We start from the raw sequence: 72,089 nt of genomic DNA, 5'->3' as shown, positions 1-72,089 counted from the left end.
TGTGTATACTTATGGTAAGTTTGTTCAATAAGCTGCTTTCTTTGCCCAGTGATATTTCACTCCCATAGGACAGTGAGGGTGAGATTTTAGTGCTCATAACTTCCAAGAGAGGTGAAGGGCTTGGCCCCAGTAGTGATTTTGGCAGTTTCTATGGAGTCACCTGGAGAGTCAAAGCCATAGCTCCGACTTCCTTCCGTTGCCTTGCAAAGAGGCATCTTGCATAAATATATCCCCCCAAGTACTTGTATGATTGTTCCACTGTAATTCTTTTGTAGTTGTAGAATCAGCAACCCCCAGTATGTTTTCCTTCCGAATGTTACTGCCTTTGTTTTCTGATGGTTGACCTCCAGGTTGTTGGTGATTGTGTAGAAATGAAGTTGGTTTAGCAAACTTTGTAGCCGTACTCTTGTGAAGCTGAATAAGGCGGGGTCATCGGCATATAACAAGTTACGGATCCGTTCACCTCCTATCTTGGGAGGATGACTGTTAATGACATTAGCGGATTGCGACAGATCAGCAATAAACAGATTAAAGAGAAGTTGGGCTAATATGCACCCCTGCTTTATACCCCACATTGTGGGAGTTTTTCTGCACATATAGGCACCATCACCTAGATTGAAGCATATCCAGGTGTTGGAGTGCAGCTGAATTATAGGCTCCAGAAGCTCTGGAAGGATTCCCTATTTCATTAGTTTGGACCAGAGTAACCCCTTGGTACACAGTTGAATGCCGCTTTGAAGTCAACAAAGCAGCAGTGCAGCAGGGAATGTGAAGAGCTTGCTTTATCCACCAGGATTGATATTGCTAACAAGTTGGATAATGTGCTGGATTTTGCTGTGAAACTTTTTTTTTTCTTTTTGGAATGACCCCCTTTGACTCCACCCACAGCCACAGGTCCTTCCAGAGGAAACTAGAGTGGAATTTGGCTTCACTGTCAGGAAGCACAATTAATTTATTGTTGCTCGGGTCAGATCTGGAGCCCCCTTTGTGAATCGGGTGGATTATGACCCTATGCCAAGATTCAGGTCCAAAGAGCGAAGAAAGCATTCCTGCCCAAAACAGAATGTTCTGTTTGAGGAGGGCCTGGGGGAGGTTGTTGGACCCAGGGGCCCCATCTATCCTTGCCTTTGTTATTACATGATCCAGCGGGATCATCAGAAGAGACATGTCAGTGACTGGGGAGCTTAGGCAATGTTGATCTTGGAATGAGGCTAAGATGGCAGTTACTTTTTGGCTTGGGGGACCCTGTCAGTGTAGGATCTACATTCTCACTTGCCAAGAAGTGCCTGGACAGGAAGTGTTCCCATTACGGCTCAGAAGTGTTCACACATCTGGACCTGCTTGCTCTTTTCATTTGCCTGTTCGCTGGGATCCAAAAGTTCCCAGAGTTAGATTTCTTACACTTGTGTAAGAGGATTCCCCAGAAATGGTGTGAACTTCTTATGTTCTCTGTTTTGATTGCCTGCCTGTAATTTTTCTGCGCCAACTATGGTTAAGAAAACCACTGAAAAATTAAAAATTGCAAGTTGTTATTTGAAGTACAGTCCAAAACTTGCACACAAAATGCAATTGTATGACCTCACAATAGTTACACCAGAAAATATGAACAGCTAAAAGTAAAATGCTATTAAACAACTTAGTATACTTTAACCAGTAAATTATGCTGAATTCATAGCTGTCTCTGTGCAATTTGTAACTTAATGTGGTGTGTAATATCATCTGTAAAATGATTTACATTTCTAATGGCATCTGTTTCATTAGGGTGTGGTCTTGAGTTTTGCATTTTTATGTGCGCCTTATGGTTTGCATAGCTATTGTGCAAGTTATGTTTTGTCGGAGGTGCAAAGTAGGATAAATATTTTGATTTCTCCTTAGATTTCATAAATTGCATGTGTGCTGCACTATATAACATAAATCCAATGTGTGAAACTGTATGAACTGCTTTTAAAAATGTTAAGGCATGGGATTTTGTACTGGAAACCTACCCTCCCAGTACAAAATCTAAGCTAGACAGGACACATACACCTATTATCATGATGTAAAATTATGAGTGTTATGCTAGGCAACCATAAGGAGTGCCAGCGCAGGGGAAGAAATGCATATTTAGTAAATATGGCTGTTTGCTGCTCTGTCCACCTAGTGCAATAAAAAACAGCAACTTTGGACACTGTGCTTTTTTGTAATTCTGCTGCAGGAATTTGTACCGCAAGGGTATGCTTCCAGTACTGCAGTTTGTTTACCTTTGCCTTTCATGAACAGTGGTGCTTTCAATAAAAATCTGTTTAACAAGACTGATTTGCCTATGGTGGGGTCTAAAATGGGGTAGCGATGTGAGCTAAAGAACTGTGATAGACTCAACTCAGATCTGTGATTGGGGTGAGTGTCAGAAAAGTTTCACCGCCCCGTCCATCATCTCCTTGTGTTTGCTTTGTTCGCCCTAAGTTGGCAGAGTATGCCCAGATGTGGGTTCCTTGCTTACTTTGCCACTGGATTCCAGCTAGCCTGGCTGATCAGGGGTGTTACCCTGAACCCGGTCCCAGGATGCTTGTTCGGGCTGGACTGTTCCCACAAGGAACAGGGTCAAGACTGATTTGTATATGGCTGGTTCTGAACTTGGGGGGGGAAGTGAGCTAAAGAACGATGATGGATTCAACCGAGATCTGTGACTGGGGTGAGTGTCTGACAAGTTTCAGGGCTCCGTCCATTATCTCCTTCTGTTTGCTTTATGTGCCCTAAGTTGGCAGTGTATGTCCAGACGTGGGTCCTTTGCTCACTTTGTCACTGGATTCAAGCTGATGAGGGGCGTTACCCCGAAACAGGTCCCAGGATGCTTGTTTCCAGTTCAAGGAAGACCTGGCTTGGCAGTTCGGGCTGGACCATTCCAATAAGGAACAAGGTCAATACTGATTTGAATATGGATTGGTGTGAACTGGGGTGGCACAGTGAGCTAAAGAACAATGATAGATTCAACCCACGTCTGTGACTGGGGTTGAGTGAGTGAAAATTTTCAGTGCTCCGGCCATCATCTCCTTGTATTTGCTTTGTTTACCATATGTTGACAGGGTATGCCGAGACGTGGGTCCCTTGCTCACTTTGCCACTGGATTCAAGATAGCCTGCCTGATGAGGGGTGTTACCCAAAAACCGGTCCTAGGATGCTTGTTTCCGGTCCAGGGAAGACCTGGATTGGCAGTTCAGGTTGGACTGTTCCCATAAGGCGCAGGGTCAAGACTGATTTGCATATGGCTGGGTGTAAACTGGGGTGGCGAAGTGAGCTATAAAACGATGATGGCTTCAACCCAGATCTGTGCCTGGGGGTGAGTGTCTGAAAAGTTTCAGCGCTCTGTACATCATCTCCTTGTGTTAGATATGGTAACGGTGCCATTGCAATTGTGCACTGTCATCGATGATCAGTGCAAAATGTTAACCTTGCACTGGGCAATCACTACAAATGTAATTTTTGTACTTGTCAGCGGTGTAAATGTCTAAAGGTTGCATACAGCTGAAGTTGGTTAGAGGAGATGTAGGAGAGTCTTAATCAAGCTACCTAGCAATGATAATCTTAAACAATATTTTAAGCAGCCTTAAAATGTTACGGTTCGATGTTACCTATCGAAATGTAAAATTGCTTTAAAAAAATGGTTCTAGAGAGATACTCTGTATATGAACATTTCAATCCCAAAAGGCAATTCATTTAAAACATCGCTAGAAAAGGGGCTTAAGACAAAGAAAGGAGACTAGTCTTTGAAAATGTACTGTTTTACATGCTAGTATTTCAGAATTGCTATTAAACAGTCAATACTTTCGAATTCTTTATTGCTCCATTCCTCTGAGTACAGTGAGCTGTGAAGTACAAAAGGAGTCCTCATTGTCTTCCTTTCTTTAAATTACATTTTGATTTTTTAGCCTGTCTGCATGAATTTTTACATTTGTCTCTTAAACGTCGGGGGCAAAATCCAGATTTGACTTCCCCAATGGAGAGGAAATCCTCCTTTTCCAAACAGTCAGCCTGTTTCCGTACACTAGATTCCTGGGGTCAAGCAAGTCACCTGCAGCTTAATTCATCAAAAATTGAAGTAGTGCTGTTTGAAAGCAGTCCTCATCTATAATTCGTTAATCTCTGCTTTCCCAGATGAAACGTGTCCTAAACCACTTCATTTTGATCTAGATTTAGGCTTTGTGATCGACAAGAACCAATAACTAGCTCCCCAGTCGATGGCGAGTTTCACCTGTTTTTTCCACTTTATAATTTTCTTTCAGAATATTGATATTTTAACATTTTTAAAATGGTATCTGACACTACAATGAGCAGTGACAGAGTGTTTGTTCCATTCACTGAATACTTTAACAAGAGGACAAAGTTAAACTGAAAGTATAGCACAAAATTAAATAAATACGTTTTCCTTAGAAAGTAATGACAACAACATCTGCTTCCAGAGCCCAGTGTAAGGAAAATCAGACCACAGGCAAAATGAACGTGCTGGCACCTACTCTGAACACGCCTTTGCAACGCAATCAGTCTTACATTTGGGACCTTACATGTATTTACCTATGCAGCACATTAGCCTGGGTGCTGAAACATCTACTGTTCTTTAACATGGAGGGAAAGTAAGCACCAAACTGCGTGACACGCCAGGTATGGGAACACAGGGAGAGAAATATTGCATTTCAGAGGGGAATGGTATAGTCCAAAGCTCTGTTTTTAATATAAAATCAGGGCCTTTGGTGGTCAAATCACTGAACATACAATATTTGAAAAAAATATTATTGTCTACGGGTGCTTGTGGAAGACAATTTCTATGGACTGGAATCTAGAGAATGCTTAAGTAAATCTGGTATTTTACTGACCTCTGCTAGTCGTTTTCTATCAAGAAAGTTAAAAAGAGGCAATTGACAGAAAAATAAAAAAAAGAAAGTCCCTCAGCAGAAAGCAATTCAAGACAGTTAAATAGTGGCAGATGAACAAGTAGAAAGCAATTCTGGTAATTTACTGACCTCTACTGGCCGTTTTCCATTAAGACAGTTAAATAGAGACAGTTGAACAGAAAAGAAAAGTCCCTAAGCGGAAACAGACAAGTCCTAGGGCTGATTGCCTGAGCCCACAAAGTACATACACATATAAGTATATACTAAAGTATGTACAAGAGTGTGGTATTCCATGACTTGATGTCATCTGGAATTAACCTATGTCACTCAGAACTAGTTTAAGTCATATAGAATGTTTTGGCTTGATTTAGCACTTTCTTTTCCTACTTGTGGTTGTAAAGCTGTTCTGAAGAATAAATCTACTTGGAACCAACTTCATGTGTGGTGAAGTTACTACACAAATACTGGCGACGTTTGGGATAGATTTAAAAAGAAGACAGCGTTCACTTGTTTTTCCTTCAAAACGTAATTTTTTTTCCTCTTCCTCCAACTAAAGAAAATAACTTTCCTTCTTCAACAGAAAGAAGTCTCTCCATGATGTACCTTTAAACTTACTCAAAAGAACCCGATTCTCATCTACAAACGTAAGTTTGCTTTTCTTTGTATCCTTTTCATCCAACTTTGGATGTAAACCAACTCTGGATGTAAACCCTGCGCCCGCACGACATTCCGTGTCTTTTCGACCGCACTCATCGAGCGGTATTCTTCTTCAGACACTGCCGATTACATAACTTGATTAATTTATCGTGTGCGCTTTCCCCGAGTTGTTTACTTTTAAAAGAATACCAGAAAGAAAATACCTCGAGTCTCCCGGAGTTAGTTTATTTCTCAGGCTACTCACAAAGCCTTCTGGGATACCCACGTCATCGCGCACGTCATCGCGCACAACAAGACGTCCATGGCAGCCATCTTTATAAAGGTTGAAGTCAAAAATTCGTGTTTATTTTGAAATTTATCGAAGAAGGAAACGTTTATTTTCGCATATGTACTAGTTTGCTATCTTCACTCAACACGCTTTATTGAAAATACCCACAGCGATTTGCACACCCGTTTTTTTTTGTTTAAGTGAAAAAATGTCATAGCAGCAAATCCATAACTACGGTGATTTGCACACCAATACTGTAATTATAAATTTTCTATTCTCACATTTAATAACTAATTCATATTGTTTTAACACTACAGGATGTCTAATATTGCTGCACCTCCTCATTTTCTTCAAGTTGCAGGTGATCCTTCCATAGAATGGGACCTTTGGTACCCCATGTTTATTGCATATGTAGAAGTATTAGAAAAAGATGATTGTTCTGCAAAAAGGAAGCTTGCTCTTTTGAGACATTGTCTTGGAGGTGCTGGGATTAAAGACTTTGATAACTTACCACCCTTAGAAGATGCTGGTGACATGAATGTTTTTGATAAAGCTGCTAAACAATTGAAGATTCGTTTTGGCAGAAGAATAAATACTGTAATGGAAAGGTTCAAATTTTATTCTCGAGAACAGAAACCTGACGAATCAATTGAAGATTACGTTGCAGCATTACGTTCACTAGCTTGTACTTGTTCCTTTGAGACTATATCATACGAACAAGTTCTTAGGGATCAAATTATGATGAAGACCAAAAGCAAAAAGATCCAAGAAAGACTTTGGTTGGGCACTGAGACTACATTAGCTACAGTAGTGAATATAGCAAAAGGCATAGAACATTCTGAAATATTTGTGTCTGAAATTAGAGGAAAATATCAAAAAACACACGTTCCTGATGTAGAAGTAGCTATTGTTAAAAATCAGCCCACTTCAAGTGTTTCTAGTAGTAAAACTAATTTCAAAAAAGAATATTTAAGAAATACTAATGAAAATAGAAGTTTTGTAAAGAAAGGTACAATACTTTGCTATAGATGTGGAAGTTCCAACCATGTGGGCAAGTACAAAGGTTGTCCTGCTTGGGATAAAGTCTGTGTAAAGTGCAAGAAAAAAGGGCATTTTGGGAATGTATGCAGATCAGGTCAGAGAATCAACTACATATCTCCTGAAGAAGAGGAGGTTCTTAATAGTTTGAACTGCATACTTTCCGTTGATGAATGTATTCAAAAGAATTTTCCTTCGTGTAGAATTTTTATAGATGATAAACCTGTTGAGATTTTTGTTGATTCTTTTTTTTTTGAAAACTTTTTAATGATTTTATAACACAAACACAAACAACTTGCAAGGAGTGAAGAAAAAGAGACATCAGTATACACAACATTGCAGTACATGGTGTTGGAGCGGGAAGGACAATCCAATGAGCGTTTGTTCTATCGAGAAAGAGTCGCACAGGGGGGGGGCAGAAGAAACAAATTGCAAACAGTTTACAATGGTATGTGGAGGAACCCTCGGGCTACGGGGACGTAGGTGCAACATCTGGGTCAGGAAGAGGAGGGGCACATATATCGCCACGGTAAGTGTTCCACTGAGTCCATATCTTCCCCCATTTTCGGGGGGTACCTCGAGAAACATATACAGTTTTTTCTCTAAACATGCACCAGTCCATGTTTTGTTTCCATTTCCGAATTCCGGGCGGGCCCTGAGCGCCCCACAATTGCGCAATGTCTCTTTTGGCAATCATGTTGCCCAAGGTCACCCACCGAAGCTGCGACACGGAGTAATCATTCGGTTCCCATACGTTCAGCAGGCATCTCCTTGCTTCCGGCATCGATTGCACCCCGGTAACCTCACTCATCACCTCATGCACACGGGTCCAGAATCGCACTATCTCAGGGCACTCCCAGATGATATGCAAAAAGGTGCCCAAAAGACCGCAGCCACGCCGACACAAACCATCCACAGAAAAGCCCATGTGTACCAAACGGGGACCAGTCACATACACTCTATGCAGGATTTTAAATTGCACAAATCTAAGGCGCGCCTGGATGGCTACCTCTTTAGGGGAAGAGATCGCCGCCTGCCAGTCCTCATCGTCCAACTCCAGCCCATCACCAGTCCAGACCTCTCTAAGGCGAAACAGGAGATCAGACCTGGAGTTGATTAATTTTTTATAGATAAGCGAAATCGTACTGTCAGGAACATGTCCGTCCAATACCCTGTCCTCAAGCGGGGACGACTCCGGAATCTCCTCACCCGAAGGGAAGACCGAGAGCACCGCGTGTCGGACCCGTGCGTAACGAAAAATTTCACGATCGTCCAAAGCGTACTCGGTTTTCAATTCCTCAAACGTCCTCATTCTCCCCTTGGTCCAAACATCATCAATCCTGCTGATACCAATCAAGTCCCACCTATCAAACCCCCGGGACTGCCAAAGTGAGCCAAGTCTATCAGACGCATACAGGGGGGTGGCGCGAGTCAATTTATTAGTCCACCCAAGCGCCATGGAAGCATGTCACCACACCTGGACGGCCGCCCTGGTGGGGCCCGTCACGTTGCGAGGGGTGATTTTCGAGTAGAGGGCTCTATTGTAGTCGCCCCCCGGTAACAACCACTTGTCCATCTCAAAGGCCGGATTTGGCAAAGGGCCATACATGCAATGATTTATTGCCCCCAGTTGAGACGCCCAATAATAGCGACGGATATCAGGCAAGGCAATTCCACCGTCGTACCACGGGAGCGACAATTTAGCAATGGCGATCCGGGGCCTACCCCCCCCACACCAGTCGTCTCTGTAAACTCTCAACCTCACGGAAATATGTAGCCGGGACAACATCAAGTGTGTTTTGCAATGCGTAGGGGAAGCGGGGCAGTGACATCATCTTAAACAATGCCGCTCTACCCAGGGGAGAAAGAGGAAGTTTCTCCCAGGCGACCACATCTGCCCGAAGGCGCTGAAGAGGGGGCAGTAAATTACGGTCGAACCGGAGTGCAGGGTTCAGCGTGATAAAGATGCCGAGATATTTAAATCCGTCTTCCACAATCGCGATAGGACAACCACTGGGCAGAAGGGGGGCGGCACCCGACAGGACGTATACACAGGACTTCGACCAGTTGATGACAAGACCCGAGTTTTTGCGGAAGGATGTTAAGACATCAAACAACACAATGAGGGATTTACGGGGTGATGTAAGGTAAAGCAGAATATCATCAGCGTAGAGAGATACACGGTCCTCAAACTCCGAACTCCATCTAATGCCCTTCAGGGACGGTTCCCACCGCAACCAGGCAGCCAGCGGTTCCAAGGCAAGAGCAAACAACAAGGGGGACAGGGGACAGCCCTGTCGCGTCCCTCTGCTCAGTGCAAAGGGCGCAGAGACCCGACCATTGACCACCACCTGAGCCACGGGATCGGCGTAAAGCAATTTGACCCACCGAACGAATTCCGAACCGAAACCAAACTTAGCAAGAACCGCCAACAAATACGGCCATTCTATTGTATCAAACGCCATCGTAGCGTCCAAGGACGCCAAGACGGCGGGCTCACGCAGCATCTCGGCCCGTGCCAGGACGCCATGCAACCGTCGGAGGTTAAGCGCCGCATTACGATGCGGTATAAAGCCGGATTGATCCGGGTGAACCAGGTCCCCAATAACGGTCGCCAAACGTGTCGCCAGCAGCTTGGCCAAGATTTTAGGTTCCGCATTAATCAATGAAATGGGTCTTTAAGAGGCGCAGCGATCCCGAGGCTTACCATCCTTGTGGATGACAACAATAGTGGCCAGTCTCTGGTCAGGCGGGAGAGACCCCACCTCCAAAGACTCAAGAAACATAGAGCGCAGATGAGGAGCTAGCGAATCCGGGCGCAGTTTATATAGCTCAATGGGGAGCCCATTAGGGCCCGAGGCCTTGCCGGATCGGACCAAACGGACAGCAGCGGCAATCTCGTCCACAGTAGGCGGAGCATCCAAAGCATCTCTATCAACGTCAGACAATCGGGGAAGTGCAATATCACGCAATAACAGGCGGGAGTCCTGCTCCGATCGATCAGACACCTGGGTGTACACCTCGCGGAAATAATCGGCAAAGCATGCAACAATATCAACAGGGTCTGTACAACACTCACCATTCTCCGCAACAATCACAGGGACGACACGACTTGCATTCTCCCTCTTGTCCAACCAAGCAAGCAGTTTCCCAGCCTTATCACCCACATCATACAGGCGTCCCTGCTGTTCCCTCCCCATTTCCTTGGCAGCTTCAGTGACCAGAGCCCTGTATTCATGTTGTTTCAACTCCAGTAGATATAGCCCCTCAGCGGTAACCCCAGATTCCAAGCTCTCCTCCAGGGCCGTGACCTCCCCCTCAAGTCGAACCATCTCAGCACGGTTGGCCAACTTCACGCTACCAATCAATGAGAGGGCCTGGCCACGAATGACCGTCTTGTAAGCTTCCCAAAGTAAACTAGGGGAGGACACAGAGCCCACATTTTCCTCAAAGTAACAATCATGTGCTTTAACCAGCACATCCCTGACCCTGGGGTCCTTCAAATACCAGGGGTTGATCGGAGCCACTCGGCCCGCCGAACTCTGCCGTGCATCAACCACCAGCCAAAGCGGAGAATGGTCCGAGATACCCCGTGCCAGATGTTTAACTTCCCGTATGAGGGATGCATGGGCCGAGGGCAGTAATACGTGATCTAACCTCGAGAGACTACCATGAGCACCAGAATGATAGGTATATTGCAACTGTCCCGGGTGAAGCAACCGCCAGCAATCAGTGAGCCCCAGCGTCTCCAGGAAGTCACTCAACCAAGTCTGGGCCTTCGGCAGTTCCCTGGGAGGGTGACGATCATGCATCCCCGAGACCACCGCATTAAGGTCACCCCCCACCAAAAGCAGACCCTCGGGGAGACCCAGGATAAGTCCACTCAGATCAGCAAATGTGGTGGCCTGGAGGCCCGGGGGCACGTACACGGAAATGAGAATAAGAACCTTCCCCTCCCAGCACCCCACAATGGCGGCGTATCGTCCCTTATCATCCAATATGACATCATCAATGGCCAAGGGGAGGGAGGTCCGAACCAGAATGCCCGCCCCCCTAGAGCCCGAGGTGAAACCCGAGTGCGCCACAAGACGATAACCCCGCCTATTCAAAGCGTGGCACTTGTTGCCGAGCAAATGAGTCTCCTGCAGTAAAACAACATCTGGAGTCAAACGTTGCAGCAATTGCAACACCACCCTCCTCTTAATCCCATCCCCCAACCCGTTCACGTTCCAACACAATAACCGAAGTCCCCTACCCCCCATCCCCGTGTTCAGCCCCTCCCCCGCCCCACACCCAGATCAACTGCAAAAAACAGGAGTGCGCCTTTCCCTCGCCTTGCAAGTAACAATAAAATTCAAACAAACAACCCAGTTCCCCCAACAAAGTCAAAACAACTATACCCCCCACCCCGCACCCCTGCTGAAGACTAAAGAGCCCCATAAACTCGCAGTGTGCCTGTCGCCCAACCACCCAACTAATCTACGAAAAGAAAACCCAGGAGGAGAAAGGACCCGTTCACCCCCCACCCACCCCCAAAAAGACTGTGACTTGCAAACATTAAGAACACAGCATAGCACAGTTCAAAGCCAACGGGAAGGGTACGGGGTCAAAGTCAACAGTTACTCTTGCTCCGTCGGGCCACCCCCCGCCCGATCCGACCTGCCAGAGTCTTCAAAAGGTTCAGGATCCGTAGGCAGCGTGTCGAGCCAGTCACTCACAACCCCAGGATGGTCGAAGAAAAAAGTACGATCTCTATGTACCACTCGCAAACGGGCCGGAAAGAGCATGGCATACTTCATAGACCTTTCCCGGAGTCTCTTCTTGACCCCCTTGAAACCCCAGCCTCTGTTTCTGGACCTGTTGTGTAAAGTCCGGATAGAAGCTGACAGTAGAGTTCTCAAAGGCAATGGGACCAGACTGCCGCGAGGCCTGCAGGATAGCGTCTCTGTCCCGGAAATGAAAGATCCTCGCAATGATGGGTCGAGGGTTAGCACCCGATTTAGCTGTGCCGCCGGGGATCCTATGTGCACGTTCGACAGCGAAAAACTTGCTGAGACCCTTGGGCGCCAGGTGATTCAGCACCAGGTCTTCCACCAATAGGTCCGTCGAGGCAGCAGTCGATGATTCCGGGACCCCAATCAGGCGGATGTTATTGCTCCTGGCACAACTTTCATAGTCCTCTAGGCGCCCAGAGTAATAATCATTGGCCTTCCTCAGATTCCCGACTTCAGCTTGCAAGTCAGAGACGTCGGTGACCAGGCTAGAGGTCTTAAGATCCAGGGATTTGACCTTTTCATTCGTCTTCGCCAAGTCCGCCCTGATCAAATTGACATCAATCGACACCGTATCCAGCTTGAGAGTCAAGGCCTCATATTGTTGCCCCAATGAGGCCTTCATACCGGTGATGGCGCCCATGAGATCTCGCAGCGAGGGCTCTTCCTCAATCGATGAGTCCTCCGGCATTGTCGTCGAGGGTTTAGCTGCGGCTCCCGGCGATCCCTTAGCTAGAGTGTACCGGTCCATAATGTTCGTTTGCAGGGCACTCCCTCGAACGCCCGGTTTAGGCCCGCGCTTCCCACCCTCAGGCTTGGTGGCCATCTTGGATCCTGGACCCGTACGGGTCGCCTGTTGACGGGTAAAAATGGTGACTGCGGTGGCAAATGTAGGACCAAAAGGGCGAAGGTGGTGCCAGTCTCAGACCTGGAAGCCGCTACAGATCGGAAGTAGGAGCAGAGAGACCAAGGGTGTGGGAGCGTCCGGCCGTCCACTGAGCCGACAAAGTCAGGTTGAGCTCCGGACAGGAATCGAAACCGAAACCGGTCGCCAGCCCACGCAAGTCTGGCAGTCCGTTGTTGTTCACTTACTGGACGGCAAGCGAGACAAGATAGCGCGGGGCGTCACCATGGAGCAGGCCAGAAAACTGCGACAGTCTGTAGCTCTGGACCCCGAAGTCCAAAAAAGTTCGCTGAAACAAATAAGTGAGCAGTAGAACCGTGCCAATAAACAACCGTCGTCTGAACCAGGATAAAGTACAGGATAGTCGATGGAGGTGGCGAGGGTCCGGGAGCCCTGTGCTCATGCGACCATCTTGGGTGCGCGCGAAGCTCCTCCTTTTTGTTGATTCTTGTGCATGGTATACCATAATTGGTAAGAACATTTTTTAACAATTGTGGCACCAACGAGAATTATTTAGTCCAGATATATATCCTGGTGGGTACACAGGACAAAAAATTGCTCTAGAAGGTTTTTTCTGGGCGAAATTAACTTTCAAGAATTGGGACACCAGAGCAAAAGTTTATATTTCCACTAAAGGTGTATCTATTCTCGGCTGGCCTCACCAACGTAGTTTAGGAATCAAATTAGATCCTAATGCTGACCCTCCAGTTTATTTTGATGAACCCCGTTTTGAAAAAGTCAATAACTGATTCTACGGTGAATTTAACTTTAGATGCATATAACAGTGATAGTTTCACTAAAAAGGTACTTGAAAAGTTTCCTGAAATTTTTAATGACAAGTTAGGAAAATACACCGATTTTAAACACAAAATCGTTTTGAATGATAATGCTGTCCCTGTTAAGCACAGAGTAAGAAATGTTCCTCTAGCTTATAGGCCTAAATTAAAGGAAATGTTAGATGATATGGTCAAAAGGAACATAATTGAACCTATTGAATCGTCCCCATGGGTTTCCCCCATCGTGATTTCACTTAAGAGCTTAGGTGAACTTCGTTTATGTGCGGATCTTCGCAGTCTTAACAAAGAAATATGGATAGACAAACATCCTTTACCAAACATACACGAACTGATTGCTACGTTATCTGGGGCTACTGTTTTTTCTTCCATTGATTTAGCTAGCGCCTACCATCAAGTGGAGTTACATGAAGACTCCAGGAAGTTAACCGCATTTGTTACCCCAGAAGGAATGTTCCAATATTTGCGCATGCCTTTTGGTTTAGCGAGTGCAGCCTCCGTTTTTCAACGTCTTATGAAGGAGTTGTTAACGGAATGCAAAGGGGCCATAGCTTTCCAAGACGACATTCTGATTTTTGGGAAAGATTGCATTGAACATGACGAGAACTTAGTTTCCGTTTTGGAGAAAGTTAGATCTAAGGGTCTTACATTAAAATTTACCAAATGCAAATTTAGAAAAGACAAAATTGAGTACTTAGGCCACGAAATTTCTAAGAATGGCATCAAACCGAAAGTTAACCACGTTCAGAGTATTATCAATGCACCTGCACCTAAATCAAAAGAACAACTACTTTCTTTTTTAGGGTTAACTGAATTTTATGGTAAATTTGTAAAAAATTACTCAGACATAGTACATCCATTGAGAGTTCTATTAAAAAAGAATGCTAAATTCGAGTGGGGCAAAGAACAACAAAACTCCTTTGAAATTTTGAAACGTAAAATTGTTGAAGCTCCATTTTTAAAACCATATTCTGTAGGTAAAGAATGTATTGTCTATGTTGATGCGAGCAACGTTGGATTAGGTGCTGTACTAATGCAAATAGACAAATCTGGTGAGTTTGTTGTGTCATATGCTTCTAGAGCCCTACGTGACGCTGAAAAGAATTATTCAACCATCGAAAGAGAGTTACTTGCTTGTACTTGGGCATCTCAACACTTTAGACAATTTTTGTGGGGAACAAAATTCTCATTGAGAACTGATCACAAGCCTTTGATTACAATGTTATCTGCTGGTGGTGGAAGAGTACTTACTGCTCGTTTAGCAAGATTAGCAGCCAAATTACAAGAATATCGCTGTAAGGGTTGTGTACGTCCCAGGACGTTTAAATGTTCATGCAGACTGTATGTCACGTTTTCCTGCAAGCGTAACTGTAGGTAAAAATGTTGATTGCGATGTTGCATACTCATTTGCAGATGTCAATGTAACCCTAAATCAAGAAAATTCTCTAGTTCTTTCCGAGAACGATTGGTTGGCAGCTATGAAAAATGATGACGTTTTGAACCAAGTTAAACAATTCTTGAATAAAGGTTGGCCTGAAGAGAGGAAACTTTCTGGTGATTTGGCATCATTCTACAAAGTCAAAGATGAATTAATGTTGCACCAAGACATTATAGTCAGATCTGATAAAATGATACCCCCTTTGAAACTAAGGGAAACGATTTGCAAGTTGGCACACGAAGGACACATGGGTATGTCTACTACTAAAAGGAGGATTAGGGAACATTACTGGTGGCCTGGTGTTGATGCCATGGTAGATAATTGGGTCAGAAGTTGCTCCCCTTGTTTACTGAGTGACAAGTCCGTGAAGAGTATGTCCGTTGACATAACTCCCATTGAATATGCTAATGGTCCTTGGCGGAGACTAGCAATTGACATAATTGGACCTTTCAGTTACCAATCTGGAAAATAATTGTTTGCTTTGGTCCTTATAGATTACTTTTCCAAATGGCCTGAGTTGAAGATTGTTGAGAGAACTTCTTCAGAGCATGTAATTGAATTTCTTGACGAAATATTTGAAAGAGAAGGTTTACCGGAAGAGCTTGTCTCGGACAATGGTCCACAGTTCATTAGTAACGAATTTGACGATTTCCTGAATAATTGTGGAATTGTACACAAAAGGACTTCAAATTATTTTGCACAATCCAACGGCCAAGTTGAAAGGTTTAACAGGGTCATCAAGGAATCTTTCAGTCAAAAAGGGATGAAAGGGGAAAAAAAGGCTATATAGGGCAGCACCCCACTCAACAAATCTGAAACAAGAAGCCCTATTCAGCCTGCATGCTATAGATCTCAGACTAAGTAACTCAAGGGGCCATACCTCATATTGGCTCACCAAGCGGCCAGATCAAGCCAGTGCTGCGTTACAGGTCCGGACATGCCTTAAGACATACAAACAGAGATGTGCACAGGGTACAACACAGAAAGAAAATATGTGTGAGAGCAAGGAAAGTACCTCACGGACGTGACACCCGAGGGGGTTCCCGGTCTGCAACTGACCGGTCTACCCACTTCTCATCATCGGTTACTTTCCGTGAGCCGTCGGAAGCGCCGGAGGGACTCGGCAGCGGTGACTCACATTGAGGAGTCCCCAAGACGGATTCGTGATCTTTTGACACGCCGTCCTTCTGATGCTCGACGGTATATCCAGTATTTGCGAGCATAAGGTTCCCATATGAAAAATGGAGGATTAAGAATAGAGACCCAACCATTTGCCCTGACGAAATTGCCAATGACAAGGCAATGAAACATGTCGGTCCAGTCATAACATTGAATGGTATCAATTTAACCATTTTTTAAGAAGTGAAGTTTGGCAGCACCAGAATAAAATCGATTCAGCCAGCCAAACTTCACTATTTTATATTTTACGTTTGTTGGTGTTGGGTGTAGGTACTTGTCAATCTTTTTTTGAACACTTTTCCCTGTCCTACTAGGTAGTGTATCTGTACACTCCCTCTTTGTCTCTCTATTCTGTTTTGTGCACATGCTTCTTGCACTCTTCATCCTCCCAGCAAGGAAAGTAACCGATGATGAGAAGTGGGTAGACCGGTCAGTTGCAGACCGGGAACCCCCTCGGGTGTCACGTCCGTGAGGTACTTTCCTTGCTCTCACACATATTTTCTTTATGTGTTGTACCCTGTGCACATCTCTGTTTGTATGTCTTAAGGCATGTCCGGACCTGTAACGCAGCACTGGCTTGATCTGGCCGCTTGGTGAGCCAATATGAGGTATGGCCCCTTGAGTTACTTAGTCTGAGATCTATAGCATGCAGGCTGAATAGGGCTTCATCAAGGAATCTTGCCAGATGGCTGTGAAGAGTGGTTTAAAGTGGAGGAAAGCTCTTCAAGCGACCTTATTGACATATCGCTTGTCACCCAATTCGATGACTGGTTTATCTCCATTTGAACTATTACGAGGTAGGAAACCAGGCTCTCGACTTTTACCCTGGTGGTTAAAAAGTGATTCTTCTTATGAGGTAGATTTTAAAGAGCTGAAAGATAGGATTGGAAAATACCAGGAAAAGATGCTTCAGCATTCTGCCAAGAAGAAGTACAATTCTTGCAGTATAAAGATAGGTGACCTTGTTTGTGTAAAGTTGGGTGGTTTGTTACACAAGAAAGTTTCTAAGTGGTCTGACCCTGTCAAAGTCATTGAGATTTTTAGCAAAGCTGTTAGAGTAGAAGGAGGTAAAATATGGAATTTGAGAAGGATTTCCTTATGCAAGAACACTGTTGTTCCTTTCACTCAAAAAAACATATTCCCAGAGAAGTCCTTTTCAGAACATAATTCCCATGGGTTTCCTGGTACACATGAAGTATATGACAATCTAGAAAACAAGTTTGTAAATAATTCTGATGTTGTGACCAATTCTGATGTTCTTCCTGATCCTTGTGTTGAAATCGACAACCATATTTCGAATGAGAACTGTGAAGAAATTTCTTTAAGACGCAGTGAGCGTGTAAAATATGCTCCTTCAAAGTTTAAAGATTATGTTGTTTAAAGATTATGTTAGAATTTAATTCTGTCTCTCTTAGGGTTTTATTTTGGTTTTTTTTTGTTGTTTTTTTTTCAAAGGGGGGAGGTGTGTGGTATTCCATGACTTGATGTCATCTGGAATTAACCTATGTCACTCAGAACTAGTTTAAGTCATATATAATGTTTTGGCTTGATTTAGCACTTTCTTTTCCTACTTGTGGTTGTAAAGCTGTTCTTCTGAAGAATAAATCTACTTGGAACCAACTTCATGTGTGGTGAAGTTACTACGAGGTCTTGAATGCTCGACCTAAAAAGGGTAATTTATGTAGCTTCCTCTCATGTTCTGACACCACGTGCTTCCTCCACCCTAAGAGTGGCATAAGTTGCCCATTTTATGTTGCTTTGAGGCAGACCTGGCTTTTGCTCTAAAGAGTTCCCTAGGCGTAGCCAACTTTGTTGCCCCCTCCCATTAGTCCTTCTTAACTGTTTTTGTGATGAACGAAGTGTGAGGAGTAGTAGGGAGGTGTGAGGGCAACAGAAATGCATCAACGAGAAGAAAAGCAGGCAAATGCAGACACAGGCAACAGCAAATTCTAAAAACAGTGTCACAAATGCACTTTTCTTTCGAGGCAAGTGCAAAGAAGAAGACAGCTGCAGGAAGCTCCTGTGCCCCTCTGAAGTTATGTGCCCTGGGCATAGGCTGAGCTCACACATTCTTAAAAGGCTGGCCCAGCTTTGAGGTACCCATGTCAGACCCTCCATAATGAACTAAGAAACAGATTATAGTTAAACCTTCGCAAGAGCCAGTAGCATTTCTACTAAATGCTATTAAAACTGCATTTGAAGAGTAGATATTGAGAACATTTGGTGCACCGCATGCAATATCCACAGTTGTTCTCACCTGGAAAAGATCAATTCTAAACACAGGGATATTTCACTGGATGTTTGGTGAATCAGTCACCTTTCCTGGCCTTCTAGTCTGTCCACTCTGCAGCCCTTTGAGCATGGCACCCACAAAGGGAGTGTAGAGAGGACTTTGTTCCACAAACCTGCCTTTTTTCAGAGGCCCATGCTTGGGCTGCAAAACACTTGACATCGATCTCCACAAAAAATGATCTGACAGGCCTGCTTTTGACCGCTTCTTGTAGGCCCAATGAACGCCACTGTTAGACTGATTTACATATGGCTGGGTCCAATCTGGGGTGGCGTGGTGTGCTAAAGAACAATGGATTAAAAAGATGTTTGTGACTGGAGTGAATGCTTCTATTGTTCAGCCTTCCGTCCTTCATTTGTTTCTTTTGCACTGTTAGACCTGACATCTTTTAGGGCGTTTCCCTAGTCTTTTAGCTTTCTGATCTCCCGGCTTCGACTCTGTTTTTGCTGGTTTAGTGTCTCTGGCCCCTTTCTTCAAGCTGTTCAGTGTTAAAGTACAAGTGCTCCTAATGTAAATTGTATTATGGATTGATCTTTCCATGATTGGCATATGTGATTTACTGGTAAGTCCCTAGTAAAGTGCACTGAGAGTGCCAGGGCCTGTAAATCAAATGCAGATAGTGGGCCTGCAGTACTGATTTTGCCACCCACACGAGCAGCCTTTCAAAGGGTTCTCAGACCTGCCACTGCAGTGTCTGCGTGCAGATTTTACTGCCATGTCGACTTGACAAGTGCCCCAACTTGCCAAGCCCTAACCTTCCCTTTTATTACATGTGAGTCACCCCTAAGGTAGGTCCAAGGTACCCCTATGGGCAGGGCGCGGTGTATTTGAAAGGTGGGACATGTGCTGGTGTGTGTGACATGTCCTGAGAGTCAAGTACAGTATATTTTGTTTTTCACTTTTGAAAGCCTATCTGTTCCATAGGATAGAATGGGAAGTACTGGGAAACATTTTGCGAATGTATCTTCCCATTGGGAGAAAATGCAGAAGTGGAGTTTCCTCTGCCTGAGCTCAGAATGTAGAAAAGCATCTTTTAGTAAATATGATTTTTATGTTCTGTGTTTGAAAATACCACTTTACAAAAGTAGGTATTTTCTTGCTTAGCCATCCGTTGTGCCTCTGCTGGGTTGTGGATTGACTGTCTGGCTTTGGAGTGATAGGGGCTGGGGATGTGTATTCTCTGCAAACAGCCACTGGGGGGGGGGGCGGGTCGAGGTGTGTCCTGCCTTTCCTGGATGAGTCAGGGCTGAGCTGAAAAGACCTGGGCTGCATTTAGAGTAGTAGTAGGAGATTTCTTTGCACCTGAATGGTCCTGGTCTGCCTTGGACAATGCTGTCTCCGCTTCCTACCAGGAAGCCCAGCCAGAGAGGACCAAACTGGTTTGGACTGAGCACAGACACTCACTGCCCAAGAGAAGAAAGAGAAACTGAGTATAAATATTGGTCCCAAGACCCCAGAATGTTAGAACTCACTTGGATCAAGAAACCTGCCAAGAAGAAGAGCTGGAAGAGCTGCCAGGAGGAGTACTGCCCCTTCGCTGCGCTGTTGGTTTGTTGGGTTTGCCTGCAGTCGCTGTTTCTTCCTTGGGCAATGAAAGACTGGACTGAATTGTCTTCACTTGTCGCTGAATATCTCCAAGGGCGTAAAATAGAGCTTGCCTCCTGTTCATGAAGTCTCAGGGACAGCAAAGACTTTACTTACCTCTGGAACTGTGGGTTTCAGTTGCGACAGAGGGAGAAAAGAAGCCAGCACCATCACTGACACCACTGTTGGCTCCGTGTTCTGAAGAGACCACAGAGGGCACCGCCACACTTCGCAACATAACTCTAGACTCACCGATGACAACGACCGCCACCGAGACTCTGTGTGCAACAACAATCTGCCTTGCTTCACGCTGCTACCCTGGTCTCAGAGACGACGTTGCTGCATGCTGACCTCGACACCCGTGACTGCAGGGGTGGTTCGGAGGCACCGCTCGTAAGTCACACGACGCACTGCCCCATCCCACACCCCAGTCTGGGCCAACCATATGCCAACTCCCATCAACCGGCACTGCCGCTTGCACCGCGACCTGTCAGCAACAAAACTAGCACTGCCACCCTTCGCACTGCTACCCTGGTCTCACCGACACCACTGGATGACCATCACCGAGCTGATGCCTGCACCACAACTTGGGGGCACCACATACCACACTGCATTGTTTCACATTGCAACCGCTACGGTTGCCGTGACAGACCTGCAGCAACGCGGTTGGCCGGAACCAAAGGTAGTGTTTAAGAGTCTGCTGACACTAACACGAGTCTGCGGCAATGCGGCCTGCTGGAACTGTTGGATTCTGTGGTTTTCAGTACTGCAGTAGCCCCGAACAGAGCCACAGGCTTGGAGGAATTGCATTTTAAAGTGATTCTTGCAAAGTGCATATTTTTAATTACTGTATGTTGGTCTTGTATCGTTTTGGTTTTGTTTGCACAGATAATTATTGGTTATTTTTCTAAAACTGGTGTGGAGTCTTTTTGTAGTATTTTCACTGTATTACTGTGTGTTATGAGCAAATGATTTACATAGTTCCTCTGAGATAAGCCTGATTGCTCATGCCAAGCTACCAAGTGGGGAAGCAGGGGTTATTTTAGAAGTGTATCCCCCTTATCCTGACTAGAAGGAAGGGTCCCTATTTGGACAATTGTGCAAACCATTGCCAATTAGAGACCCCCATTTCTGACAGCTACCTATTCTGAAGATAAAACTCACAGGGCATTGGTCTTAAATATCTTGCCTGACATCTGGAATTCCCTGCTTTCGTAGTTTTCCCAGGTAGGGCATTATTTACGATTCTTGAAATTCATTAGGAATAAACTGTTTCTGCAATAAGTACAAAGACTTGTTGACTGCGTTGGTAAGCAGAACAAAGTTCCATTGAATGCCAATGCAACATATTATGCACATGGAGATCTTTCATTCACATAAGCTGCTAGCCTACCTGCTTTCCGGAGTCTGCTCACAACCCACATGAAGCTGTGTGACTTTTAATTGAATAAAGGCAGAAAATATGCATGATTATAATAATTAATTTGTTAGATTCAAGGACCTGCTCGAACATTGGTTATGAGTGGCCATGCAAAAATGATTTGGATTGTGTCCTTCATTAATGACCCTTCACTTTCGCATCCATATGTGCATTAATTAGACATAAGTGGAAGTAAGAATACATTTATGATTGACTTTGTGTCTTTCAATCATCCTCATCAACAGCAATAAACAGGAGCTCAATTATTTGAATTATTCATTGCCATTGATATGTCGATTCAATCATTACTGATGTAAGATAGAGCAGACACTGGAATAATAAGCTTGTCCCCACTACAGTCTGTGTCCTTGCCTGTAGAGTTTAACATAAGCCCATATTCCCATAGTAGTCAAACATGGGTTCAGTAGAAACACTGGTCAATGGTCAGTGTAAACGTCACATAGTAAAGCTGTCTTTACTGTAAATAGAAGGGTGTAAGCTGCTTTCATATGAAATGCCATACGCTATGTTTTCAGCTTGATGATCAGTGCAATAGTCAATCCATTAAAATCTATATTGAGATGCACACTGCTTACATATATATATATATACAACTTGAATTTCTTGGAGCCCGCGTGAAACCAAAGACATTGTAGTAACTTCATTCTTGGCTTCCTGAACAAACAACCACACAGTGCTCTCATCCAAACTCGAAGAACAAGTAGTCGAAAGGTAAACCAATGGCACTGCTACCATTTACCACCACCAGATTACCCAAGAAGACCTTGTTGCAGGTGAAGAACATGTCATGGTGGCATAGATTTGGCGGGTTGATGGAACCCATCTGAAATCCCCATCATTGGTTTATAGTTGCTTTAGACTGTTTGTGTCCTCTTTTTGCTACCTGACCCTTGGATGTTTTCCATAACAAGTTTATTTGTAGAGTGAAGTTCCCCCCAAAGGGCTTCTCGGCCATCTGAGTTCAATATTATTGACAATGAACTTGTTTATTGTCACCTAAGAAAATATTACTCAATTCATCAACCTAGGAAACAAAAAATGCTCCGTAAACCCCCTGGGATTCAAACCAGTGACTGGGGACCAAGGGTAAGTGAGGTGAAGCACAGATGAATGCTGAATTGAATGAATGAATGAATTAATTAATGCTGAATTGTAGAGTGCGCAAGCAACCACGAAGTGCATCCCATCTCTAGCGGAACACCTAGAGAGAAGGAAGGATAATGGACAGGACACACATTAGGAGTAAAAGACTGAAGGGCATATTAACAAGATGTGGGTTAAAAAACACACATCGCACATTTCATTATCGCCGGCTATCGCCGGAATTTTTGGCCATGTTAGCGCGTCATTATCAACGCGCAACACGTAGGCGATAGTAAATCCTGCGATAGCCGGCGATAGTGAACATTAGCGCGTGAAAACAAGCGTTGTTTTCACGTGCTAATGTGTGCCTTGATAATATGGGGGGTGGATTCAGCTTTATGATCCACACCCCCATGTTATCAATGCCTAACGCCTGGTCAGAGCAGGCATTGGGAGACCTGCGATAAACGAGTTTATCGCAGGTCTTTTCCTCCCAACGCCTGCCTTGGTGATAGGGTGTTCCCACCTCCAACTACATTTTACATGTGGTTGGACGTGGGAACACCCACTTTGCATGTCATTAGCGAGGTTTCTCGCTGACATGCGAAGTGGGATTGAGGCAGGCGTTGCAATGCCCTTGTAAATAGGGCGCTGGAAGTATCGCCGCTTTCTCTGCGAATTGTGCCGAGAAAGCGGCGATACTTCAGCTTGTTAATATGCCCCTGAGTAACAGAACCTAGGATAACTTTATCTTCTGTGAAACCGATCAAAGAGTCACGTTTTCGAGGATTTCATACATGTCCTAAATTTAAAATGTGAATTTCTTATTTTATCTGGAAGAGTAATTAATCCCAGAATTTAGCAAGTTGGACTAAAATTGCTGGGTCTTTTAGATTTGGGGATCTTTTAAAACCATTCAGTTTTAGATCTTAAACATCGGAAAGGAATGTATTTTTCTCGTTTTGCGCTTAAGTAGCAGTAGCCAGAATCACAGAAGAAGCAATGTGTCAGGCACAGACATTTGACATTCATTCCTTTGTAGAATGGCAAAACAGGCAATTTAGAGAGATGTGGGCTAACGATTTTGTCCAAGTAACTCCTAAAATTAGTCTCATCGGCATATTCTTTATCTCGACTATTTGAAGTCTGATACATAAGTATTTAGTTAGTCCTTTATATAGAGAACTACCATAATCTAGTCAGGACATGATGGCCGCTCGAACATCTACTCCTAGAGTTAGACAGCAGAGAGGAAGAAGTTTCCTTAGGGTTATTAGCAATCCAAAGCAAGCAGCTGTAAATTTATGGGGGATTTACAAACACTTTGCGCTGGGTTTGCATCATAAAAGTGACACTGACCAGCACAAAATGTTTTTGGGGGTATTTACTTTCTAGCACAAAACTTCTTTTGTGCTGGAAAGCACCTTCAAAGTAATGCAAAGCAGCGCAAAGCACTGCTTTGCTTTACTTAGCGACGAGGGGGCATTATATGGGTGGGGCATGGGCATCCCCATACAACCACCCTTTCCTTTTAACGCAAAACCATATTTACAAAGATTTGTAGACATGGTTTTGCGCCATCAATTAACACTCCTTCAAAGGGGGCACTAACAAGAGAAATGCTTTCCTTGCTTTCATTTCTCCGTGCTTTTTGGATTTTACATGCGTTCTGCACTGCGCAGCACACATACAGAGTGGGAAAAGTTTTGCATTGTGTCTGGACATCATATTTTGTACAGGAAGGGTGCCTTCCTGTGCAAAACCTATACTAGACCAATGCATGCACCCTCGTGCTACAGCGCTAAGGTGTGTGCACTGCGCACTGCAGCTGAAATCAGTGCTGGTGCAGGGTAAAGGGGAGGAGAGAGCCATATCTCTGGGGATATGGCGTTCTCCTGTTCCCTTTCTGTCATGCAAAGCAGCGCAACCTCACAGGGGCTGCGTTGGGTTGCACACTTTTTTTGTAAATATCCTCCTCGGACTCAGACAGCTCATCACAACACCCACCCACTCTGCCGGCCACATGCTTGACCCCATCTTCTCAGCAAGCTCCCACATCTCCTTCAGCCACACCACCAAACTCTATTGGACTGACCATCACTGCATCCACTTCACCTTCCGAAACCCACCACGCAATACCACACCCAACATATCCCCTGCCGCTGCTGGAGCAAAGTCACCTAAGACCAGCTAACCACCACCCTCGACCGCAGCCCACCCGCCGACCCTACCGACCCCGACACCGCCGCCCGCAACCTCAGACAGTGGATCGATGACTGCACCAACGAAAGCCAGCTGATTCACCGAGGATCTCCAAGCCTCCAAGCATAACTGCCGAAAATTAGAGAAGAAATGGCACGGCGAACAGACACCAAACAACTACGCAGCCCACAAGAACGCCACCCGCGGACACCATCACCTCATCAGATCTGCCAAAAGGGCCTCCTTCAAAGACCGCCTAGACAGCAAAGCACACACCAGCAAAGAGCTCTTCAACATTGTGAAGGAACTCTCCAACCCCAGCTCCAACACCAACAACATCCCACCCTCACAAAACCTGTGCGACTCCCTTGCCACCTTCTTTCACCACAAGATCGCAGACATCCACAACAGCTTCAACACCATGACCGCCCGACAACCACCGAGACCTCCGACCTCACGACCACCATCCACACCAATTCTCTTTTCACCTGGACCAACATAAACGACGAAGACACCATAAAAATCATGAATACCATCCACTCCGGCTCTCCGTCAGACCCATGCCCACACCACATCTTAAACAAAGCTAGCGCCACCATCGCACCCCATCTCCGGAAGGCCATCAGCATTTCCTTTGATACCGCAACCTTCCCAGAGAGCTGGAAGCACGCAGAGATCAACGCCCTACTCAAAACACACAAGGCCAATCCAAAGGACCCCAAGAACTTCCGACCCATCTCCCTGCTCCCTGTCCCGGCGAAGGTCATCGAGAAGACCGTCAACATACAACAGACCTGCTACCTTGAGGAGAACAGCATTCTGGCCCTTTCCCAGTCCGGGTTTCGCAGCAACCACAGCACCAAAACTGCCCACATCACCACCACCGATTACATCAGGCCCTGCTGGACAACGGCGAAACAGCGGCGCTCATCCTCCTATACCTGTCAGCCGCCTTCGACACTGTCTGCCACCGCACCACATGCCTCCACGACGCTGGGATCCGAGTCATGGCTCTTGAATGGACCACCTCCTTCCTCATCGGCAGAACCCAGAGCGTCCGACTACCCCTTTCCGTTCTGAAGACACCGAGATCACCTGCGGCGTACCCCTGGGGTCCTCCCTCAGCCCGACATTGTTCAACATCTACATGGCACCACTCGCCCTCGTCGACCGACTGCACGACCTCAACATCATCTTCTAGGCCGACGACACCCAGCTGATCCTCTCCCTCACCAGGGACTCCCTCATCGTCAAAGCCAACCACCACAAAGGAATAAAAGCCGTCACCGAGTGGATGAAGAACAGCCGTCTGAAGCTGAACTCGGACAAGACAGAAGTCCTCATGCTCGGCTCCATCCCCTCAGCCTGGGACAACTCCTGGTGGCTGATCGCACTGGGAACTGCACCAACACCCACCGACCACGCACGCAACCTGAGGTTCATCCTCAACTCTACTCTCTCCATGACAAAGCAGGTCAACACCATCTCGTCCTCCTGCTTCAACACCCTCTGCATGCTCCGAAAGATCTACAGGTGGATCCCCACCGAAACAAGAAGAACACTCACCCAGGCCCTCGTCAGCAGCAGGCTGGGCTACTGAAACGCCCTCTACGCAGGAGCTTCGGCCAAACTCCTGAAACGACTTCAACACATACAGAACGCCTCTGCACGCTTGATCCTTAACCACCCTCGCTGCAGCCACATCACACCCCTTCTGAGAGACCTGCACTGGCTCCCCATCAACAAGAGGTTCACCTTCAAGCTCCTCACCCACGCACACAAGGCACTCCACAACACCGGACCGGCATACCTCAACAGACATCTCACCTTCTACATCCCCAACGGCCAGCTCCGCTCAGCTGACCTCGCCCTCGCAACCGTCCCCCGCATCCGAAGAGCGACCTCAGGCGGCAGATCGTTTTGCCACCTCACCGCCAAGACCTGGAACACCATACCCATCCTCCTAATGGCTATCAGTCCATAGGCTAGACTTGTAATCACCCATTAGTACCTAGGTATTGTAGCATTCAGTTGGAATTCATTCTGCGTCATCCAATCAGCCGCACCAGTCACACATTTTTTAAACGTCACATGTATATTTTTAGTTTCTTCATCCAGTTTCTATTTGCATATCACTCTTCTAGCCAAAGAGAGGGAACCCATGTGAATGAATTAAAAATGCTAATGGTCTAGTGTGCACATAACATAACATAACGTGTATTTGTAAAGCGTAGGTTCACCAGTAGGCATCCTGGCACTGAATAATAGGTGTTCTTTGTTACCCAGGGGTACTCATTTTATCGACCTCAGATGGATTAAAGGCTAAATGGACCCTCTGGGATTTGCACCTGTGACCATGAGACGGAACACCGGCCCCTGCAGTGGACGCATCAGTCCACTGAGCCACCAGACCGGGCTAAAAAAATTAAAATGATGTTAGGCTAATAACGGAATCCTGGGGCCTCCAAGACAGTTTTTTGGGGAAATAATTTATACCCACTTACCCATCTAGCTACACTGATTGTGATCTTCCCTAGAGAGAGGGACAGAACCAGCTGAGGACATTGCCTCGTAAATCCTGCCTTATGTAATCTGCATGAAAGCTGTCAATAGGAGATGTCAAAAGTAGCTGAGAGATGCAGCAAAACTGACTTGATGTAGCCAGATCCAATAGACAGCTATATGTTAGACAAAATATACCTAAATAGTGGACTGAAGAGGAGCTTCAGCAATCCTGCCTCTTCAAGATACAGTATATACTGACCAACATGGCATATGACAATCCTAACACCCTGAACTCTTTTTGTCAGTGGAAGAAGAGAGAATGTACATCCCAGACAAGAGCACCACACACTGCAGAACCCCTCCACCATGCCAGGCTGAAGCGGCCCGGGCAGAGTACCCCCAGGCACCACCCTCCCCTTGTTGCCCCCACCCCTGCAAAGTAATGAATTCACCGAAGGAAAGGAATCGGAACGGGGAAAGCTGCCGCCCGGCCCCCAAGAGGAGAACCCACCCTCCCCTTGCTGTCCCCACCCTAACAAAGAAATACATACCACGGGAAAAAATGCATTCAAATGCGGGTGAAGGAGCCGCCCGACCCCCAGGGAAGGAGCCCGGGGGGAGCACTCACTCGTAACTTTTGGACTGGAGACATGTGTGCACCCCCCATTTTGGAACCGTCTACTGTTGTCGCTCTTGTCCTTGGTCCGCCATCTTGCGAAACAGCAGACATTCTACTGCCCTGCCTTGGTGCTGTGACTGTGTCCCCCCTCCGACCCCACTTAATGGAACCCTGCTCCCCTTGTTTTTTGGGTCTTGACCTGAGAAAATCTACTATTTGTGTATATATGTATATAGAGATAACTCTTAGAGTTTATCCATTTGTATCTCTTCCTTGAGTGACTTTACAACTTGTACATTTGCAATTTTTTTCTGTTTTTATCTCTTCCTTGTGTGACTTTACAACTTGTACATTTGCATTTTTGTCTGTTTCTATCTCTTTTTGTCTGTCTTTACAACTTGTTCCTATTGCAATTTTTTTCGTTTGTATCTTTTATGTAACTCATGTGATCTTAAGTCCTTATGTATCACAACTGGTTCTTATGTAAAGTGCTCTGACACATTCGGGTAATGTTTGCGCTATATAAAATCGCATTAAATAAATACATAAATAAAATATAGTCTCGAACCATCCCGAGATGAAGGAATGTGGAAATAGCACAAACTGGATGCAACTTGAAGGGTTCAAAAGCCAGGTTGTAGGAATTAGAGAGTCTTTGTTTATTCTTCAAAGGAGGCTGTGGAAAATATATGTCCGAAACTTGTTGATGAGGGTGTGGAAATTATGGATGCACTGATAGTCTTCAAATAGGAGTTTTAAAGGTCAAATGAATTATGAGTGGCATGAAAGAATTTCTGCGTAAAGAATAAACTGACCCAGTTTTGTTGCTGCTACATGAATTTGTAAATAAAGAGACTGGAGCAATAAGGGTCTCACCATTTGAAAGACTTTTCAATGACCCGAGTGGAATCTATAAGGACTGATGATTGTTATTGAACGTCTCTAATGATACTTTTACTACAAATGAAACAAATGAGCAGTCGATACGATACACAAGATTATACTCCATATGTGCTATGTTACAAGGATTAATGATTAGTGGAAGTCTAACTCATCTTAAAGGTATTGCATGTTCATAAAAGTAATTTACTGACTGCAGTAACTACAGGTGCACACTCATTATTTCTGTATAGTTTTGTCCCATGTTCCTCCATCCTTTTTTAACCACTTCTGTGCTCATGACAGAACCACTCCATCACGAGCCACGGACGCACTGTGCTGGTGACGGAGTGGTTTCGTCACGGCGCGGCCACCCCGCCCATGCTCCAGCGATCCCACGACTGCGCTGCGGTTTTATTGAGCGGGCGGGGTCGTGACGGAACCACTCCGTCACAAGCACATCGCGCCCGTGGCTTGTGACGGAGTGGTTCCGTCACAAGCATGGCGGCGCCGCACCGCGCTGCGCGGCCCCACCTCTCCCCCAGCGGCCAAGTGGTTAAGAGCCACTGGTAGCAGTCTTGGCAGGTGCGAAGGAAATCTGTATTCGAGAAGCACCCAGCAATATAAGTAAGTCTCTGTGTGGATCCGCACAAGGCAGATATCATCTGAGCAGGTCCCACCTTTAGGCAGGATCTGTTCGGTGAGATTGATGTGAGATATATTTGAGTTCTGACATACAATGATCATTGAGGAGTAAATATATTGTCTAACCTAGCTGGACTCTATGGGCCTTATTTATGAGGCCTTGAGTCTTTTTTACGCTGCATCACTTTTTGTGACTCTCTGTCGGCGTAAAAAATGCACCATGCACTATATTGCAATCCTATTAACAAAGTGACGCATCTAGGCAGATGGGTTACTTTGTAAACCCCTGCGCCACATTATACCTGCACCAGGTATAATGTATGCAGGGTGGGCAATCCCCCGCAAAAAGCCTTGTAGAAGTGGTGCATTGAAATCAATGGCCATTGCGTCAGTATCTTACGCCTGCCTCACAGCAGGTATAAGACTGACGCAGGCTCTTTCACATGGGGCTTGCCCTATGTGAAAGGACACATTGCTGGAGTTGCGTCTGTTTTCAGACACTCCCCAGCAATGCATAACGTTTGCGCCTACAGATACGTCAGAAATACTGATGTATCTGTAAATCCTTGCGACGTGTTGCGTCATACAGTAAATATGATGCATCCATCATGTCGCAAGGAGGGCGCACTGAGTAGTGACGCGTCGCTGTTTTCACATAGCAATGCGTCTCTTCCCACAAATACGGCCCTATGTTAGCAGCAAGAATGTTTCTGGAATAATGTTTCCAATCCAAGGATGTCTGTATTCAAGATGCATACAGTGACATTTTATGTCTGCATGCACTCTATAGACAGCAGACACAAGTATATTCTGCACTTATGTACAGTGTCATTAAATCACACTGAAGCTTAACTGTAAAGGGATGGGGAAATCCTACAATGAAGGAGTAGCAATCTTGCAACATTGATCGTTGTGACTGCGTGAGTCCCAAATGCTGCGGATGGAAGTATTGTGCTTCGAAAATCAAGTGGAAAGGCAATGTGCACATTTGACAGATGTTCATTTGATCAGGATTCTCAATTTACTCCAGCTGTCAGAGGATGCTGGAACTGAAGTAAAAGTGAACACAATAGCTAGGACTACTAAGAGCATGGTACATTTTAAAAATGGGACAATAGATTGCAGATTGCATTCCTATCTGCAGGAATTTTATGTTTTATTGACATATGACTTTTTCTGGTCAATCAGGAAGAATCATGAGATTCTCAGCTTAAACTTGCATATCGTGCATATATTAGAAGGTATTATGTGAAAATCATTTTAATTTGCTTTCATGTAATTAAAATGAAATTATGATAACATTTTGCAAAAAGACATACAATTGTTTGTAATCCAAATTTGTCTTTTTTGCAATGTATTTTAGAGTGAAATGCATCACTTTTTTTATTGTGAGGGCGCTTTTAAATAAAAGCACCATAAACATGCACTCGTGTTCTGTTATTTCCATGCGTATGCGCTACATTTTTACTGCAAATTGCATAATCCTGGTTAATTTTTCCCACAAATGATGTAGAATTACACAAAGCGACATAAAAGCGTAATTTCAGGAATTTAACTTAACAAGCATAATACAAAGTTTCTGAAATTACACAAATTATGCCTGTTAATGAAGGCATCTTTTGGTGTGTTTCCCCTGTCTTTTTGCTTTCTGACCTCCTGGTTATGACTCTGTTTTTGCTAGTTTGGTGTATTTCGTTTTTCACTATTGAAAGGCTGTCTGTCTCACAGGGTAGAATGGGAGATATTTTGTAACATCTTACAAATATAACTTCCCATTGGTATAAGATATTGAAATGAATTTTAGTATGCCCAAACTCAAAATGCATCTTTTGGTTAGGATGATTTTTATGTTGTATATTTGAAAATAACACTTTTAGAAAGTGGGTATTTTCTTGCATATTCATCCTATGTGCCTCTGCTGAGTTGTGGATTGACTGTCTGGCTTTGGATTGACAGGGGCTAGGGATGTGCTATCTCTTCAGACAGTCAATTGGTGGGGGTGAGGTGTGTCTTACCTCGCCTGGATGAGTCATGGCTGGGCTGAATGGACCTGTGCTGCAAGTTGAGTAGTGGGACGAGATTTCCTTGCACCTGAAAAGGCCTGGTCTGCCTTGGACAATACTGTCTCCTCCTCCTACCAGAAAGCTGGACCAGAGAGGACATAACTGGTTTGGAGACTGACACAAACACTCTCTGCCATAAGAGAACAAAGGGAAATGTAGTATAAATATTGGGGCACAGAGACCAAATTTTTAGAACTCTTTTGGATCAAGGAACCTGCCAAGAAGAAGAGCTGGAGAAGTTGTGAGGAGGCAATACCATTTTGCTGTGTTGGCCTGCAGTGGTGGGTGCTTCTGTCTTGATAGAGAAAGGGCTGGACTGAACTTTCTGCAACTTCTTTGTTTGAGCTTCTTCAAGAACTTTATTTAGAGCTTGCTCCCTGTTCAAGGAGCCTCGGGAACACTAAGACTTCACCTTCCCGTGGGTACCGTCTCAGGGACCAGGAGTCTCAGTTGCTACAGAGGGAAACCGCAACCCGGCGCCGTCATCAAGACCACCAGCAGTTGCGTGACCTGAAGGCACTGCAAAGGGCACTGTCGCACTTCGCGCCTCAACCCTGGTCTCACCGGAGACCTCTGCTTCCACCAAGTCGCTGCTTGCACCGTGATCTGTGGTCACGCACTCTGCACCATCTCACTTCACTCCGCCACCTTGGTCTCACCGATGATGCCGTTGTCAGTTGATATCGCTGCTATGGTCTGCACCGTTCATAAGCTACACGTAGCTCCGCCCCATCTCACACTGCAGCTGCGGCCCACCAACATCAGCCCCATCGACTGCTGATCTTCGAAAGAATGCCGCAGCTTACACCATGACCTTCAACACCGTGAGGAGCTCTGCCCTGCTTCACACTGCAGCCCTGGTCTCACCAATGCCACTGGATGACCGCCACTAAGCCGCTACCTGCACCGTAACTTGAGGGCACTGCACGCCGCTCCACTCCCCTTCACACCACAGCCTCAATGACCGCTGCTGCCTGCCCAAAGTGCTGCGGTCAGCCTGAACAAAAGGTACAGTTTAGAAGTCTTCTGACACCAACGCTGTTCCGCACTGACTCCGTCGACCAAAACTATTGGATTTGGTTGTTTTCAGCACTACAGTAGCACCGAAGGAGCTACCGACTTCAAGGAACTGCATTTTTAAGGTTATTCTTGCAACGTGCATATTTTGGTTATTGTATGCTCAATCTTTATCGTTTTGGTCTTGTTTTACACAGATACATATTGGATATCTTTCTAAACTGTTGTGGTGTCCTTTTGTAGTGTTTCACTGTATTACTGTATGTTATGTGCAAATGCTTTACACACTGCCTCTGAGATAAGCCTGAATGCTCTTCGCAAGCTACCAAGGGAGTGAGCAGGGGTTATTTCAGTAGTGTGTCCCTCTTTCTACCATTCTTACCCGCTCTCTACCTTTCTCTTTGTCTCACCATCCTCTTTACCTCATCTGTCTTTATAGACTTCTTCTAATTTTGCCTGTCTCTCTATTGAACCACTTTCTCTCTCACCCAGGTATCTCTATATCACTTTCTCACCACCTCACCCCAGTAACTGTCTACCTTTTCCTCTGTCACTGCCTCCCCCTCTCTGTAACATGCATCTCTTTCTGCCCTACCTACATTCATAACTCTTTATTTCAAGCTCCCTTGTACTGGGGTGTGAATCTGGGTCAAGCAGCAACCTCAATCCTTGTCATGGTGAGACACAAGTCAACCCTAAATTAAACTTTGCTCAACCCTATGGTTGCTTGGTACTGAGCATTCAGGCTTAACTTAGTGATAAAGTGTAAAGTATGTGTGCAATACTTTCAACTGTAATAATAATAAAGTGAAAAACAACACACAAAAAAAGATCCCACACCAAGTGAGAAAAATTAGAGCTTTCTTTAATAAATAAAAAAAGACCAAAACAGCAAAAAATACAGTTAGTAGAACCAGAATTATGCAATTATAAACATTTTTGTAAAAATATCACCAAAAGGCACCAAGTGCCAACTGTGGATATCTGGTAGCGCCTGACTGGGACAAAGTCACACATTCAGATCGACCACAATGGAGCGCAGGCTGACTACAGGGACCCAGTTAGGCCCACTGAACAGAGTACCTTAAATCTTCGTCTGTGGATCATTGTGGGTTTCGCATCGAAGATGCGTTGCACAGCCGAAGGAATGCATTGGTTCCAAGATGCGATAAGGCTGCGCCTTGAGGTCCTACATCAGTGAAGATACCATCGACGAGGGCTTGCAAAGTGAAGTTCGGTGTTAAGGGTTGCATCACGCAGTTGGGACAATGCGTTGGTTCCGAGGAGCTGTGAGGCTGCGATGCAGATTCTGGAGCCACTGCAGGGATGCGAATGCCTGCACCAAGAATGCATTGCGCAGCAGCCATTACAAACGTGTTGCAAGGTGTGGAAGCAATATGGTTCTTAGCGACGGGTCCAATCCACTAAGGAGTGGCGATGCGTCGGCTCCCCTCAAGGTTACACTGCGCAGCAGAGTGTAGTGTAGTTCCTATATTCCCAATAGGCTCTGCACATTGGAATAATATAAACAGCAGTGTAGACAAAAGACTGAGGTTATCTAGGTCTCTACTGACTATATTAGACTCAATTCGTTTTGCCAGCTAGCTCAGAGGTCACTAGAAACTTTCTCGAATGTTCAGAAAAGTGTTAACTCTCCTGATTTAGACAAGAAGGGATTTGCTTCTGACAACCGCATAAACATGGGGGTCGTGGTACGCAGCACCTACCTTCACGTGCCCACAGCGCCGCTGGGTCCCTGACGTTGTGGTCGCCCCCGCCGTCGTGCAGCACCATCGCACGGCCGCGGAGCGGAGCGGACCACAACTCCCAGCTTGCCCGGCTGAAATCACCGCCCACTTCCTGCACACAGCGCCAGGAGGCGCACAAAAGGAGACGGCTCCCGGAGTGGAGCGGGGGACATACAGAAACCTCTACCGGCTCCAGGAGGGGTCGTGGTACGCAGCACCTACCTTCACGTGCCCACAGCGCCGCTGGGTCCCTGACGTTGTGGTCGCCCCCGCCGTCGTGCAGCACCATCGCACGGCCGCGGAGCGGAGCGGACCACAACTCCCAGCTTGCCCGGCTGAAATCACCGCCCACTTCCTGCACATAGCGCCAGGAGGCGCACAAAAGGAGACAGCTCCCTCCGCGTCGCGGACGCGCGCGGGCGGCGCCGGGCGGAGCCCGGGCAGAGGGCGGGCCGTCTAAGGCCGTCCAAGGACGACCAGGGATGGGACGGGCCATATCACTTTCATCATGAGTAAGCGCAAATCTGTGTCATCAGCGGCAGGTGAAGTAAAAGCTAAGGTGCCTAAGTATACCACTAGTATTATTACGTACTTAACAACAAAAGTGGGTGAACTATCAACACAGATTGCAGAGTCAGAGTGTGAGCTGGGTCTTGCTACTAGCCCAGTGGTCGCTAACACATCTAATACTTCTATTATCAACTGTATCCCGCTGGAACCTAGGGTCATCATTGAGTCCTGTAGACCCATTTTGCCACAAGCTTCTACAGTTCTCCCATTTCCGGTTCTGCCTGAAACAGTGATACCATCTTTCCCTGTGGCCTCGGGGGATTTAGGAAGTACAGACCAGCCTGGGGCCCAACGTCCAATTTACGTCACTGAGGAGGGCATCTCGTCCTTATTAGAAAAACTTTTTACAGAAAGACTTGAAGCCGCATTAATCCAGATTGCCTCTGACATCACTGAGACTCTGAAGGATTGTGTTAAGGGACTTGTGGCAAGGTGTGACCGCATCAATGATGTCCTTAATACCCGGGCCCCTTCCTCTTTTACATCCATGGCGCCATGTCCTACAGTTGCGCAGGTTTCTGTCCCTAAGGCTGATGGTCCTTTTACAAATAGACCCACCGTCACTTCCAAAGTGGCCATTGATAATCCTGTTTTAAAAAAAGGGAAAGTGGATAATGGGATATATATTCCCTTGACGGAGGCTGCTCCCAGTGTAAACCCCACAGTAAGGTCGAGAGGCCCGCAGGGGGGTTGGGCGGGAAGGGTTCCCCCAGTGAATCTACCTCCTGATGCAACACCATTTGTAGCAATCCTGGTGAACGTACCTAAACTTGCAGATGGGGTGGTAGAACATCATGATACTCTTCTTAAGAATGTTAAAAAATGGTGTAATGCGAACTGTACGGGAGAAAGTAACATCGCAGACAATATTGTAACAGGCAGAAGGGTTAACTGGGTGGGCACAAGCAAGAAAGAGGTAGTTGGAGATTGTGTAATTGTTAATTTTAAATCTAGAAATGTCGCCAGCCGTCTCTTTTGGGATGGTTCCCCATTGGACTCGGTAGACAAAGGTGTTCGAGCAATGCCCCTTGGCTTTTTTTACCCTCGAGTCTATAGGCCAGGTGAGGGTGAGAATAATATGTCACATTTCACTGATAATGCTTGGGCTGAAGACCAATTTATTTCGCCTCTGTTTGTTAACGAATGGGTGACAAAGCCACCTAGGGGCGGTGGCCTAGTTAATTCTGTAAGGATCATTCCTCCTAACAATTTACCATTGTCAAATAGGTTCACGGCTCTAGCTGATCAAATAGAGATTGACTGACTAGAGCCTGAGCACGATAGCCTGATTGTCCCACGCTTGGACAATGCAGTGACTGTTGCATCATGTAATACTGCTAGTACTGCCATAAATGACCCTTTAGAATCGGGCAGGGGGAACATCAGGTTACTATCTTGGAACATCGCGGGCCTACGGGCAAAACAGGTGGACCCGATTTGGATACAAAAGCTGAAGGAACATGGTATAGTTGCCTTACAGGAAACTTGGTCAAAAGAAAATGGTTTTTGGGTGGATGGTTATACTTCATTCTTTGTTAACGCGCAGAGCTCCACGGCGGGAAGGGATAGAGGGGGTCTGCTACTTTTAGTTTCAGTTAAAATGGCAGGAGCTGTCAAGGAAATCCCTGTTTCCTCATACTTTTTTCAGCTGGTGGAAATTCTTTTGGCAGATAAGAATAAGATTGTGTTAATAAACTGCTATAACTCTATGCATGGGGGGCCCCCTAATTTTGTTTTAGAAGGTTTAACTTCCTTTTTAACCAATTATATGTCAAAACAAACCACTTTTGTTCAACTAATTATGATGGGAGATTTTAATGTTCATTTGTGCGGGTTACATTGTCAGATTGTAGATGATACCGGTCCAGATCATACATCTTTGCCACATTTTGAGCATAGCCCCAAGGGTGTGGCAATGGAAAACTTGTTATCATCTAATGATTTATTTGAACCAGGGTTTTCAGACCCAAAAAAGCGTGTGGTCACGTATAATGCAAGGGGAAGTGAATCGATCATTGATTACTTTTTCATGTCCCCGGGGCTCTTACGCCATGTTTTGTTCTATAATGCAATTGTAAGCGGGTTTAGCGACCATAACCCGGTGCTGTTAGTTTTGGACGCTTTCTCTGGCTTGAGTAAAGGGACCTTGAGGGTCACCTCTACAAGGGATGTAAGGAGTAGAGACCAGGGAAGGCGCCTTAAGTGGTGTAAAGTTTGCCCTGAGGACTTTCTTGGTCTAATTGAGCAAAATATGGTTATAGAACTCGAGAAATGTAGGGACTTAGAGAGGGGGGGAAGGAGGTAGTTAGTGCCTTCGAGGCAATTTGTGCCAGATTAGAAAAAGAGCTTACAGCTAGACCAAGGAGGGGCCCTGTTCCAGCGTTTGGTTGGTTCGATCATACATGCTCCAAGGCACACTCGGCTCTGCTGAAGGCTCTTAAACAATCTCCCAGAGATAGGTCATTGGTGGCACAGTTGAGAAAAGAATACGCTATGGTGGTCAAGTCGCGAAAAAAGGCCATCAAAGAGGAAGCATGGGACTCTTTAATGGATTCCACCACCCTTAAACAAAGTTCCAAATTCTGGTCCATAATTAATAACCCCTTATTTGCTCAGTCAAATAACATGGATCTTGAAATAAACATCCCTGAAGCAGAGTGGATTAAACATTTTTCTACGATATATGGGTCAAATGAAATAGCTGAGGCATTTGTAATGCCTTGTTCCCCAACTTCTCCTCTTAAGTTAACATTTAGTAGATCTGAAGTAGAGGTTGCGATATTAGGCTCTGCTGTTAATAAAGCTCCTGGCCCAGACGGGGTCCCTTTGGATCTCTACAAACTAAACCCAGGGATGTGGGCGGAGATCTTAGCTAATGTTTTTAACTGTGTGCTTGAGGGGGGTTTGCCAAAAACCTGGGCATGTTCAATCATAGTCCCAATTTTTAAAAAGGGCCAAAGAAACGACCCCAAGTGCTTTCGACCTATATCTTTATTGGATTCTTCCATGAAGGTCTTGGGCAAAGTTTTGCTAGCAAGAATTAACAGTTGGTCTCTAGATAAGGATATTTTAACAGATGCCCAGTATGGGTTTCGTTCAGGTAGAGGAACAGAGGACCAATGCTTAAATCTTCATTTAATAATTTCAAAATACACAACGGCAAAAAAGGGGCCAATTTTTGTTGCCTTTATGGACCTGTCCACGGCCTTTGATTTGGTCAATAGAGCCCGGCTGTGGACCATGCTGTTAAAATTGGGTCTTGATCCTCCCCTTGGCACTTTTTGGCAGAACTCCACAAGGATTTAAAAGCATCAATTAGATTGGACCAAGAAGGCAATCGCACAGCTTGGTTCAAATCGAGCAGGGGCGTGCGGCAGGGCTGCATTCTTGCTCCCATGCTGTTCACTCTGTATATAAATTCATTAGAGAAGAATCTTTTAACTGCTACCTTGGATACACCGCGTGCAGGGGATACTCGCATCCCTGTTCTCCTGTACGCCGACGACGCTGCTTTGATAGCTCGGACCCATTTAGGTTTGCAAAGACTTTTAAATGCTTTTAGTGATTTTATGTCTTCACTTGACTTAGTGGTAAACAATTCCAAATCTCACATTATGGCATTTGGGGCTGTTAAAAATAACACCAAACAGTTCTATTGTAATGGTGATGTGATCACTAATGTCAAAATATTTACTTACCTTGGTGTAATCTATGATACCAAGGGTAGCTGGGCTCCTCAAATTACAGCCAAAACTGAAGCAGTTAGGAGCTCGGCAAATGCTATTTTAAGTTTTTCTAGGAGACTGGGCGGGAAGCCGACTGGTGCTCTATTAAGCTTGTATAGGGCAAAATCTGTGGCAATAGCCAGGTATGGCTCAGGCCTGTGGGGCTATGTGAATTGTGAATCTATTCAAAGGGAAGAAAATAAGTTCCTTCGATCTATATTAGGGCTACCCCAATCAACAGCTATGTTTTCAGTTCACCAGAAGCTTGGTTTAGGGTATATCACTGATATCCTTCAAATGGCACCTATTTTGTTATGGATTAGGACCTGGACCAATAACAACCTAGGTTTAAACCATAAAATACTGGGGGACTGTTTAAAACTGGATAAATCTAAAAGTATTGCATGGTTATCATACATCTATAAGTGTTCCTTGGACCTTGGTCGTCCGGAGATTTTTTGGGCCCCTCAGGGTCTAAGGAAATCTGATTTAGATTGGGTCAAGCTCAACTTCTCCAAATTGAAAAACGTGGAGAGGGAGGAACGCCAACTTACAAAACCCACGGTTAGAGCCCATTTTTTGACCATTACCTGCCTGGCTATACAACCGTACTTCGCCATTGTTAATATCCCTTTTCATAGGTGGCTTCTGGTAAAATTCCGGTTTGACCAGATTTATACGGTTCTTTGTGATAGTCAAGGTTGGCATAAGCAGGAGGATGCACCTGTGTGTAGTTGCGACAACTTTTCACCGCAAGATAATATTCACCTTATGCTGTTTTGTCATTTCTATACTGCTCCCAGACAGAAATACCTGGCACCTTTATTGAAGGACAACGCCTTCCACCAGGCAAAACCAGCCCTCCTGTATCTCCAAATGTTGGATTCAGCTTTGGTCATGTTTAGCGTGGCCAACTATCTTGTTGCTGCTGTTAGGTTCAGGAGGAGACGTCTTAAAATGTAATATTGGGGTTCTGCACTGAAGGATGAAATGTATTCTTTGTACCTGTAAATTTTAGCTTAATATTTATTTCTCTTTTAACTGTTTTAAACTGTGTATATATAAATTGTTATTGATGTATGTAACCTCTCATGAATTTGTATTGTCTATTTTTAAATTTCTTGTAGAATGCTTTTATGATTTTTAACTAAATCGAATAAAGTGGTTTTTGACTTGACTTGACTCTAGAGTTGTGTGAAAACAATAGACAACTATTTAACTCAGTCAATCGTGCATACTTAGTTTCACCAGAGTGCAGAGAAATAGAGGGACGGGCGTTTTCATTAAAAGGTGTTATTTATGGAGCAGTCTTCTTTCTCATGCAAGAGAAATGAATTGCCACAATTGCAATACGTATCATAAAGTAAAGTGCGTACAGTAAAAGGAGTATTATGAAATAATACTGTAAAAGCATGGATATGGTTTCTTAGCCATATGATACTTTAAAACTGATAAAATATATACATACATAAAAACATTGACTAACGTATTCAACTGGTGCTTCTAAGATACGCCTACCCCTGTGTACCTGACCTAAGCCTAATACGGGGGAAGGAGTAAGTAAGTTGCAGTTTAAGTTAAGTTGGTTTTTTGCCAAGAATCTGAATCAAGAATTTTCTTAAGGGTTTAGTCAGCTCCGTACCTTGGTTCTAGAATGTAGGAGGTCTCGTATCTCTCTCTCAGGACTCGATCTCCCAGCAACCCGCAAGGGTGACTGGAAACACTGGAACTGGAATTTCTCGGCAGGAGAAAAGACAGCGTCTTTCTCAGTGCGTCAAAAGGGAGGGGCGGCTTCCTTCGGCTCTCGCATCAGCTGGGGTTCGGGTAAGTAGATAGCCGCTCTGCTCCAAACCACCGTGTGTTTGCTTAAGGCAACGTTGATATATTTATTCCTGAAAAGTGCCGGGTTTGACGTAAGGTTGGACATAAGACGTCACTAAGAACTAACATTTCTTTCCGGACTCCAGGAGTTCTTGTGCAAATCAAAACAAAAGCAGAGGGAATTCCCGGGCTGCTGGAGGCTTGGTTTGTTTAAAGAACACGTTGTGCTTTCTAGGAGTCTATGGGAGTAGCCTTGCCGTATTTGGACTGCATGGGCTATTACTAAATATGGATATGATTCTTATGCCTTTTAAGGATACTATTTATTATAACCGCATAAGGGCATAAATCGGGAATTTCGAATTAGGGTCCTAGATAGAATCACAACACCCACTCCATGAATTAATGACTATCATTACTAAAAACGAAGCAATATTAAACATATAACGATGCATGTGTAATTAACAACTCACCTCAAAATACAAAATTCGCATTTGAAATGGTATATGGTAAATACACAAAAATGAGTATTGGTACTGTACGTTTTTCAAGCAGTGGTATCATTCAGTTAAATGCATATATATATATATATATATATATATTAGCTGAATGAATCACGAAAATTACACATGAAATAGCTCTGAATACAGAAAAGAAGGTCGAGACCATTTCATCACATATTTATACAATACTGTACATGTACTAGAGGCTGAGGTAAAATATTGTCTCTAGTGTCTCTAAAAATAGAAGCTCTGTTCTCTAAGAATAGGTCTACTTTAAGCAGATTACTATGTGCCATAAAAAAGTAAATATTTTGGAAGTGGAAAAAATAATTTAGTTTTCAGGGAAAAAATAGTTACAAATGTTTTCAGTAGTCTTGTTTATCAAAACTGAACCAAATTCAGAGTTCAGGGAACACTGTGTGCTCGTTGTTTTAAAAAGTTATTCTTTTTGTTCAGGGGAGAACATCATATCAGACAGGCTTGCAAAAAGTTGGTCTACAACATCAGGTGAAAGTTCGACCAAGTTCGAAAATGCTGAAATTGTGCATATGTGAGAATCATTGCCATCATCGATGTCTGGATCAGCAATGCTCACAGAAGGTTGTACCTGTTTGTTGCTGCTTTCCTCTCGTACTCCACCGCCACCTAATCGTAATGGTGAAGTCTCAACGAATGCCGTCATCAGAATAGGTAGCCGCTGGGGACAACATGTTGCATGAGTCGTTACCGGACCTAGCAAAGTATCGATATCCATTGGTACTGCTGATGGTAGTGTAAGACAGACGTCCAACACGCATTCTTCTCCGCTTAGCAGACATCGAAGCACAGGTAGGATGCAATCTTGCCAGATTGGTCTGAATGAAAGAAACCAGGTTGCACTAAGATCTCTTAGCCGGGCCAGTCTGAGCACCTTAGTGATGCGGTCTTGGTAGCGTATTGCTAAGATCGTTTCTTACATTGTAGCTGGAGTGTTGTCTGTGGCTTGGCTTGCCATATCGGAGCAGAAGGATCAAAAATAAAATTCCTGCTACGAGTCCCAAAAGAAGAGGCAGGCCGCCGAAAAAGGAATGGACAAAATTCGAGAAAATGCCCAGAACTGTTTCAAAGGGTGCTAACAGTCCCGAAAAAAATGTCTTAAATACATGTGCGATGCCACTGGTATCAGACATGTTTAAAATTTGACCTAACATTTCTACGAAATGCACGGGGCAATTTGTTGATAATAGGGAATGTATCTCTGCTGCTGTCCTTGCAACTTGCAGATCATACGTCTCTTTGGACGAGGTTAAAGGCACAGTTGTCAGTAAAAGAATAGACTTCATTCTGCTTAAAGTATCAATTCGAATAGAAGAGATATTCAAAGAAGGCCATATTGCCGCCTCTATGTCTGGATTGCTGTTAGGATACAATACATGCATACAGCAAATGACCATGGAACTAACGCTCACGAGATAGGCTTTTCCTGGCACCATGCCACAACAGCTGTGGTCACTTATTAGAACATAACTGCTGTTGGAAAGTTGTCTGAAAAATGGCTCTATTTGTGTTGCAGGAGTGCCGTGCAGGTGACATGAAAGGTTATTTGAAGACTCTACGCAGGCTCCATGCAAGTTATTATCTTGACACAGGAGTGTACCGCTTAGTGATTTTTTACAACTGTTACCACTAAGAAATACCTCTTTTTTCCCTTCACTATAACATTTGTGTGTATAAGGTTAATTCCATGTTGACTTGATGTATCCTTTACCCAACTTTTCATACAGGCCTGCTGGTATATATTTTTGGCAATACTTAAACTGGAAAGTTGTTATTGGGATTGTAATCGTTCCATGTATTATCCATTCAATGACAGTTCTCTCTGACATTGTCAATGGTAAGCTCTCAAGTTTTTCAATGCTCAGAATTGCATAGTCTGCTCCTTTTTGTGACAAACTGATTTGTTTATCAGTAAGGTTAAAGATAGAAAATAATGACGTTCTGTTGATTAGACGCCATGGCACGTAGCCTGAACGCATGTTTTGTAACGTCCAGCCTAGCTGTACAATAGAACGTAATTGGGACTGACCATGTTGTAACATTAGTAAGTCCTGCTCTATTATATCAATAGCAGATGATACAATGCTGTCCAGTGAATATATTCTGGAGGACAGAGTCGTTAACCCATTGTCCACTACAGAAAGTGATTTTTCAAAATTAATACGATACATTTCTCGTATTTTTTCAGCTGTTTCAATTTGCGTTACTTTCCAAGCATCGTTGTAAGCAGCGTATATACCGGCGAATATGAAACGTTTTTGATGCTGTTTGCGTGGTCCCAGTATCAAATCACGCAAGTCAGCACCGTCTTTAAGTAAAGTCATGTGTTGCTTAATTTCAGCCAGTGTGGATTTCTGTAGCCATTCAAGGCATAGATTCCCTACACTGTATGTTGTAACTATCCCTGGATGTTGTCTCTGGGAGTATCTAGGATCTGACCTGGTCTGTTTAAACTCCTGTGTTTTGTTCAGGAATCTATCTTGACAGTTATTTGTGTCTGTGGGCCAGATCAACCATTTTTTCCAATCAGGACCTGTTCTGTTTTGGTGTAAAATATGGGATTTGTCAATCTCCACATCTGTAGTGCTATTACTATCAGGTATGGGCTTTGGAATAGACGGTTTGTTTAAGTCTTTCATCTTGGCTAAACCAAGACAGGTTGTCTGTTGAATGGTGTCATTCAGGAATATTATCTGTTCTGGGATCATGCAGGCTCTAAACCATGCTTCTAGACCTTGTACCTGCCAGTCTTTTGAACCCCAGATGGTTTTTGTTTCAATGTTGTTTTTCCAAAATTCAAAACCAAATGTAGACATTTTATCATAAAATTTTTCAGAATAAATCAATTTAGTATTTGTCAACATTGTTTTCATTCCTGTCTTATTTAACATTGTGAAATAAAACGTTTCTGCATTACTGTTGTTAAACCCTGAGAAGTATGTGAATTTCTCATAAAATGTTTTCAAACTGCCTTTTGGCGGTGTTGTACAATGTTCCCATTGATTATAACTAAAAACATTTCTGGGATTAGCAGATTTATGCAAATAGTGATAACCATAATGATTAAAACAGTACATTTCTTCATAATTTGATGAACCTTGTAAATAATCATGTTCTGTACATTTTGCTGACATTTCTAAATCTGACATCATATTATTAATATTTTCAAAGTCCCAAGCATCAGAGAAAGTACTTGGTGTCACAAAGTCACTTAAGGAAACCTTAAATTGATGTGGATATTTCAAGAGCTCAATTGGGCCATAGATTTCATAATCCGTTTTGTCCCATGCTACCCCACCGGGTATTGGATTGGCTGTGATGTTCACTAATGATAGTTCTCTTTTCTTGATGTGAGAGGATCTATGAGGCTTTAGGACCAAGTTGATGTTCTGACTTGCTGTGTCCATTGTACTGTATTTTCCTTCAATAAATATACCCAAACATAAAACCATGATGAGCCAAAGCAGGAGGAAAAGTACACCTAACACAATCCAAAATTCAATCCATGGTGAAATCAGATACGTTTCTTTTAGTTGATGAAAGAGTTCAGTTACTTTGTCTTTGAAAGTTTTTGTTGCTGGCGTTTCTTCATGCTCGCTTGGATCATCAGGAAAGTCATCGAAATTGATAAAGTAGCCAGATGCAGTTCTGTCAATTGTTGGAATTGCTTACGGATTCTCATTAGTCTTTGCATTTTTTTTTGTTTCATTAGCATAGTCTGAGGCTACATCGTTGTAGACAGGTGTTTCTTGACGAACTATTGCAATTTGGGTTTCAAGAGGCACAAGTTCCATGGCTTTGTTGCATAGTCCTTTTTTATTCACTGCAGGTTTATCAAATGTGATTAGTCTTTCAGTTTGAACCTCTTGGATTGTAGCAAGATTTGGTCTTCTGCTATTTCTTGGGAGTCCAATGGGCCTACTACTTATTATTGGCCACATGATTGTGGTTTTACCAGGTCGATGGATACAACTCTGTTCTCCTTTTTACCAGCAAGGGGCGGTAGTACTACTCATCTTGTTCCGCTGACAGCTAAGACAGGTACTGCTTTTCTTTAAGAAGGCCCAAATTCCTTCTTCACCGCGATCTTTTCTCTGACTAGATCCCCAATCTTTGGAATCCAGACAGGTCTTTCTGGGACAGGTGGTTTCTCTTCAGTGGCTGTTGGCTTTAACTTTATATTACTCAGACTTCTTCTTGTTTCATTTAAGTCCTGTAAAACAGCCAAATGATCTTTGATATCAAAGGCTTTTTCTTCTACCACTGAAGTGTGACTATCTAAGTCCTGAATGTGCATTCTAGTACCGAGCAATAGTTCGTGGGGAGTGAGACCTTTTAGAGAATTTCTTGGCAGATTGTTAAGACTACGTTGGACACTTGGTAAATGTTTGGCCCACCCATCACCCGAACCTAATACCCTCGCCATTATAGATTGCTTTATGTCACAGTTTTTTCTTTCCACTACCGCATTTCCCTCAGGATGGAAGGGAGAAGAGTACCGCAATGCAATGCCCATGCTGGTCATGGCCTCTTTGTAAGCTCGAGAGCTAAACGCAGGACCCTGGTCAGAATGTAGCATGCCAATTGCGTATGTGTCGATAAAGACTCGCAAATCTTTTATAACAGTTCTGGCGTCAGCCGAGCGCTGGGGCCTGCATTTTAAGTGAATCTAGTCTTAATATTTATGGGATCGCATTTCTCCTGCTGGATTTTTGCGTATCGATAGCCTTATGCTTTCTAATGGAGGTGTCCTGGCAGTAGTCTGGTCCGGTTCACGACTGCGATCTTGTTTGCAGTCTGGACAATCCTTTGCAAATTTGTCATTTTGCAGGCTCATTCCCGGCCACCAGTATTCTGATTGTAATTCTTTTAGAGATTTCACTATCTCTTGGTGCCTTGGACCCTCTCCCATATGTGCGTCTTCAATCAAGAAGACTCTCCGGTTCGTATTTGGAATTACTCTATCCCCCACTCCAGGGATTTGAGCAAAAGGAACGGAGTTTGCATCAATTATGTATGTATTATTGAGTGGATAGCCGAGAGGTAACGCTGCATAGACGCCTTTTAATGAGGCTTTTACTGCTAGCATGGTTTCTCCGTCTATCTGTTTTTTAGAACACTTTTTTGCGGCTACGGATGCCGGTTGAAACGCTACCGCTGTGGCTCTGTGAGCCAATGAATTCCCTGCAACGTGAACGCCATCACGTTGATGACTCAGTGTATGTATTATGTGAGTCTTTTGTAGTTCTTTCTGTAAAAGAACTACTTGTTCCCAGAGCTTCTTCTGCTTTATTGTGGCACCTGTGTCATCCTTGTAACCGTTTTTGATCCATGTCTGCATGTCATTATTGTAAGATTTGACGCAATAATGCGAATCGCACACTATTAGTGTGGGGAATTCGCGATCGGCATTTTCAAGCGCCATCTTTAAAGATCTTATTGCAGTTCGCTGAGCTGTACAGTTTCTGAGTGATTCAGTTTTTGTAATTATCGGTCTGAATTTACCTAAGCGCCAGTGACCTTTAACAATCGCGTACGCTGCGTTGTAGGATTTTTCATCGTAGTGTTGTGCAAATCTGTCCATGTAGATTATACATGTGTACTGTTCGAGAGGCAGAATTTCTATTGGCAGAGGATATTCTTCTTCATATTCTAGATCTTCTAGTTTTTTCATTTTCGGGTCAGAATAGTGCTTCACGTCTTCTGCAGCAAGAGAATTTTCCCATTGTATCCATTTTGGATGTAATGCCACTGCGTTTAGATTGCGTGGGCTTGTTAATGCCTCAAGGGCTGATTCTGCTGTTAAAACAGATATCCTCCTGTCTTGGGTTCTTTCTTTTGCTACAGCAGTTTGAACCGCTATTAGAAGTTTTTCATTAGAACTGAATTTCATTTCAGCTTGTGTGTACAAGTGTGATTTATAAGCTATTGGTACCGTTTCTCCCTCATTAGAGGTCAGGTACGTGAATCCGCATCTTCCTGGGATGACTCGGATTACAAGGTTGCGTAAGTTTTCGCGTGTTTGCAATTTTGTTTTAGTTAACATGTCTGTTTGTAATGATCTTAAAATTTCTGTGTGTTTCTGAGTCCAATTAATTGGTTTGAAATCAGGTTTTATTAATTCATAGAGAGGTTTAACCCTCTCTGCATAATTTAGAATGTATGTTCTTTCGAAATTCAGGAATTCTAGTATTGATTGTAAATTCTTCAGCGTTTTTGGAGCTTGGAGTACTGCACACTTCTCTAAGACTTTGTCTGCTAGACTTTTGCCTTCACTTGATAATTCATATCCTAAAAACAGGACAGTTAGATGGGAAAATTCGTGACTTTTTAAAGTTGAATTTGTACCCTTCAGCTGCGAACCCAAGTATTATGGTGTTCACTCTTTTCAAGTGTGTCTCCAGGTCGTCGTCTGTAAGATAGATGTCATCGACATATGATAATGCCTCATCATCATATATATGTAGTAACTCTGTTACCCTTGCTGAGAATAATCCTGGGCTATTCTTGAATCCCTGTGGGAGTCGACAGAATTGTTTTTGCGACCAGATGCAGGAGAAAGCGGTCAAATACCTGCTTTCAGGTGCAATGTTTTGACAAAAGAATCCATTTGAGATATCTAATGTTGTTTTATATTTTTTGCGCACGATGTTATTCATTAGTGCTGCACTGTGTGAGTTTTGTACTGCAAATGTTTTGCAGCAGGAGTTTAGGTGTCTGTAGTCCAAAACTAGACGATATGAATCGTCTAGCTTGGAGACAGGAAACAAAGGATTGTTCATTCGTGAGGTGCATGTTTCAATCACCCCCTGATATTCAAGTTGATCTAAGATCTCCCTGACTTGCTTTTTAGCTTCTTGTTTAACTGGGTACTGCCTTTGTGCAGTGGGTTGATTTTTTAACTGGATTTTGTGATGAGGAGAATCCTCATCCTATCCTACATGATTTTTATATAATGCAGGAGCTTGGGCCAATGCCCATTTTCTTGCAAATGTGTATTTTTTATGAATTGGAATATGATTTGAGAAGGCAGGCATAATAATTTCTTCGCCATGTGGGCACTCCCTGACAAACCCTGGTGGCCAGTCTTTCTCAGCTAACAGGATGTCATAGCCTTTCGAAAGGTTATCCCAAAAGAGACCCCTTACTTTCCTAGTCTTGTCCCCCTCTATACGTTATGTTATTTCATATAATTTATGGGGTTTGCTAACTCTGGTGTCTGCAGTTTCCACTTGAATGTATTCATTCGTGTCCACTGTCTCCAGAAGATTCATCAAGATCTTGCGAGCTATGGTTTCTTCTGCTGCACTGTCTAGCATTGTCTAGGCCCACTCTCCGTTTTTCAGTTGTGTCCTCAGAATCCTCAGCATGTTTTATTTTAATACTAGCTACCTTCTTTTTTGGAAATTGTAATTTTTTACTTTGATGAGCAGGTTCCTTGTGTTTGGACTTGACGTGCTCTTCTTTGTGTTCTGACCGTCCTCTTCTTTCCGATTTCTGTGAGGAAGTCTGAAAAGATCGAGAGGGACGTGTATCAATATCTTGATATCTGTCAGGTTTTCTCAATTTATCCCTATCTCTAAGGTTGTATCTTTTCTCAGAGGGCTCCCTCTGGGGAGACTTGTCACCTCGTTCTGGAGACCTATCTCTCCGTTGAGGAGACCTTCCTCTGGACTGGAATCTTTTTTCTCTGGGAGTGGATTGTTTATTTCCATCCCAACTCTTTTTTGGAGTGTTTAGATTATTTTTAATAAATGTTTTTTATCAGGATTTTCAAGTAGTTGGGGTTTTACTGGTTTCCCACCCAAACTATCTCTACCTAGTTCTTCATAGGATTTTTCTATGATTCTGGCAAGTTCAAAAGGTTGTTCTGCTTTATCTGTTTCTTTCAATTTCTGGAGGTATGTTATATCGTCCATTGCCAATTGAACTAATTCTCTGTATGCCTTTGTTAATTCTTTTAGTTTAACTAAAAGTTCTTCACTTGACATTTTTTCAATGTCAGGATGCGGTGTGTAGCTGGCTAGAACCGGCCACGTGGCTCCTGGTCTACCTAGTGGACCGAGCCTGGTGATGTGATTTTGATGTTTTAGGGCGCAATTAAACCAGAGCAGGTGCTCTTGGTATGTTAGTGGGATATCAACGTCCTCAAAAGGAGCGTATTCATCCGGAGGTTCCTCTATTTTGTAATAGTGGAAATCTTGTGTCACAGCGTGTGCTACTGGAAAATGTATCCATGAATAGAATACCTCTGTCTGCCGATATTCATGGGCCTCTACCACGAATATGACTGTACCACCTCTCGGTGATAGTCCATTTTCTATAAGTTTAAGACTTATAATTTTTCTTACATTTACCGGAATGATTATAGCCTTCTTCTCTGAGACTTGTGTCATCCGCTAGGAGTTGAGCTGCTATAGCATCTCTTTCTTCGTCACCTTCCGGCATTTTACTGACAGAAAGTTATTTTTGCTTTGCAGAGCAATTTTTAAGGAGACAAAGATTAGGTGCACAATATTTTGGAACACTGTATCCTTCAACGTTGACTAAACCAAAAACGAATACATAGGAATCTCTTCCTACTAAGTGCCGGCGGATATTAACCTTTTACCCACTCCAGACGTCTTTTGGAGTATTTACGGAAAAAGGGTCTGTGTGAAAAAGCACGACTGAGTTATTCTAGCGTCTTGCGTTAGATTATCGCCTTACCAAACATTGGGCGCCATGTAGTGTAGTTCCTATATTCCCAATAGGCTCTGCGCATTGGAATAATATAAACAGCAGTGTAGACGTAGGACTGAGGTTATCTAGGTCTCTACTGACTATATTAGACTTTATTAGTTTTGCCAGCTAGCTCAGAGGTCACTAGAAACTTTCTCGAATGTTCAGAAAAGTGTTAACTCTCCTGATTTAGACAAGAAGGGATTAGCTTCTGACAACCGCATAAACATGACAACTTTGCTCCCTCAGAATAAAGAGTGTATCTCTAGAGTTGTGTGAAAACAATAGACAACTATTTAACTCAGTCAATCGTGCATACTTAGTTTCCCCAGAGTGCAGAGAAATAGAGGGACGGGCGTTTTCATTAAAAGGTGTTATTTATTGAGCAGTCTTCTTTCTCATGCAAGAGAAATGAATTGCCACAATTGCAATACTTATCATAAAGTAAAGTGCGTACAGTAAAAGGAGTATTATGAAATAATACTGTAAAAGCATGGATATGGTTTCTTAGCCATATGATACTTTAAAACGGATAAAATATATACATACATAAAAACATTGACTAACGTACTCAACTGGTACTTCTAAGACACGCCTACCCCTGTGTACCTGACCTAAGCCTAATACGGGGGAAGGAGTAAGTAAGTTGCGGTTTAAGTTAAGTAGGTTTTTTGCCAAAAATCGGAATCAAGAATTCTCTTAAGGGTTTAGTCAGCTCCGCACCTTGGTTCTAGAATGTAGGAGGTCTTGTATCTCTCTCTCAGGACTCGATCTCCCAGCAACCCGCAAGGGTGACTGGAAACACTGGAGCTGGAATTTCTCGGCAGGAGAAAAGACAGCGTCTTTCTCAGTGCGTCAAAAGGGAGGGGCAGCTTCCTTCGGCTCGCGCATCAGCTAGGCTTCGGGTAGCTCCAAACCACCGCGTGTTTGCTTAAGGCAACAATGGTATATTTATACCTGAAAGGTGCCGGGTTTGACGTAAGGTTGGACATAAGAAGTCACTAAGAACTAACAGTTCTTTCTGGACTCCAGGAGTTCTTGTGCAAATCAAAACAAAAGCAGGGGGAATTCCCGGGCTGCTGGAGGCTTGGTTTGTTTAAAGAACACGTTGTTCTTTCTAGGAGTCTTTGGGAGTAGCCTTGCCGTATTTGGACTGCATGGGCTATTACTAAATATGGATATGATTCTTATGCCTTTATAAGGATACTATTTATTATAACCGCATAAGGGCATAAATTGGGAATATCGAATTAGGGTCCTAGATAGAATCACAACAAGAGGAGATGTGTCCATTCTGCTGGATCCTCAGGGCTGGAAACACATTAGGCCCACTTCCAAGGGTCCAAGGAGGTGGCACCGCTTGTCAATGTAGACTCACAGATGGCAGAGTCCCGGTGCAGGTACAGGATGTGCCCTTGGAGTCACTCTGGATTCTGGGTCCAAGAAATGCAGGTCCAATCCTTCTTGTGTATCAAAGGGGTGTTCAGTTCCTAGTGAGAGAGTAGGAGGAAGGGAGGTCTTTCTTCATGATGCCCTCACACACACCGGGCAAGAGGGTAGCAAGCAGCAGGTCAGCACAGCAGAGTAGCAGTTTCTTCGGAGCAGCTGACCAGGAGAGTGGTGGTCCTTTCATCAGCACAACAGTTCTTTTCCGTGGCAGAGTATCAAGGTCCAGGGTCAAGATTGATTTGCATATGGCTAGGTCCAAACTGGGGTGGTGTGGTGAGCCAAAGAATGATGGATTAAACCCAGATCCTTGTAACTGGGGGTGAATGTTTGCATTGTCCAGCATGTCTACAAATGGCATTTTCAAAATGTTATTTAAAATTCGACTTCACCATAAGCTAGGATTTTTCGTTTATTTGAGCCCACATTTCGCAGCACCCGCTCCGCGGGTGCCGCTTCGCTGTCAGGAAGGAGGAGGAGGCGCTTTCCACCACCGGAGGGCTGCAGGGCTGCGAGCGTTTCAGGGACTCCAAATCCCAGGAGTCCCTGAGTGACCGGTGACCACTTCCGGTCCGCTCTCCCTGCCGGCCCGCCTACCGCCCACCTGAGGGCTTGTTAAAGCCCCCCCACCTGATCTGCAAATTGGGAGACTTTTCTGGCTAGCGCACACTGGGACGCGCTCACCTGTGGCTGAACATTGCTGGGAGGACTTTGAGCCCACATCTCGCAGCACCCGCTCCGCGGGTGCCGCTTCGCTGTCAGGAAGGAGGAGGAGGCGCTTTCCACCACCGGAGGGCTGCAGGGCTGCGAGCGTTTCAGGGACTCCAAATCCCAGGAGTCCCTGAGTGACCGGTGACCACTTCCGGTCCGCTCTCCCTGCCGGCCCGCCTATCGCCCTCAGGTTCCACTATATCTGGGTCCACTCCTCCCGCAGCGCGGGACGCAGCTCGGGGCGAAGACCGGGCTAAGAGCGGGCCGTTTGAGGCCGTTCGAGGACGGCAGAGGACGGTCCCGGGCCATTCACCTTGCTACCGTAACCCCCCCTGGTCGATCATCTACTAGGGTAAATTAGGCTACCTAAATTGAGGCAACTAATCTAGTAGGCAGTGTGAGGGCCACCATCATAACAATACTAAAGTACCCAGTATGAGTACCAGGATAACACGCAGTACGGCCGCTAAGGGTGGTTCACAAATTAGCGGCCCAATGGATGACTTCATCACCCGCACCAACTTAGCTATTGATGAAGAAATATCCAAACTTCAAACAAGAGTATCCCTTGAATTGGCAGCCGCACGCAGGCTGTCTGAGGTAATGGCCCACTCAAAAAAATCTTCCCTAGGCCACATAGCCTCTGCTGTTACTCCTGTTCGCCCTGCCTGCCCAGTTAGTATCATCACCCAGGCCGAACTTCACCATCCCCCGACCACTCTTTCTTTTACTCCCCCTTTAGAACAAACACGTATTGTAGAAGAGTTAAACTCCCCTGCACCGCCTCATATTCAGCCCTCCACCCCTAATCCTCCTGCCCAAGTAATTCCAACCATCTTCAGTGCTACTAGAGCGCATCCCAAAAGGAAACGACAGTCACGATCAGCCTACTTCCGCAAAAAGGCTAAAGTGGCAGGTTCCCAACATCTCACATTGGCGAATACCCAGGCATGTATTGCCTTTCCTAAGGGGTCACCAGCCTCAACATTAAAATCAGTATGCCACAGAACGGGAGGCGACCTAGTCGACACCACTTTAGAGGGCGAGGGGTTACAGGCGCAAGACCAGGGACAATGTGATAACGAATTTATAGGCCAAGTCTGGGAATCACTAAAAAAACTCCTTTCACCACTCGATGTAAGGTTAGCTAGGATTGAAAACAACCTACTCGAAATGGAAAAGAGCATTATTGCTCTGGCCACTCTTGGCCTGAGAAGCCTTGAAAATCAGGGCGTGTTTTTACCTGATTCTCAACCGCTAGCTCCTGTCGCACAAATTGAGCCGCACCCTCCTTTAGTTCCTCCTGTTGCAAGGCCAGTTCCCAAGCCAAGGACGGTGGTTACGGTCCAAATCCCCACATCTACTAAACCCAATGTTCCACAGCTGCAGGCTCCTGCACGGAATCCCAAGCCGCAAAATACAACCTCTAACCTACTGTCCACCAAACCCCATCTTCCGGAAATCCGGGGCCGCCGCCAAAAAGAAAATTTTAGAGGAGGCTACATAGATCTCCCTCCAGAGGCCAACGAGTATGTAGCTGTGTTGACAGGTGTCCCTTCCCTTGGCATTGACCAATACGAAAACCATTTGTCTTTGCAAAACAAAATAATGCACTGGCTTAATGTCAATAGACCAGCTTCCAATGGGAGGAGAAGTCGGGTAATGATGGTCCGCAGAGTACCTTGGGTGGGCCCAACTAAGAAATCCAAGCAAGGGGACTGTGTGGTCGTTACTTTTGATGATCCACACACCGCCCGCTACATTTGCTCCTGGCCAACCAGTGAAGACTCCCTTGTTATCCCGAGGCCGCTATCTTACTTTTACCCTCCACGGCAAGCACGTACCCAAGCTGCAAACTGGTCTTTGGCGCAGCATCCTCCAGGGATTACCCATCTTACGAGGCCAACGAATACCCTCCTACATTGGAATGGCCTCTCAACTTATAATAGATTTGGAGGTCTGGAGGAGGTAGACTGACTTTTTGTGCCACCTACCTCTCCATTAGTTGTAAAAACTCAGTCTCCCTTGGTCTTAGAACCACCTGGAAATCAATCCATCAGTCCTCAAAATAATGATGGTGCATCCCTGACCCACTTGCCACGTATTCTGGAAATATACAATACGGCCACTCTAGACTGTACAGGGATGGAACAATGGTCAGACACTTACAGTCTAAGCCCACCTCTTCTTGCCCAACTTAATCCGATGGAGATCAAACAGCCAGACAGTATTGCCCTCATTGAACTTAATCAGTCCAAGATCCCCCCAACACCAACTGTTCCGGATGAAGGGAATTCGACCCTCCCTTCTCATGTTCCTAAAATCTTTTTATCTGGTGATGATTCACTAAAAATCTTAAGCTGGAATGTGGCTGGCCTGGAGCGTAACCTGGATAACCCAGAATGGAATACTTTCCTGGCACCTTACGACATTTGTTTGCTTCAGGAAACATGGTGCCAGGAACCCAGACATAGAGTGGGATTTTCGACCTTTTATGTTCCGGCCGTTCACCAACAAGGTTCCAAAGGACGCCCGTCAGGTGGTCTCCTAATCTGGATTAACATAGCTTTGGATCTCAGTGTTGTCCAAAGAGTCACTGAATCTCCTGACCTCCAATGGCTAACAGTCCAACATAAAGGGGGAAGGAAATTAGAACTGTTTAATATCTATTTAAGGGATATCAGGAACGGTGGATCTTCTACTTTAATATGTTTAAATAACAATCTGACCGCCTGCAACACCGACTCTCTAGTTCTGTTGGCAGGTGATTTCAACTGCTGTTTTGAGCCCCTAGCCACGGAAGATATCCTGGATACCAACGATGAGGATAACAGGAGGGGAATCCCGATCCTTAATCTCGACCCGATTCCGAAATGGTCACAACGGGCGATTGATATAAATGCCCTCTGTATGGAGTACAACCTGAGAGCAACGAACGGGCGCTCTAGGTCAGATCCCATGGGTGCTCACACATACAACAGGACGGGTCACACCTCCAGAATTGACTTTGTTATGTTCAACTACAACCTTTGGTCATATCACCAGGACATGGAGGTAATAGCAAATTGTGATAGTGACCACAACCCTCTTGTTGTAACTATTTCTGACCCCTGGCACATGGGCTCCAAGGATATGTTGAATCAGTTATGGAAATCATCGTGTGAGATTATTCCCTCAAACTGTGGGAGACGTCTCAAATGGGCTAGAATTTCATCAGATGAGGCACGGATGACGCAAGCTAAAAATATTCTATCACAGGCTGAATCCAAGTTTGGCCCCAGAAAGGGGGAAAGCAAGAAATATTTAACTCTATTTTTAGAGACAATATCAGCACTAAGTGGTCTATTTACTATTTTTAAACCCAAAACTAGAAGTTCAGATAAAGGCGCCTCGAGACTAAATAGAAAGTGGTTCACAGCGACTTGCCGGAAAGCAAAGAGTGAACTCGTGGCTGCTGTAAAAGGGAGAGTCCAAGCCACTATTAGGTCTGCAAGGAATCGATACAGGAAATCAGTGTCTGAGGCCAAGCGGTCACATGATTTCAATTTCTGGTCTGACCTAACGGAGGCAAGCACAAAGAAAGATGCAAAGGGGTTTTGGGACTTGCTAAGGTCAAGAGAGAAGCCCGTAGATCATCAATTGACCTGTAATATTCCGGGCACTGTCTGGTTTACCCATTTTTCGAACTTGTACTCAGTACAAATAGGGACTATTCAACCAGACCCCCTATTACGGTCCAGCTCCATTTTTCTACCACCAAATGAAGATGTATTTTCTTGTGCAGAAGTGGAGAAGGCAATCAGTTGTATAGTTCCAAACAAAGCGGCAGGCCCGGATGGGGTTCCGGGCGACTTGATAAAAAACAATTCCCCATTTTGGAGCAGACTAATTGCAGAATTACTCAATGAGGCTACATTGGGGGGACCCCTACCTGATTCCTGGAGGGGCGCTGAAGTTGTCCTTGTTTTCAAGAAAGGTAGTAGAGAGGACCCAGCAAATTACCGTCCCATCAGTTTGTTAGATACAACACAGAAGGTGGCGGGGAAAGTAGTACTGGGTAGGATACTGGAGTGGGTGGACGATAATCAGATTTTATCCGATCTTCAAGCGGGGTTCAGAACAGGGACAGGTACCGTAGAGCAGACCTTCCGCCTCCTAATGCTCTACTGGAAGGTAGTGGTGCTAGGAGGAGGCAGTTTATATTTAGTCTTTATAGACTTGAAAACTGCATTCGATCTGGTCCCCCGAGCACTATTATGGGAAGTTCTTGACGGTCTAGGCCTACCCCCCTACCTTTTGGCTTTGCTGATAAAATTTCACGCTAACAACTTCGCCCAAATCAGATGGGGTGTTCAGGGAGAAAAAACACTGTGTATCCCAGTCGACAGGGGTGTGCGCCAGGGGTGTGTGCTTGCCCCCACTCTGTTTTCGTTGTACGTGAACGGAGTGGTGGAGCACCTTCTACAACATCCTGCAGACGCACCATCCCTGGCTGGAAGGAAAATCCCGACACTCCTGTTCGCCGATGACACCCTCCTGATCTCGAAGACACCTGTAGGCATACAAGCGCTACTCACCAGCTTCAAAGTCTTCTGCGATTCTAAGGGCTTAGCAATAAATATCGGTAAGACCAAATTCCTTGTTCTGAACCCCCCAAAGAAAGCTGTAAAACCCCCCACCCTAGACTCCGTCCCATTAGAGCGGGTCCAAGAATTTGACTACCTAGGGATACGCCTTTGTGACAGCATGAACTGGAAGGCCCACCACCAGAAAGTGTTTCTATCCCACAAAAGGGTTGTTGGCGCTCTCCTTAAAGAACAACGTGCCTCCACTACAAAACCGATTGGGGCACTGCTTGATATCTATAGAGCTAGGGTGGTTAGTGCAGCGTTGTACGGTGCAGAACTTTGGGGAACCCAGAGAGTGGACACTCTGGCCCACCTAGAAAATAAATTTCTTAAAGATCTGATGAGGTTACCCCAAAGTACTCCCACCATTCCAATTTTGTTAGACACCGGTACTCGCCCTATCTGTGATCAAGCCAAATTACGCCCTTTGCTACTGTGGTCCAGAATTTGGAATGTCCCTCAACTCCGAAGCTATGCGGATGCCCTAAAGGATGTATTGTCCCTCCCTGGCTGGCATAAGATTCCCTGGCTTAGAGAGGTCAAGAAGGCACTTACCCTGTTGGGTCTAGGATCCCATTGGGAAAATCAAACTGCACTTCCCAAACAAGAATTAAAGAAGGTATATTGGGCCTGGGTCGATAGCGAGCGGATGGGTAAACCAAACCACCCAAAAACTGTTGCCAACTTCCTGACGGTCAAATGTAACCCCTCTAGAGAAGCCTACCTGGACCTGATATATAACTCTTATGATAGGGCTTTATATTTTAGATTCAGGGTTGGGGTCCTACCGTTGTGCCAGTTCACCTCTACTTGGAAACCACCACTGCAAACTGTTTCCGTCTGCCCTTTTTGTGAGCTAAAAATAGAATCTGTGGCCCACTTCTTATTTGAGTGTCGAGCCTATCTAGCTCCCAGACGGAGATGGTTGAAGCCCCTGTTTAGGAGCCTAGGTACCCGCTCTCATCTTGAAGCTTTGCGAATATTGCTTTCAGATACAAGACCTTTCTACTCAATCTGTATGGCAAAGTTCTTGGGATGGGCCTGGCGTATAAGAACCTCAAAAAAACTGATGCTTCAATGAGGTCTCCCTTGCTTTTTATATGTCGTTATCCTAATGGTCAGCTTTCTTTATGTATAAATGTACTGTAAGTTGTTTTACTGTCTATTGTTAAATTGTGACGTGCTACTTTTATGATATGTTTTTATATATCGAAATAAAGTTTACTTGACTTGACTTGACTATTCCTAATAAATATGACCAATTATTCAATATACATTCACATTACTTATTCACCCCAATGTATCCTAGTAGACTTTCTTGGATTTATCTATCTTGAATTTAGAGACAATCTTTGGAGTCATACAAATTCTAGGATTGCATATCAGCTTATTCAATTCATTTTATATACCTTCTTGGTCCACTGCTGCATACAATTTCTAGACATAGCTAGCAGTACCTAAATCATATAATGAATTTAATCCAATAAACAAGACAAATAAGTAAAGAAACAAAGGTGTCTTAAAAAACATATGCAAATGAATGTAAAGGTGCCCATTGCAAACGAGCTCCATGGTGTGTTTTAAGTTGGGGGATTAAGTCCCCTGGTATCCTGAGGGTCCCTCAGGGCCAACTAGCCCACCAGGTACCTTCAGTAAGCACAACAGAGTTGCGTTGCAGAGAGGTGAAAAAAGGGGCGTTGACTCAGACCACCTCTGCAACGCAGCTCTGAGGCGCTTACTGGAGGTACCTGTTGGGCTAGTTGGGCCCCAGAGACCCTCAGGTTTTAAAAACCTTTGAATTTTACTGCAAAAACCATAGGTTTCGGTGACGTTATAGTTAGAAATTTTCATTTAAAAAACCTTTGAAATTCACAGAAAAAACCATAGGTTTCTAGGACGTTATAGTTAGAAATTAGCATTTAAAAAACCTTAGAAATTCAATGAAAAAACCATAGGTTTCAGGGACGTTATAGTTAGTTGGAGATTTTACTCGTACAAAACCATAGAAATTCTGCCGTTATAGTTAGTAGACCTAACTATAACTCACGCCCCCGCAATGCACTGCTGATGATGTCATATATTACATCACTCATGACATCACTTAACAGTGGTCGTGTTAAGAGAAGCCCAATAAAATCTGAGATATCTACGTTCCTGTGGGTGCTGGTATTTTGTTGTGCCATGAGCCTTGGATTTTTAATCCACGCGGTGTCTGTCACAGCGCTACAAAGCACCCGGCTGTGAGTGAAGGGAAAAGCAAGACGGAAACTGAGCGCAATATATATATATATATTTTTTTTTACTGAAAAAACCATAGGTTTCAGGGACGTTATAGTTAGTTGGACATTTCACTCATACAAAACCAGAGAAATTTGGCTGTTATAGTTAGTTCAGCTAACTATAACTCGCGCCCCGGCAATGCACTGCTGATGACGACACATATTACATCATTCATAACCTGGTCAGTGACATCACTGATGACATCTCAAATTACATCACTGATGACATCATCCAGTGACTGTGTGTTAAATGTGTGGTGTTTGAGTGTCTGTACAGATATGTGGGTGCATATGATAGTGCCAAAGAATGATGGATTAAACCCAGATTCTTGTAACTGGGGGTGAATGTTTGCATTGTCCAGCATGTCTACAAATGGCATTTTCAAAATGTTATTTAAAATTCGACTTCACCATAAGCTAGGATTTTTCGTTTATTCCTAATACATATGACCAATTATTCAATATACATTCACATTACTTATTCACCCCAATGTATCCTAGAAGACTTTCTGGGATTTATCCATCTTGAATTTAGAGACAATCTTTGGAGTCATACAAATTCTAGGATTGCATATCAGCTTATTCAATTCATTTTATATACCTTCTTGGTCCACTGCTGCATACAATTTCTAGACATAGCTAGCAGTACCTAAATCATATAATGAATTTAATCCAATAAACAAGACAAATAAGTAAAGAAACAAAGGTGTCTTAAAAAACATATGCAAATGAATGTAAAGGTGCCCATTGCAAACGAGCTCCATGGTGTGTTTTAAGTTGGGGGATTAAGTCCCCTGGTATCCTGAGGGTCCCTCAGGGCCAACTAGCCCACCAGGTACCTTCAGTAAGCACAACAGAGTTGCGTTGCAGAGAGGTGAAAAAAGGGGCGTTGACTCAGACCACCTCTGCAATGCAGCTCTGAGGCGCTTACTGGAGCTACCTGTTGGGCTAGTTGGGCCCCAGAGACCCTCAGGTTTTAAAAACCTTTGAATTTTACTGCAAAAACCATAGGTTTCGGTGACGTTATAGTTAGAAATTTTCATTTAAAAAACCTTTGAAATTCACAGAAAAAACCATAGGTTTCTAGGACGTTATAGTTAGAAATTAGCATTTAAAAAACCTTAGAAATTCAATGAAAAAACCATAGGTTTCAGGGACGTTATAGTTAGTTGGAGATTTTACTCGTACAAAACCATAGAAATTCTGCCGTTATAGTTAGTAGACCTAACTATAACTCACGCCCCCGCAATGCACTGCTGATGATGTCATATATTACATCACTCATGACATCACTTAACAGTGGTCGTGTTAAGAGAAGCCCAATAAAATCTGAGATATCTACGTTCCTGTGGGTGCTGGTATTTTGTTGTGCCATGAGCCTTGGATTTTTAATCCACGCGGTGTCTGTCACAGCGCTACAAAGCACCCGGCTGTGAGTGAAGGGAAAAGCAAGACGGAAACTGAGCGCAATATATATATATATTTTTTTTTTCACTGAAAAAACCATAGGTTTCAGGGACGTTATAGTTAGTTGGACATTTCACTCATACAAAACCAGAGAAATTTGGCTGTTATAGTTAGTTCAGCTAACTATAACTCGCGCCCCGGCAATGCACTGCTGATGACGACACATATTACATCATTCATAACCTGGTCAGTGACATCACTGATGACATCTCAAATTACATCACTGATGACATCATCCAGTGACTGTGTGTTAAATGTGTGGTGTTTGAGTGTCTGTACAGATATGTGGGTGCATATGATAGTGCCAAAGAATGATGGATTAAACCCAGATTCTTGTAACTGGGGGTGAATGTTTGCATTGTCCAGCATGTCTACAAATGGCATTTTCAAAATGTTATTTAAAATTCGACTTCACCATAAGCTAGGATTTTTTGTTTATTCCTAATAAATATGACCAATTATTCAATATACATTCACATTACTTATTCACCCCAATGTATCCTAGAAGACTTTCTGGGATTTATCCATCTTGAATTTAGAGACAATCTTTGGAGTCATACAAATTCTAGGATTGCATATCAGCTTATTCAATTCATTTTATATACCTTCTTGGTCCACTGCTGCATACAATTTCTAGACATAGCTAGCAGTACCTAAATCATATAATGAATTTAATCCAATAAACAAGAAAAATAAGAAAAGAAACAAAGGTGTATTAAAAAACATATGCAAATGAATGTAAAGGTGCCCATTGCTTCATCAGGTATTTCACATAGAAAAACATTACAAAGTGGCCAACATCAATTTGTTTTTGTACCAACTTTAATTGAAAAAACACCAAACTTCATAGGCCCTTAGGGGTTGAGGTGAAGCAGTTTCACTTAAGTCCCAGCAAGCAGGATGGTTGTAGGCAAAAAGTTAAGGGTATACCACACCAAGGATTCCAGGTCTAACACCCACCTTATGCTAAAGCCTTGGGTACCTTTATACCTCTCTTACACTACTTCTTGCTAATGCGTGATATCTTTCTTTTTGGTTACCTTATCTTTCTCTCCTTGCCTTGTGTCACTCATTTTTCTATGTTGGTTCTGTCCCTCCCTCTCATCACTCTCAATTTTGTCTCTCTCTCTATACATCATTCCCTTTATCTCTCTGGCCTGCTTTTTTCTCTCACTCCCTCACTCAGACTGAACTACTAGGCCTGGTCCTCCCTAAACCAGGTGAAACCGGTCTTGTGTTGCTTGTGTTCCAGTTCAGAGAAGGCCTGGCTTGACAGTTCGAGTTTCACTGTTCCTATTAGAGCAGGGTCAAGACTGATTTGCATATGCTAAGTCTAATCTGAGGTGGCATGGTGGGCAAAATAACAATGGGTTGGAATGCTACACCAAGGAATTTCCAGTGGTTAGACCTATTGCATGCATCCCCCCATCAACTTTTGTGTGTTTGATATACTGCCCTTAGTGGTCAAGGGTATGCCCAGATGTGGGTTCATTCCTCACTGTGCCAATGGAACAAAGCTACGCCCAACTGAAGAGCCCCAATCAGGAAGAAACTGGTTTTGGGTGGCTTGTGTTACACTTCAGAGAGGACCTGTTTTAGCAGTTCAGGTTGTATTTTTCCTGTTGGAGCAGGGTCAAGACTGATTTGCCTATAGCTGGGTCTACTTTGAGGTGGTATGGTGGGCAAAGGAATAATGGCTCAGAAAACTACCCCAAGTGATTGCCAGTCGTTTGACCCATTGCAAGCATCCTCCAATCAACCTTTTTGTGCTTGATTTATTAATGCTTGTTCAAGCTTTATTTTGGTGATATTTTGGCTGGCGGAGGCCATGCAGACTGAACTTTCAGCAGCTTTTCCTGCCCTTGTTTCTGAATGTTTAACATGAATATAGTGTTATTTGGGACCACAAGGACTTGAATTAGCTGAAAATGGGGAACGAATTTACAATTGCTTTCAATAGGAGGCTCCAGAAAATGTCTTGCCAGGGCATAAAAAATCCTTATGATCGCACTGGCTTGTGTCTTATCATATCCAAGTACCATTATTTGATTTTTCATTAATTTACTTTTAGTCTTGTTAAATCCACAAACAGCACATTCAGACCATAATCAAAATTAGATAACATTTGTGATATTATATTTCATGAATGAAGACAAATGCTGATATTTTGAACTGCCTTTTGAATGTTTCAAAATACACTAGGGGCCAGATGTAGGTAATTCATATTTACCGACTCTTTAATACCGAATTTTACCGATTCGGTATTTAAGAGTCGGTAAATATGAAGGGGGGAGATGTAGGTATTACAGATTCTGTAAATACCGAATCTTCAAGATTCGGTATTTACCAAATCTGTGAATACCGAATCGGTATTGCCCATTGATTCCTATGGGCCTTGAAGCCCATAGGAATCAATGGGCAATACCGATTCTGTAATTACAGAATCAGTAAATACCAAATTTGGCATGGGTGCAGGGGGTGTCACTTTGACACCCTCTGGTACCCCAAAAATAGGCATGTGCGCCATGTGGCACACAGACATGCCCTAAGGGCATGTCTGTCTGTCACATGGCTAGGTGTGCATGCACACATGTGCATGCACACCTGTATTTGGTATTTTAACACCCAATTGGATTGGGTGGTAAAATACCGAATTTGTAGGGCCTTTGGGACTCAGAAGAGTCCCACCTACATCTGGGATTTACCGAATCGGTAAAAATACCGATTCGGTATTTTACAGAATCGGTAAATTTACCGAATCGGTAAATTTACCGATTCTGTAAAATAATGCCCCTACATACCAATTCTTGAATACCGCTCGGTAACGGCCGAAAATACCGATTTTCGGCAGTTACCGACCGACCTACATCTGGCCCTAGATGTGGTAGCGCATTTTAGGTTGCAATTCTATAGGAACAAACCTCTTTGGCAAATGACAATCGTACCTGGAAAAACAATAGATTAACCCCTGGCATACCTTGCCAGCACTCTAGTCAAAATGTTGATGGTAGCTAAATAGAAATGTATCTGCTTTCATAACTTTTGATTGATTTTTCACATCCTTGCATTTATTGCACAGTTTTTAACTTCCGTGATGTCAGTTCCTGCAATGTCTTCAGATACAATTCATAGCAGACCACGTCCTGCAACACCATAGTGCCAAAGGTCATAAGATATCACTTTCTGTGATGTTACGGGGCCAAAGGACACCTGATGCCACTTCCCCTACCACTAACATTTTGGTGAATCAATGGTACACTTTCTAGTCATCCTGTTTTTGATTATGTAGATACACAGTGACAATCCACATAATTTCAAATCAGTGTGTCACTGTCTATTCAATTCCTAATCATGAATTGTGACTTTGTAAGTGACTTCTTTTTGTTAGTTGAAGACACAAGCCTACCTATATTTGAAGGAATGGATTCACTTAATGTTTTGTCATCATTCAGAGCATTTGAATAAGGGGTGCCGCTCGTTAAGGAGAAAGTGATACTGTGCTGTTTGCTGCCGTTTGGAGCCCCGCTGGCCATTGGAACTTGCGTGGGGGAGACTAGCTGCTGCAGGAGGACGGGACTGCGAGGGCCAGCAGGCTGTGCGTGATCCACCGAGCACACCTGCCGCCTCTTCCCGTGTCTCCGCCCTCTGCCCTGTGTGCTGAAAAACTCCTCGCGGCCCCCGCTTCGCGGGAGCCGCTCGTTAAGGAGAAAGTGATCCTGTGCTGTTTGCTGCCGTTTGGAGCCCCGCTGGCCATTGGAACTTGCGTGGGGGAGACTAGCTGCTGCAGGAGGACGGGACTGCGAGGGCCAGCAGGCTGTGCGTGATCCACCGAGCACACCTGCCGCCTCTTCCCGTGTCTCCGCCCTCTGCCCTGTGTGCTTCAAAACTCCTCGCGGCCCCCGCTTCGCGGGAGCCGCTCGTTAAGGAGAAAGTGATCCTGTGCTGTTTGCTGCCGTTTGGAGCCCCGCTGGCCATTGGAACTTGCGTGGGGGAGACTAGCTGCTGCAGGAGGACGGGACTGCGAGGGCCAGCAGGCTGTGCGTGATCCACCGAGCACACCTGCCGCCTCTTCCCGTGACTCCGCCCCCTCTTTTTACAGAACGTATAAGACCTGGTGTAACTACGCGTTAGCGGGACGCGTGTGTGGGACATATCCCGGGACAAAGCCCGGACTAAGGGCGGACCCTCTGAGACCCTCCGAGAACCACTGAGACCGGACTGGACAATACTCCTTGGTATTTATTATTGTGCTTCTTTGCTCTTTTATCCTTGTGCTTTTGTGCCCTTTGAACCCTTTGTTCGTGGATGGTTACATTTATTTACCATGTCTGAGAAACAGGGAGTATCGCTAAACAAAACCCTTGATGATTACTTTACTAAAGCTTCTCCAGACATTCCACTGGTAATTGTTTTGGCAGAGCGACGTGCTGATCGCCGCCGCTCTGTGGAAAGTTTAAAAAAACGGCCCATTTCACCATTATCCTTACCTCCCCTGAATATCAGTGCAAGTTCCCTGTTAACGGATGTCATTCTCCACATAACTGATAGCCAACATGTGGAACCAGCTGTTATTACTTCCTGTATAACTAACTCTTTTCAACTGGACACGATTGGTTCTGATGTTAGTACACACACGAGTACTCCCACCGTTTTAAAATCTCCTACTCTTATACCTTCAAAAATAGTGTGCAGTAAAGCAAAGAAATCTATGTTAGCCCCAAAGGTACATGGGCCACCCCCATGTAAAAGAAGGCGAAAAGGGGGGGTCCCACCACAACCAAAAATAAGTTATTCAGATTTTGGGAAAAAGAAGAAGACCCCTGTAGCTAGTACTGAAATTATTTCAGCCACTATTGAAGGGCCTATTACTATTGCATTCCCGCCACCGCCTGCTATGCCTATAGACATGGAGGATATTGCTGAAGTCTCTGTGATGTCTAAAGCGCCCTCTATAGTTCGCGATTCTGCAACTTTAGACTCCATAGAAGGACTAATTAACACCTATTCTGCATCGATTCTGGAGAGGTTGATTGAAGTAGAATCAAGATTAAGCTCACTTGAGCGTGTCCTGGGAAAGAAGGGCGAGGCGAATTCAAAAACACCGAATCCGGAAACGCATAAAACAACTAGCGTGACCAAGCCTAGCCCAGCCGCTCTAGCTCCATCAGCTAATTCTACTCTGTTGACGAATCCTTCTATTTTGGTGCCCAAAGGGAACATTATAACAACTGTTCAACCAACCCCGCCCCCAAAAAATCCAGAAAATAAAACGGCTTCCATGCCACTTGCTGCTGTAAACAAATCATCTAATAATACAGTTAATATTCCAAATGAAAGCCAATCGGCGGAGGTGGGGGGACCAAAGTCAAGATGGGGAAGGCCGAAACCGGTCCCAAATCCAGAATTACCACCAGAGGCAGTGCCCTTTGTGGTAGTCTTAACAGGGGTCCCGGTGTTACAAACTAGCAAGCGGGAGGGTTTTGTACAATTAAAAAATAAGATAATGCATTGGCTACGTTTATACAGGCCAATAGCACCCCATATAAATGGTGAAATTGTCCATGTTCGACGCCTTCAATGGTTGGGAAGTAGACCAAAAAATATTGAGGGCGACGTGGTGGTTGTAAATTTTAGGGATCCTAATGCAGTTCAATTTGTATTAAATTGGCCCACGGGTATTACAAGTAGCTGCATAATACCCAGACCGTTGACATATTTTTATCCTAGGTCTGTGGTTTTTCCCTTCCAGCAACAACCAGCCTCGCACATAACATCCCAAACTACACCCTGTTTTTATCCACCAGCTATGCAGAGGGCTGGTAACATACACCAAATGATGCAACCACTTCCTAGACCCAATCCTGTGGAGCCCTTTTACCCCTCAAACCTTGTACCAGCGCCTGATGTTTTTGGTTGGAATTGTGTCCCACATAGGCAAACCAACTCCAATAATAGAAGAATGGACCATCTAAAGCCCTTTACTCCTTTAGAAACTTACAACAGATTTGACATTTTTAGCGGCCTAGATGACTGCGACTGATGCCAAATGTCTAAGGGGCGTGATGGAAACGAGTTGGAGAATGGTAGTCTGTTGGGGGGGGGGGGAAGTAGGATGTGAACCTTGTTTACAAAGAGCCGGTGTTAACATTAGTGAAACTAAACTTTTGGGGAATGTAAGTTTGTTGCCTGTGTTAGTACCAATAACTGGGGATAGCCCAACATTGAGGGAAAGTGTTGTACTCCAAAATGATTTGATGCCTTTAGAATCTGATGCAATTAGCCCAGAATGCCATATTATAGTACCTGGGGAGGTGGGAAACGTATTGATGAAAGAAACTGTGGAAGCATGGCAGCCCATAAAACTGATTTCCTGGAACATAGCCGGGGTATTAAAAAATCTAAGGGACCCGGAATGGGCAAGTTTCATTGACACCTTTGATTTTTGTATGTTGCAAGAGACCTGGTCAGTTGAAATTATACATAGGCTAGGATACAAATCTTATGGTGTTAGTGCAATGCCCTCTAGGAGTGGAAGACCCTCGGGAGGGTTGTTGATCTGGGTAAAAGTCAATTTAAGAGTGGACATAGAAGTAATGGACACCAATTCCCCTGACATACTGATTTTGAAAATCAATGTTTGTAAAGGGAAAAAACTTTATTTGGTGAATGTCTACAACAGACCAACACCCATCTCAAGAGAATCTCCCTTACTGACCCACCTAGATCTTCTATTGGGTAATCTGGACTCTAGAGAGAATTATGTTATCATGGCAGGTGATTTTAACTGCAATTTTGAGCCTACTGTGGGGTTAAGTGACATCTTCTCAGAAGAAGACGAGGCAAATGGGATCCCTGCTCTAGATAACATCAAACCAGTCAAATGTTCGCCCATGGCCCTTCAAATGACGAGATTATGTGCAGAACACTGCACTAGGGCATGCAATGGACGGCTATTATCAGACATTGTGAAGAAGCATACTTTCTACAGAGGGAAATACACAAGTAACATAGATTTTATTATTGTCTCAGTGTCATCATGGGAATTTCTTCTTGACATGGAGGTAATGGAGAGATTAGAAAGTGATCATTTTCCCCTAGTCCTCCAGATTGAGGACTCCCTATTTGGAGACATATTTTCCTCTTCGATTGGAGTAGCAACCAATGGTGACCAAAATGAGATCCATATTAGTAACAATAGACGTTCTCTTAAATGGCCACTAATACTGGACAACGGCAAAATTTTATCAGAAATTTACAGGCTCTTTGCTAGTAGCTTTGGGCCATATCTAAACGACATGCCAAAGGAGGAGAATGACAGCTACTTTATGATGCTACATCAAAAATTTTTTGATGTTTTAAAGCCTCTAGTCACCAAGATGCCGAGGAAGGGGCAGCAGAAGACACATAATTTGCCACACAGTAAACCCTGGTACACTAAGGACTGCAGGGAGTCCAAGAGGGCGCTTTTAACTGCGATTAAATCAAAGACACAACCAGACATTATGACAGCAAGAAATAACTATAGACTGATCCAAAAGACATGTAAAATGGCATGGGAGGAAGCAAAATGGGCAGATCTGTTGTTTGCAGCTAAATCACGTGATAACACAGCCTTTTGGAGGCTGATAGCGAATGGGAACCACCAAGGTAGAGTGGTCAAGGACGTCTATTTAGACGAACAGACCTGGGTAACCCATTTTTCTAACCTTTATAAGAAATGCGAGGAACCCATTACAGACAGGATTCCAAGCAATGCCACCCCGAGGGATACCTTGGATTTTACTCTAGGAGAAACAGAATTGGCAATAACCCAGATTAAGTCTGGTAAAGCCCCTGGGTTAGACAAAATTCCGGGAGACTTGTACAAGCACGAATTAAAAATATGGGCTCCCTATATCAACTATCTGTGTAACGTGTTATCCCGTAATCTAGACTTCCCAGAGAGCTGGAAGGGGGCTGAAATTGTTTTAATCTATAAGAAAGGAGATAGGATGGACCCGTCAAACTATCGCCCAATAAGCCTAATGGATATATTACAAAAAATTTATACAAAACATATCCTATTTCGTGTTAATGATTGGTTGGAGGAAAAAGAAATTTTGTCAAGATACCAAGCGGGATTTAGACCCAAAGTTAGTACAATTGACCAAATCTTCCGCTTTTGTTGTCTCTATTGGAAATATATCAAGATTAAAAAGGGCCAATTATATGTTGCGTTTGTCGACTTAAGGGCGGCATTCGATTTAGTCCCACGTAATTTACTGTGGGAAACATTGAGGTTAGTAGGGATGCCACCCACCCTGATAGCGCAAATACAAGAGCTCCATAGAGGCAACTTTGCGAGAGTACGCTGGGGCCCAAAAGGTGAATTAACACCTAAAATCCCTATCGAACGTGGTGTGCGCCAGGGGTGTGTACTGGCCCCCACATTGTTTTTGCTATTTGTGAATGACATTCCTCTATACTTGGAGGGATGCAAGAACGATTCTCCGAAGTTGAATGGCGAAAAAGTTACTTCCCTATTGTTTGCGGACGATACCATTTTGATTTCGCAGACAAAGAAAGGTCTCCAAGCTCTCTTAAATTCTTTTAACGATTACTGCAACAAGAAAGGATTGGAGATAAATGGTAAAAAGACTAAGTGCATGGTTCTAAATCCAACCAAAATTGACAAGGGCTGCTTAACTTTAAATGGATTGAGACTGGAATCAGTTCCGTATTTTGGTTATCTGGGGGTAACATTGGATTCCAATTTTACATGGAAAGCCCAAATGGAAAAATGTAAGATGATGTTTAGTCAGAACACAAAACCCATTCTTAGAGAGCAAGGCCAAAGTACCAGCAAGGCAGTGTCCCCTGCGGTTGAACTTTTTAAATTCAAGGTTCAACCTGCAGTGTTATACGGTTCTGAAATCTGGGGCCCGGGGTCTAAAGATACCTTCAGGGTCTTGGACAATAATTTTTTGAGAAGTTTGGTCAGAGTCCCTAGAAGTACTCCTCTGGTTCCGCTCCAGCTTGATTTAAATTTTCGTAGAACGGACCATCATATTATTCTACGTCCTTTACTGTTATGGATCAGGCTGTGGCGTGTACCCGAGTTGCAAGTATATAGAGATGGGCTCATAGAAATCATGGAGCTTGATAGCCTCAAGGTGATACCATGGATTAAACATGTTAAATTCTGGCTTACCCTACTAGGTTTAACGCATTATTGGGAACATCCAGATTTACTTCCACCTCATTCAAAAACTATGGTAAAAAAGTGCTTTTGGTCGTACATTACGGACATGACCAAAAACGCTTTATCTAGTGGGTCACTTGTAACAAGGTTTCTTACCTTTAAAAATGATCCATTCTTCGAGACCTTTTTGGATGAAATAGAACCACCTCTAGCAAAGACCTTATTTCTGAAATTCAGATATGGTAATCTCCAAATCGGTTCTACATTGGCGCGTTGGTCTGGCGGTGTAAACTCGGCAAACCATGTAGAAGATGAATTATGTACCATGTGTGGATGTAATCAAAAAGAAAATGAGTTACATATCCTCTTCTTCTGCCCAGCATATGCGCAGGCTAGAAGGAGATGGATTAAACCAATATGCGTAACTTTGGGTGTAAGATCATGTTCCCAGGCTCTAAGGATTCTTTTGACTAACACTAGTCAACCTATTGTATTCAGAGTTAGCAGATTCTTGCAAAGTATTTTCTTCCAACGAAGAAAATCGGGTTATAAATTGTAAAAAGCAGATATGTTAAAATCATTGCCTATTAATAACAGAGGGATAATTGATGAAATTTTTTTTTTTTGTTGTCCCTACCTGTTTCTACTAGATTGAATAGTTTTTACGAATGTTTTAACCTTTTTGGTCTTTATCTTAGAATCGACATGAAAATTGAATGAATTTGTACGGCAAGTTGTGTATTTTAAAAGAAATGTTTTATTGTATTTATGTAATTGTTCTTTTATGGTATTCATGCCGAAATAAAGATTTATCAGATCAGATCAGATCAGAATAAAGAGCTTTACAGACTCTAATTTTCTTTTCAAATGCCTTAAGGTATACCAAGGTTGTGTCATTAAATGAGATAATAAAGTATCTAATCTCTAATTATACTTTGAATTTAGACATTAATTATTCAAAGGTTTCATAGATCACTATTCTGAGAGTACATTGTGGTGTTCAGCCTCTACAATCAAGGTTATTTTGAATATATTAGTGAATATTGCGTATATGCTCAGCTTCAGCAGCGGCAATAGGATTCTGCAGTTCCTTTGATGGCTGTGATGCAAAACTATTGAATCAAAAGCCCGAAACACAATGGCCTTATTTACAATGATTTGGTTTAGGGCAGCCCTGCAAGTGTTTTTGCTGCGCTGCCCTAGCCACATCGAAATGGCAGGAAAGCACTGTATTTACGAGATTCCTGTCGTTTCAGCCGTCACCAACTCAAAGTACGGTGCCTAGTGACAACATAAGCATAAACATATAGAATATCACAATGGATCGTACACCGCTAGTCTCTCCTCCGGACCGCCCCTAAGCACTCTGGTATTTGAAGTGCGTGTAGTTCGAAGAGTAGAAACAAAGTTTGTAAGTGGTTCACCAAAGTTGGTGCGAGTAGGTACTCGTTGTCCCCAAGATCTCTAGACCCGAGACATGGCCCGGGTTTCGGAATAGTTTCCCTCATCAGTAGAGAAGTATTTGGGGTGGATGAGAAGGCGGCCAAGTATCCGTCACAGGCCCTGATGCCTCTCCGGCGCGCAGGTGCGTCTCCAGGCGCTCGTCAGCTCGGGGCTCATGGGAGCGCTATAAGTAGAATACCAAAATGGATCGCACACCGCTAGCCTCTCCTCCGGATCGCCCCTAAGCACTCTGGTATTTGAAGTGCGTGTAGTTCGAAGAGTAGAAACATAGTTTGTAAGTGGTTCACCAAAGTTGGTGCGAGTAAGTACTCGTTGTCCCCAAGATCTCTAGACCAGAGACATGGCCCAGGTTTCGGGATAGTTTCCCTCATCAGTAGAGAAGTATTTGGGGTGGATGAGAAGGCCGCCAAGTATTCGTCACAGGCCCTGATGCCTATCTGGCGCGCGGGTGCGTCTCCAGGAGCTCGTCAGCTCGGGGCTCATGGGAGCGCTATAAGTAGAATACCACAATGGATCGCACACCGCTAGCCTCTCCTCCCGATCGCCCCTAAGCACTCTGGTATTTGAAGTGTGTGTAGTTCGAAGAGTAGAAACAAAGTTTGTAAGTGGTTCCCCAAAGTTGGTGCGAGTAGGTACTCGTTGTCCCCAAGATCTCTAGACCCGAGACATGGCCCGGGTTTCGGGATAGTTTCCCTCATCAGTAGATAAGTATTTGGGGTGGATGAAAAGGCCGCCAAGTATCCGTCACAGGCCCTGATGCCTCTCCGGCGCGCAGGTGCATTTCCAGGAGCTCGTCAGCTCGGGGATCATGGGAGTGCTATAAGTAGAATACCACAATAGACCGCTAGCCTCTCCTCCGGATCGCCCCTAAGCACTCTGGTATTTGAAGTGCGTGTAGTTTGAAGAGGAGTACAGTTTTGATGCATTCCCAGGTCTACAGATCCTTGTAAATCTGGGAATGCTTCAAAACCCATGTGTATTGTGTGGGAACACCCACCGCAAGACCCATGGAATGCCTCACTGATGCAGTGTGAGGCAACACAGTGACTTGCACTGCATTGCCTAACACCATATCTACAAGGCCATGAAAAGCCACACAAAGTAGCTTTACTTGGCCTTATAGATATGGGTCTGCACTCTGCGCCACTGGAGCATCATAAAAAAGTGACATATTGGCTTCACAAGGGGCTTGTAAATAAGCCCCAGAGTTTATTCTAATGCTGGAGATACAGTTATATGAAGTGATACAGAACCCAAACTTAAAGCTTACAGTTAGACCTAGTGGTTTCTGGCTGTTTGAAATGCATCAAGGCAGAATCTATTGTCCTAGATTGGATGAGTACGATACACTTGTCCGATATCCTGTGCTCACCCTTGGGTAGCTTGGTATAGAGAAGTCAGGCTTATTCTCAGTATCAAAGTGTAAAGTATTGGCACAGCACCACCCTGGCAACATAATGAGTACACTACAAAAAGACTCCACACCGTATGTATAAAACACTGGTCTTTGTATTACACACACATTGTAATGAAAATGACATGCATA

Source organism: Lissotriton helveticus, chromosome 8 (genome assembly GCF_964261635.1).
Source record: "Lissotriton helveticus chromosome 8, aLisHel1.1, whole genome shotgun sequence".
NCBI classification, from domain to species: domain Eukaryota; kingdom Metazoa; phylum Chordata; class Amphibia; order Caudata; family Salamandridae; genus Lissotriton; species Lissotriton helveticus.
This window is presented reverse-complemented; position numbering follows the sequence as displayed.